The 63,728-nt window shown below is 45.1% G+C and overlaps 2 protein-coding genes across 3 annotated transcripts in view; both read right to left on the bottom strand.

Moving 5' to 3' along the window:
- fech (ferrochelatase) overlaps window positions 1–10,020 on the bottom strand; it is a 16,950-nt gene extending 6,930 nt beyond the window's left edge. Inside the window, exons 1-8 of the mRNA XM_084441588.1 lie at window positions 9,824–10,020; window positions 9,071–9,194; window positions 8,358–8,477; window positions 7,886–8,034; window positions 6,667–6,801; window positions 5,688–5,794; window positions 2,222–2,320; window positions 785–892 (exon numbers count right to left, since the gene is read on the bottom strand). Coding sequence (XP_084297714.1) covers window positions 785–892; window positions 2,222–2,320; window positions 5,688–5,794; window positions 6,667–6,801; window positions 7,886–8,034; window positions 8,358–8,477; window positions 9,071–9,194; window positions 9,824–9,869 — 888 coding nt within the window. The 5' untranslated portion in view covers window positions 9,870–10,020. The remainder of the gene's footprint in view (window positions 1–784; window positions 893–2,221; window positions 2,321–5,687; window positions 5,795–6,666; window positions 6,802–7,885; window positions 8,035–8,357; window positions 8,478–9,070; window positions 9,195–9,823) is intronic.
- Window positions 10,021–45,876: 35,856 nt separating this feature from the next.
- Window positions 45,877–56,279, bottom strand: nars1 (asparaginyl-tRNA synthetase 1). Of its 2 annotated transcripts, none has more exons than XM_084441722.1 (15): window positions 56,160–56,279; window positions 55,563–55,645; window positions 55,313–55,378; window positions 55,130–55,222; window positions 53,086–53,175; window positions 52,907–52,985; window positions 52,756–52,826; window positions 52,548–52,634; window positions 52,198–52,419; window positions 50,645–50,844; window positions 48,869–49,004; window positions 47,634–47,747; window positions 47,161–47,292; window positions 46,439–46,570; window positions 45,877–46,309 (listed from the first exon to the last, which is right to left on the bottom strand). In XM_084441722.1, exons 1-15 carry the CDS (start codon window positions 56,179–56,181, stop codon window positions 46,178–46,180), a joined length of 1,659 nt encoding a protein of 552 aa, XP_084297848.1. In that variant the 5' UTR covers window positions 56,182–56,279; the 3' UTR covers window positions 45,877–46,177. The 2 variants fall into 2 exon arrangements, with proteins under 2 accessions (XP_084297848.1, XP_084297847.1); XM_084441721.1 differs by having other exon boundaries at window positions 56,139–56,267.
- Window positions 56,280–63,728: the final 7,449 nt, after the last annotated feature.

Consider the following 63,728-nt stretch of genomic DNA (forward strand, 5'->3'; position numbering starts at 1 on the left):
AACACTGATGTGTGTCTGTGTGTGTGTGCGTGCCTGGGCCCAGATAGAGGCAGGGGTTGGGGTAGGGTGGGGGTAGGAAAAGGATACGGACCCGGGTTAGGGTGAGGGGGAGGGGATCTGAGCCCAGGACTGGTGTATGTTAGCTGTCCCTATCCAGCCAACCCCACCCCTTTTTACCCTTGTCTCTCTGCTTTCTGTCTCCTCACCTCTGCTTTGCAACATTCTCTATGAGCCTGTTCTGCTAAGTGCTTACTGTGCTTTGTTATATTAAATATCATATTAGAGACTACAGTGATAGCTAACACATAATGGCCGACCATGTAGGCAACATCTCTGTAACTATTTGTGCACTCTCCTGTTAGTCATGTCTCTCTTATGAAGTATTTAGCCCATGTTTACTGCTCTGTATACTGTATGTTCTTAGCCGATAGATAAACATTTTCCAGGAACTTGCTCGATCGTCTCGTTGAGAGAGCTCAGGGAAGAATTTTTACAGCTCACTTTTCTGGCCCCTGGGTGAAACTGTTTCTTTGCTTCCCTCTGGGATATGTAGGGGTGGGAACAATGCACACCCCCCCCCGTCTGCGTGCATGTGTGTGTGTGAGTCTCTGTGTGTATGTGTGTGAGTCTGCGTGTGTGTGCGTGTGTGTGTGTGAGTCTGCGTGTGTGTGTGTGTGAGTCTGTGTGTGTGGGAGTGTGTGTGTGTGAGTCTGCGTGTGTGTATGTATGTGTGTGTGTGTGTGTGTGTGTGTGTGTGTGTGTGTGTGTGTGTGTGTGTGTGTACCCGTGACTGCCAGACCAGGCGGTAGGGGTTGCAGTATCCCAGCCTCTCCATCACCCTCTGGACCGTGGCTCCAACCTCCTGGGGATAGGGGTCTCCACGGTTCACCACCTACACACACACACACGCACACACACACAACAGACAGCATGCACGCACACACGCGCACACACGCAAGCACACACACACACACAACACAGACAGCATGCACGCACACACGCACACACACACACACACCACAGACACACACGCAAGCACACACGCAACATACACACACACACGCAAGCACACACACAACATAGACAGCATGCACGCACGCACACACACACACAACACACACACAAAATACACACATGCACACACACACACACAAAATACACACATTCACACACACACACACACACACACACACACAACACACACGCACGCACACACACACTCAAATTGTAATTGCTTTCATTAACTTTGCATCAACTCTGCACGTTCTGTGTATTGGTAGATAGGTAGGTAGTATGGTACTATATATTATATTTCAATGCACTTTGTATTTCAAACAACTTTATATTCTTTTTATTCTTTTTTTGGTATAATTGTATTGACCCCAGGGATCCCTTATAACAGATCTTTTTCTCGATGTGAATCCCTACTTAAACAAAAATAAACAACAACACAGAAAACACACAACACAAGACGACACACAGGGCTACTAGTACCAGTGGATGTGAACAGACTCCTTCTAGGCACGTTAGATTCACCCTGTCTAGCGCACCAGCCGGGGTTAAGATAAGTGGAAGACTAAGAGAAGAGCATTACCACCACTCAGCTAGCACATCAGGACGAGTAAACCGAGTGCGCCTTAAAGGGGAATGCTCGTTTTTGACAACCTGGACATTATTTACGGCATATTATAAGATGTTTGACTCACCGAGATCACTTTGGTGTAATTCGGAGGCCTGTAGAATACATTTTAAATCCAGCGCGAGCCAGTATATCCATGTAATGGCGGCGGGCGGGGCACTGAGAATGCAGCTTCTAAAAAATCTATTATCTGCCGCGAAACGGTTGTTTTCATCAATCTGTCTTTATGAATCGCTAGTTGTGCTTGCATAGAGCGAGGGCTTGTTGTGGTTTTTCACATGCCTCTAATATGATATTTAGAAACGTCATTAAAAACAAAATAGCTTCCCCACTTGCTCCAGCACGCATGCGCACAGCGCGCAGACTGGCTATTCTCCGTTACGTCTGTAGGCTACACTCGCGGCTCACATTCTCTACTCTACGATTTTAAATTTCTTCTACAGGCCTCCGAATTACACTAAAGTTATCTCGGTGAGTCAAACGTCTTATAATATGCCGTAAATAAGGTCCAGGTTGTCAAAAACGAGCATTCTCCTTTAAAGCCCACAGCTGTGTCTGGGTCAGAGGTCAGCGTGTACTCACGGTCATGGGGAGTGAGTGAGCCGAGAACAGGATCACCACGTCTTCTCTCTTCTCCGGGGGGAACTTCTGCAGCTCATTAAGGACGTGTTCTGCAAAGCACTGCGCAGACAGCAGGGAAAAGAAGGTCACACTGGAGCAGACAGGGGAGAGAAGGTCACACTGGAGCAGACATGGGAAAGAAGGTCACACTGGAGCAGACAGGGGAAAGAAGGTCACACTGGAGCAGACAGGGGAAAGAAGGTCACACTGGAGCAGACAGGGGAAAGAAGGTCACACTGGAGCAGACAGGGGAAAGAAGGTCACACTGGAGCAGACAGCAGGGGAAAGAAGGTCACACTGGAGCAGACAGGGGAAAGAAGGTCACACTGGAGCAGACAGGGGAGAGAAGGTCACACTGGAGCAGACAGGGGAAAGAAGGTCACACTGGAGCAGACAGCAGGGGAAAGAAGGTCACACTGGAGCAGACAGGGGAAAGAAGGTCACACTGGAGCAGACAGGGGAGAGAAGGTCACACTGGAGCAGACAGGGGAAAGAAGGTCACACTGGAGCAGACAGCAGGGGAAAGAAGGTCACACTGGAGCAGACAGGGGAAAGAAGGTCACACTGGAGCAGACAGGGGAGAGAAGGTCACACTGGAGCAGACAGGGGAGAGAAGGTCACACTGGAGCAGACAGGGGAAAGAAGGTCACACTGGAGCAGACAGGGGAAAGAAGGTCACACTGGAGCAGACAGGGGAAAGAAGGTCACACTGGAGCAGACAGCAGGGGAAAGAAGGTCACACTGGAGCAGACAGGGGAAAGAAGGTCACACTGGAGCAGACAGGGGAGAGAAGGTCACACTGGAGCAGACAGGGGAAAGAAGGTCACACTGGAGCAGACAGGGGAAAGAAGGTCACACTGGAGCAGACAGGGGAAAGAAGGTCACACTGGAGCAGACAGCAGGGGAAAGAAGATCACACTAGAGCAGCATTTCTGTAATTTAATTCAAAAAGTGAAACTTTCATATATTATAGATTCATTACACATGTAGTGAAATATTTCAAGGCTGACTGCCTCCATGCCACGCTCCACGTTGATGCAGTAATTTGTGCAAAAGGACCCCCGACCATGTATTGAGTGTATAAATGAACATAATGAACATACTGTACAATCATAAAGATTAAAACAAAAAAGGCTTGAAATATTTCATTTTGTGTAATGGATCTAGAATACATCACAAAATCATTGTTTGAATTAAATTACGGAAAATAATGGACTTTTTCCACAATATTCTTTGTCTTTGTCCTGTCTTGTCTTGCACGTTTATGCACCAACAGTCCAAAGCCAGTTCCTCGTTTGTGAAAACCTACTTAGCAATAAAACCAGTTCTGATTCCGAGGTGGGTGTGGTTTGCATTTTTGGGAACAGCCCATTGGTTGGATTGCGCCAGACAGGAACAATCAAGCACAGATGAGCAATTGGAGCCAGCTCTGCTAATAATCCAGGACAAGATGTCCTGTCCGGCTGTGGCTCAGTTGGTAGAGCGGGTCGTCCAATGATTGTAGGGTCGGCGGTTCGAATCCCGCCTCCTCCTGTCCACATGTCGAAGTGTCCTTGAGCAAGACACTGAACCCCAAATTGCTCCCAATGAGCAGGTTAGCACCTTGCATGGCAGCTACCGCCATTGGTGTGAGAATGTGTGTGTGAATGGGTGAATGAGAGGCCATTGTAAAGCGCTTTGGATAAAAGCGCTATATAAGTGCAGTCCATTTACCATTTACCATTTGAATATGGCAGAGCACCTGCTTATAACTAGGGATGTGCGCAGCGACTATTGTCACTGACGACTAGACGGTGGTTTTGTAACCGATTACACGACTAGTCTAAAAACAGGATTCCCAAGTTTCTACAACAAGTGCTAGTTAGAAAAATTGAGGATGTTTCTCAAACTCTGCAAGCTAAGATGCATGACTATTCTTGATGTTTCCCAACCACTCAGCAGAAGACAATTTGCACGCGTTGCGCAGGGCTGTCACACACTCTCCTTTGTTTGAAAGTGCAAAACAGTAGTTCAGCCTGTCCTTACAGCTTATTACTTAGCAAAGATATCAATGTGATATATTTTGTTTAATTGAAGAAGAGTAGGCTAGCCTATAGCCTGTAATGTTTCAGTAGGCTAAAACTTGATTTCACATAAAGACCGCGGATGTCAGAGAGGGCAATAACCTTCGAAGGCAAACGTTATTATTTAAACATTGGTCCACAAAGAATGATGCAAATAATAAAGTGAAAGAAATAATAGCCTACTGTGCAAATATGTTTTATATGGACCTGCATCTCGCTCCAAGTCTGGTTTGGCTATTTAAAACACAGAGTACTTTCTGACAGTTGCTTTGATGTATACTAGTATGCATAAACCTATGTTTTGCGAATTTAATGGTCTGCCTCCTTCAGAGTTCAACTCTGCAATTAGGCTGTGAAAGCGAGCGCACCTCTTGGAATCTAGTCATAGCCTATTGTTGCACAGATTTCCGTCACGTCTTGACTTTCACAAACCAAATGATTAGGCTACATTAATTAATATGAGCACACTTTAGTGGCAATGTGCCATGCAACCCTGATCATTGAATAGCATAAGTTAAATTACTATAATATTAAAGACCGCGGATGTCAGACGATAGGCTATGTATTAGGCGTATTAGGCGTATAGGCGCCAAATCCGGAGCTCCCATACAAAAGGAACGCAGCATAAACAATAGAGATTGCGCAGATGAATGAATGAGGTGACTAATTATAGGTGACTAGCAAAAGCTGCGCCGTTTAAACGACTAGTCGCGCACATCCCTACTTATAACCTTCCTGAAGACGACAGGTTGTGGGTGAATTTCGGTCATTCAGAACACCACTGTGTTCTGACGCTTTAACTATTACTGAATGTCCTCTGCCTGTCATCATTCATTCATATATACATTTTCAGAAACCATACAGGCTTCAGTACTGTGTCATTTTTTTATTTTTTTTTTATTTTTTAATCTTATGTTATTTTGCATTCTTACTTTTTAACTTGCCCTTTGCACTGTCCTGTCTGGTCCCTGCACCCTATCCAATGTCGTCTCCGTGTTATGCACCACATCCGAAAACAAATTCCTAGTATGTTGAAAAACTACAATGGCAATAAAATGAATTGTGATTCTTCCGATTGGGATTGCTAGACACGGCCTCAGCCTAGTTCTGGACCAGGAAGTACTCATTGCCCAGCGAGGAGTTTGGTTGCCATGGTGATCTGCATAGCGACAACACACTCGGTAGCCAAAACAGCATCTCACTGAATTACAAAAGACACTGAAGTTGACTTGCCTTCAAATCCAAAAACGGATGAGCTCGTTAGGAAACATGTACTGTTTGGGCAAACGTGTTTGAGTAAGAACTGCCTAAAAGTTGAGGACACGTCGACAGCATTTCTGGGTACTGAGAGGCCAGGATCTCACCTCCACAAGCAGAGGGTGTGTGGGCCAGCGGTCGATGACACTCCACCTCATCTTCGGACTGTCTGCTCTGTTGCTATAGTAACGCGAGATGGCGTTCAAACTGCTGCCTATTGGGAAAAACAAAGAGGAATGGTTACGACATACGCTACAGGTCTTTTGCAATGACCTGAAGTGGAACAGAAACATGATCCTTTGTGAACATGGTCAAAGAGAATAAGAGGGGAGGCTAATGTAACAGCTTTTCTCTACTGAAGCATTGTTTAACAACACGGCTTGGCTACAGCGACAGGGTTGAGCTTCAGAGACTGCTAACTCTATATGAGTGAGAGTAGGAGGGAGTGTTCAGTATCTAGAAGAATCCCTCTGTAGTTATCTGGCGCGGGCAGCATTGCCAGGAGGCTGGGTGCGGTGCTTTCACAGTCGCTGTGTTTCAGGAATGTTTTTTGCCAGATAAATGTCGTCTTATGCCGGCCTTTAACCTACTGACTTTCCCCCCAATTTCAAAGTCTCAGACAAAATTCCAAAGTGGTAATAAAATCTTGAGAGTCTTGCTGGAGGTGCTGCGCGTTCCCGTGATCACAGTCGTCGGTGTAAGGTGGTCTTAAAACTCCATTCTGTCTGGTCTTTGTCACGTCTTGGCCTTACGACAATATTAAACATGTTTGATATTCTCACAAGTCTTTAGTCTTGTCTTATGTAAATTGTGTGGTTCAATGACGTGACCATCATCAACAACCAAAAGGTGATTTGCAGAATCCTAGACTGTGACTTAATGTGAGAGGGTGTCAGATGACAGTCTTTTAAAAATATTGTTTAAGTTTTATCAAAGTCTTCTAGTGTATGGACAGCATTATTGTACTGAGGGTACCGGGTGACCAATCAGGTGGTCGAGCAGCTGTACTGAGGGTACTGGGTGACCAATCAGGTTATCTGTGGTCGAGCAGCTGTACTGAGGGTACTGGGTGACCAATCAGGTTACCTGTGGTCGAGCAGCTGTACTGAGGGTACTGGGTGAAGGCCACCGCCCTCTCCACCCCGTCCTTTTCCATCTCCTCGATGGCCTCCTCCGTCAGTGGATGAACGTAGCGGAAGCCGATGTAGAACTTGTGAGGAGCTGTCGACAGAGAAACGGAGAGAATGACACAAAGATGAGGGGACGCCGTTCATGTACTTACGCTACAGTGACATAGGGATATTGCAAGATGAAACAACTGTGGGATTTTATCTCAGCTCTCCATATTAAGACACGATTTTGTCTTAATATGGACAGCGATTCACTCCAAGTATGATACGCCTGCCTACTCCCCGCAGTGGTGGAACGAACTGCCCACTGACGTCAGGACAGCAGAGTCGCTGAACTGCCCACTGACGTCAGGACAGCAGAGTCGCTGAACTGCCCGCTGACGTCAGGACAGCAGAGTCGCTGAACTGCCCGCTGACGTCAGGACAGCAGAGTCTCTGCCCATCTTTCGTCACAGGCTCAAAACTCACCTCTTCAAGAAGCACCACAACGATCCTCCCTCTTAAGCACCTAATTTATTTTAGATTGCTATTCTTGCACTTTGCCTTCAGAACTAGATTATGCTCTTAGTCACTTGTTTTAGAAAGAAGATGCACTTGTTAGTTCTGGCAAGTAGTAGAACATTGGCTTTTCCTACGTTAAATGCTATTATTGTTAGTCGCTTTGGATAAAAGCGTCTGCTAAATAACTGTAATGTAATGTAATGTACTCAATGGCACGCCACCAATACGCCACCCTAGTTGCGCAGTGTGTGCACAGTCTTACACAAGAAACGGCTCTCAGCGACAAAGCTAATCGGCCTCTTATCAGTACGATGCGGTCGGGGTGTGTGGAGAGACACTCCTCGCTATCTCCTCCCCACGCCCAACACCAGCAGTTACTGGGGCCAGACAGGAGGCAACCAGCATGCACTTTAACATGTTATCCCTTGGATTCATGGTATTCTATAACCATAAATAAAAATCTATCAATCAATCAACAAGCCCTTAGAACTAAAACTGGACTGTTTAAAATATCTTCTTTTTTTTTTAACTCAGTGACATCGCAAATGAGCGCTTGGTCACCCTCAATGTATTTTCCTAAATATAGGTAATGAATGAATGAAAGAATGAAAGAATGAAAGAATGAAAGAATGAAAGAATGAAAGAAAGAAACGTCTTCGCTAGCACGGTCTCACCGGTCTCCGGGCTCATCTCGTCCAGGAGCTTGACCATCCCCTCTCCCTGCAGTGTCGTCCAGGCCTTGATGGGCGAGCCGCCCCCGATTTTGCTGTACTGCTCCTGGATCTTGCGAGTGCGTCGCTTGGCTATGAACGGGCCCAGCTTACTGCAAGTGGTAAGGAGTCGGAAAAGCATCGTCACAACTTGGGAGGACGTTCGGGAGGACGGAGACGCGCCAGAGAGAACGTGCGGCTCGTCATGAGTGCTGACACGCCGGAATCTCGTCTGGGGAGTTTAACCTTCTTACCTTCTAGCTGACCACAGAATGAGGATGACAATGACAATAGAATGAGCTTTAACCTACAACCTACTTCCTTATTTGTTTGTCCTTGTGTGTGTGTGTGTGTGTGTGTGTGTGTGTGTGCGTGCGTGCGTGCGTGCGTGCGTGCGTGCGTGCGTGCGTGCGTGCGCGCGTGTGGAATCACTTACTTCTGAACAGGAAGTGTCATCAAATCCCTGTCTTTGAAAAGCCTCAACAGGAAATCGTGAACGTCTGTGAGTTTCTCAGGGCCTCCCATGTTCAGCATGAGAATTCCAGTTTTGGGTTTCCTGTAAAATATGACACGGGAATATAAACATTTTAATTTGTAACAGGAGGAGAGTCAAACTAGGCCACCCGAAACTGAAGTGACACATCTCTCCCTGTCAGTGCATCTTAACTTGATGGCCCTTGGAAAGACCGGCTACAAGGAGAGATCAGCTTTTCACGTTGAAGGAAGCCCTGGACAGATGTCACCATCACTGGTGACTGACTTGCTGTACACATCTTGTACAGTGGGAGACAGGGAGACTGAGATGTCTGGTAATAAAGGCTCTATACTACACCTGTTTGGAGAGATCCGCACACTGATATCTCCCGGTTCACTTTATTAGAAAAAAAGCAACGTTTCGACCCTTAGGTCTTCATCAGGCAACTTCAAAGTTTCAAATGACAGGGGTCTGCCTGCCTGTCATTTGAAACTTTGAAGTTGCCCGATGAACATGTAAGGGTTGAAACGTTGCTTTTTTCCAATAAAGTGAACCGGGAGATATCAGTGTGCGGATCTCTCCTCTCTCCAAACGCATGTACTCTGAGATCCAGCACCTGGCCTACTAAGGTCGGATGTGCGCACAGCTCTTTTTGCCTTTTGTCAATACTACACCTGTTCTGCAGAGCTTCAGGGGAGGGTGAAGACGTCGGCTGGGCACACGCTGCGGCGGCTGCAGTCGACTGCGTTCTGGAAGATGCGCTCAGACAGAGGTTTACGGCACTGCTGCTGCGGGCAACTGAAGAACAACAAAAGTGACCATCTACACGTCAGTACACGACACACTGAGATCCTAAAGCATACCGACAAATATTTGCACCACATTATGTAGGGTAGGCAGTATGCACTAACAACCATGGGACCTACAGCGCTTGCTGAGTGGCGTGTGCACTGCTGTACGCGGCTGTGCATGCTAAGCGGCGCGGGGTTATGCAAGTTCAGAATGCATTGTGTAACGAGCACATTTTTCATCCTTATAGAGCCTAATCCTATGCATCCTACTAACGAGGATGAACCAAACGGGTTACTAGCACTAAAAACACGTGTAAGATTTGTGAGAAAAGCAAGGCTATCTGGTAGAGTAGGAATATAACAGCTTGCTCACGTAACGCTAGCCATGTTACTACAAGACTAGAACATAACGTTTGAAGTGACGTCGGTTTAGCATTGTAATCGCTTAAGACGGCTAACTAGATAAATATACTGGCTGTTGTAATCGGAAATCTGCACAAACATCGCGTTTTTTGTTTAGCATTTTTCATGACAACATAGCACGCATAGTTCTAACGTTTGACTCGTAACTTTCTCATTCACGAATCGACAAGTGAAGGTTATGCTAGCTAAAGCTACCACCGGCTCGAGACTCACTCTGAACTAGCCGACTCGCGCTGCCCCGTAACGTTACAGACATCATGTTATTCAGAGATGGTGGCGCCTATCCTTTCAGCGGCGGTTGTTAGTTCTTGTTGCCGGGAACTTCGATCCAATGTTTCGTTCTTTCGAGGACGGTCTTAAACCTCAAACTCATCAGGGCATCGACTCTGTGGGTACGGGTGTTGTTGACATCATGGTTGACATGCGTGCTTTTTTCTTTTTTTTTGCCCGAGTGAGACTGACGCTGCGTGACGAGCAGCACTGACTCCACCTACAAGCCCCATTCCCTTTGCATTCCAAGCTACTTGTATGGCAAGTGGTCAAAAGGAAAGCCAAGATTTATTTTGTTCAAAATTGAATCTGAATATTATATTAATATGTTGCATATAGGATAAAAAACACCAAAGTAAAGCAAACCCTGAATGTGTGTTTAGATTTACATGTGTAATGTATGTACGTATGTATGTATGTGTAAATAAATGTGTGAAATTAACTCCTGTTAATTCCCAGAAAATTCCCGTTAATTCCCATGGAAGGTTTTCAACTTTGAATATTCCCGGAATTTTGCAACAATAGTTTTGTTACGCTGATTGTCTGAAGGTGTTTGTCTGTCAAGGAAGTAGCCTCGCCCACTCAAATCAATTTGGGCGGCTGAAAGTCCAGACTCAGTGAAAACGTCAACATATTTTCATGAGTCTGGTTTACAGGCTATATTTCCCTGTCCCATCATAAAAAGTTTAATCCTCCTTCTACTTTAGAACACGTTTTGGGGTTCTGAGTCAGATTATGTGCATTTTGTTTTCATAAACAAATGCTGGAATAGAGCCGGAGGCAAAAAAAAAATCAATCTAATTATTCTGTTTTATTTATATTAACTAGCCTACTATTAATTGTTTATAGTGTGACGCAAACGTGTGTGCATGTCAATAGTTAATTTGTTTAAATAGCCTATTATTAGAAAATATTAGATATTTGTATTAGATATAGAAAACTTGTTTTCTTCTTGTTAGTAAAAGAAGGACCAATATCCTCGTAGCTGCTACTGCTTGTCGGACTGCCTGAACGTGAGAGGTGTGGCCAGCCAGGCAGATAACTACCAGAATGTGGAGCTGTCGCTACGTCAAGACTGTGCCAAGCCCAGCAGAGTGCTTACTGTGCTTTGTTATGATTCACTTAGATATCATATTAGAGACTACAGGGATAGCTAACACAATGGCCTACCATGTAGGCAACATCTCTATAACTATTTGTGCACTCTCCCGTTAGTCATGTCTCTCTTATGAAGTATCTAGCCTATGTTTACTGCTCTGTATATGTTCTTAGCCAATAGACAAACATTTTCCAGGAGCTTGCTTGATCGTCTCGTTGAGAGAGCTCACTTTTCTGGCCCCCGGGTGAAACGTTTTCTTTGCTTCCTGGAATATGCAGGGGTAGGACCAGGGCCGGCCCTAGCATTTCAGCAGCTCTAGGCGAGATTATGGAACACCTTCAGTTTCGTTTTGCTGACGGGGGGGGGGGGGGGGGGGGGGGGTGCTGCTGCGCGATTTGTTAACGGGGGAGGCGCCCGGCGCTGGGCGGAGGCGCCGCACCGCATTGCGAAGCGTAATAGAGACAGTAGGGATTACGGAATGAAATTATTTTAATAAAAATAAAAAATAATTTGTTTTGTTTTTTTTTTGGTGCTCCTTGGCCAGGCGCCCCTTGGCCATTTGGCGCCCTAGGCGACCGCCTATTTCGCCTATGCCTCGGGCCGGCCCTGGGTAGGACCTATGCCCACCCCCTCCATTGCTCTCTGTCAAGTGCATTGTGTTGCCTCTGTGTATGAAATGCGCTATACAAATAAAGTTTGATTTGATTTGAGGGCTGCTGGAGGCCAGCCAAAGCAGAGAGGATGAGCTGATCAGCCAGGGAAACTCGGCACAGCTGTTAACAAATCAAGCTCCGCCTTCAGGAGAGAGACGGCCAAGGTCTGCCACACTACAACAGGAAGTAGGGACTTTAAAGGAGTAGTAAAGGGAAAATGCATGTTTAGCCCTGTTTTAAGGTTACTTATGATCATGTACGATGATTCAGATCAAAACGTTGACAAAGCTAGCATTTTCGAGAAAGTTGATAATTGCTCTACCACCGTTTTGGTCATACAATGGATGTGGATGGGCATCTTGAAAAATCATTCAAAAAAATGAAAAGACAAGAAGCTCACCGAGGGTGTAATTGGTGTCCGTTGGTGTTCTGACATAAAATTCGCTGCAAAGTACGAATCCTGTAGGGTTTTATTGATCATTTTATGAAATCCATTGACTTGTATTGAAGCGACTGTAGTAGATGTGTAGATCAATCCGCAGAGGGGATTCAGGAAGCGGAACTACTTACGGTGGCTATTGTTATTGTTTATGTTGCTAGGCTACCTAGTTTGTGGAAGTTTACACACGTATGTGCTGCGACTAAATAGTTCTATGCTAAATATTTAAAAAAGCCTTTCCAGATGAACTAGAATCTTACTTTATGGCGAATTATATGTCAGAACGCCAACTAACACCTAGGTTCCTGGATGATTTTTCAAGATGCCCATCCACATCCATTGTATGACCAAAACGGTGGTAGAGCAATTATCAACTTTCTCGAAAATGCTAGCTTCGTCAACGTTTTGATCTGAACCATTGTATATGATCATTAGTAACCTTAAAACAGAGCTAAACATGCATTTTCCCTTTACTACTCCTTTAAGCAACAACGGTTTTCAGGACTGCTACGGTGGCCGGAAATATATCTACTATGACGCTATCAACGTAGCGGTCAAAATCGTTAAGCAAACAGCCGACCGGTCCCTACGGCAAAGCGTCTCCGAGACGTTGTAGCCACTACGCGAAACAGTGGGTTTTGCCCTCATAGAATCAGCTGCTACGGCAGGCAGGTTTATCTATCGAGCACTGATCCATTTCCGGTCACCGTAGCGGCCCGTCGTAGCGGTCATTGCTTAAAGTCTCTACTGAGTCGGAGGGAGCAGGAGGTAGAAGAGAGTGGAGACGAACACCGGGGTCAGATAAGTAGTCTTCAGGAGAAGATCAGATACTGGAGACTAGTGTTCAGCAGGGCAAAACCTGTGCCAAGAGCTTCTCTGGAGAAGGCCCCCTAGAGGCCTCAGCCAGACATCAAAACTCAGAATCACAATGATTTTATTGCCATATGTACTTGACATACATGGGCTTTTTTTTGCGACACTGTGGAGCCAACAACACAACAATGGGCCAGTGCAAGGACAGGACAGGACAGGACCGTGCAAGATACAAACATAGTGCAAAAACTATCAGTGCATTTGGTCTACAAAAGAGAGTGCAGTAGTCAGTATAGTGCAAAAATTGCAGGGGGCAGGGGGGAGAGTCAGAGGGGAGCCTTGTTGATGAGGCTGATGGCCGAGGGGAAAAAGCTGTTCCTGTGTCGAACAGTTTTATTCTTTGACGACCGCAGCCTCCTGCCAGAGGGGGGCGGTGTGAAGAGGCCGTAGCCCGGGTGAGAGAGGTCAGCCATGATCTTCCTGGCCCGTTTCAGTTCTGCAGGGTCATGTAGGGCTGCGTTCCGAATCGCATACTTCTACTACTTACTACCAGTACCTACTACAGCTGCCCTTAGAAAGTACGTACTTTGCAAGCAGTAGGCATCCAATTGGGACGTACTACCTTGTCATAACATTGCGCCTTGAAATTTGCCCACATCCGTCGCTGTCAATAACGCGACATTCGTGTACAGCTGTCGCGACTCGCACATGTGACGCACGTTTCCGCTGCGCACAGGATTGTGGGTCAGAATAGCCAGAAAAGCCTGCTGGCTTGCATACTGCAAAATACGACCAGATGTAGTAGGACATCCTGGTATTTTTGCCATATTGCATGTGGCATACTATGTATTGGGACATACTACATCCTGTTTTGGCATACTATATAGTAGGGTAGTATCAAGCCCCCAGGAATCGAAATCTAAAGTGAAGGCCTATTGAACCGCGCCATCTTGGCTAGATTTGTAGTCACTTGGCTATTTCCGGTTACTTTTGACTTGCGCAGTTGAGCTTCTCTGGCCGACGCGCGTCCACGAAAAAGTTCACATTTCTCTGAAATGTAGACGCGCGTTCCCGGCTCTCCCCGCTTTGATTTAGCAATGAAAACCGGCTTGCATATTAACCTGTTTTTGTCAAATATATCAATTGGAGAAATTATTTTTTGATCCTGGCATCTTAGTTTTAACAAGTTAAATATAATTGAACATGTTTTGTTTGCTAGTAGATGGTATTCATTCCGTTCGCGATAACGTTATTGCAGCCAGGCTAAATTCCTCCAGGGAGCCAGTGACAGGCGAGTTGAAGAGCTTCACTCCCCGCCAGCAGGAGCTTTGGCCGCGGCTACCGCATCTCGGAAAACCCGCTGAGTTCCTGGCTGCTATTTCACACTCGCCCTTGATCCATCCCAATACCGATCCATGGTAATAATGAATCAATCGTTCAGATCAGATCGGCAGTGCTGCATGCATGTTACAACATCATTGTTAGCTTTATTAACATAACCATAGCCTACATTTATCTCTCTAACGTTAGGCTATCCATCACACCAGTCGGCCATTCGATAGCTGGAAGCGGTCAACGCCAACGTTGACTGAAAACACCCAAACTCAGTGTATCGTTTCATCTTCATGCTACACATCAACTCCTTTACATTGTATGTGAATAAATTCCTGTTATTCTAAAAATATCCCATTTCTGTCCATTCCTGGAAAAGGCTAATAATTGCTGTCAAATGATCACTCCAGTTTATCACCGTATCCCACTACCATTTCAACTATGCACAGGAGGTTGTCTTGTGGTCATTTTCATTAAAAAATGATTAGCCTGATCAGTTTGTTGTATGTATTAAGCCCTTTTTGAGCGGTATGCTTGTATTAATAGCTTATAGCTTGCCATACTCACCAACCTTGGGACCTCAGAAATAGGGAGCATTTCCAAACCAAATTGCGGGGGGGGGGGGGGGGGCATTAAAAGCATTACAAATTAGACATTAAAAGCATTAAAACGAAATGTGAAACATTATATATATATATATATGTGTGTATGGAGCAATTGTTTTTAATGTCCGACTTTTGTCTGTGCTGTTAAGTAAATGTGCATCTGTCCTAATTTATTGTAGCCTATCTACTACACAACCTAGTTCAAATTTATGAATCTCCCGCGGAAGTCAGGAGGGTTGGCAAGTAGGCTATGGTCACTGCTCCCCAGTAAAATTGAATAATTGAGGGGTTACTTACAGTACAAAAAAGTACAGCATTTGTAGAACTCGGATGATACTACATAAATTGCCATGCAAAGCCAGAGACTGTTGCTTGTAGACGACAAGACTGCTGTAACCATTCAAATGTGGAGGCTACACTGCATTGAAGGTGGGTTGGCTTACTTGACACAGAACACAGAAAACGGACACCACAAAAAAGGGCTTAAAGCAGGTCCTAAACAGCAGCAGGTCTGGTTGAGGTGTTAACTGGTCTCCTAAAAATGGCTTGAGCTGTGAGGATAAGAGGAGGCACACTGTTTCTGTTATTACATTTCAATAATAGAATATGACACACAAAACACAAACTACATACATACACACATACACATACAAAGGCCCGTCTTGGTTTAAAGCCCACTCACCAACGTCAAGGTGCAAGCCTATCGAGTGGGAACACGAGACCAATCACGAACAGGACAAACTCAGACGGGACAACACAGCATACAAATAATCGAGGAATATACACAACATCTAAATATAAGACCAAATTTTCTTAAACTATTGGAGACTTGGAAATAACAACTAGGCCTACATTAAGACTTTCACAGTTTCAGACTGCTGTAACCATTAAAGTTTGGAGTAGGCTGCATAAACTTACACTTAACAATGCACACACACAAAACGCTCAAAAAGGGCTTAATACATACAACAAACTGATCAGGCTAATCATTTTTTAATGAAAATGACCACAAGACAACCTCCTGTGCATAGTTGAAATGGTAGTGGGATACGGTGATAAACTGGAGTGATCTTTTGACAGCAATTATTAGCCTTTTCCAAGAATGGACAGAAATGGGATATTTTTAGAATAACAGGAATTTATTCACATACAATGTAAAGGAGTTGATGTGTAGCATGAAGATTAAACGATACACTGAGTTTGGGTGTTTTCAGTCAACGTTGGCGTTCACCGCTTCCAGCTATCGAATGGCCGACTGGTGTGATGGATAGCCTAACGTTAGAGAGATAAATGTAGGCTATGGTTATGTTAATAAAGCTAACAATGATGTTGTAACATGCATGCAGCACTGCCGATCTGATCTGAACGATTGATTCATTATTACCATGGATCGGTATTGGGATTGATCAAGGGCGAATGTGAAATAGCAGCCACGAACTCAGCGGGTTTTCCGAGATGCGGTAGCCGCGGCCAGAGCTCCTGCTGGCGGGGAGTGAAGCTCTTCAACTCGCCGGTCACTGACTCCCTGGAGGAATTTAGCCTGGCTGCAATAACGTTATCGCGAACGGAATGAATACCATCTACTAGCAAACAAAACATGTTCAATTATATTTAACCTGTTAAAACTAAGATGCCAGGATCAAAAAATAATTTCTCCAATTGATATATTTGACAAAAACAGGTTAATATGCAAGCCGGTTTTCATTGCTAAATCAAAGCGGGGAGAGCCGGGAACGCGCGTCTACATTTCAGAGAAATGTGAACTTTTTCGTGGACGCGCGTCGGCCAGAGAAGCTCAACTGCGCAAGTCAAAAGTAACCGGAAGGCCAGAAAAGCACAACTGCGCAAGTCAAAAGTAACCGGAAATAGTCAAATGACTACAAATTTTGCCAAGATGGCGCGGTTCAATAGGGCTTCATTGTTGATAGCGGCCAGTGAATGGAGTGGCTGTATCCAGTTTATATAATACATCCATGGGTAGTATGCGATTCGGAACGCAGAGATGACAGGAAGCATGAGCTGATCACGTCTAGCATTGTTTCCGCTGGTAAGGTTAAAAAATCCTTGCCGTCACACCATACATTTGATACAAAAAATGCAGACGTTGTACTGCTGTTAGACAGCAAATGTGAAAGTAAATGTGAGGATTTGATGTTGTATGATATTGTGTTTGTGTAACCCTAGTGTAACATTCGCCTTGCTCTGGCAAACTATGATTGCGCCGCAAAACTGTTTCAGTATCGTAGCTACACTCTCACGCTCTCAGCTTTCATTGTCAATGGAATGACATCACGGAGTGGGCGTGGAGGAGGGACAGCTCATTTGCATAGGAAAAACCCCCCCCCAATTCTGGTGGTTTGGAGCGCAGCTCAAAATAGGCATATTGGGCTTGGTATAACACTCAATCCGAGTGGTATTTTCTGGTAAAATACTCAAAGATGTATTGGGGACCCCAAAGACTTATGTTAAATTGTTGAAAATGTGCGTTTTATGTGTCCTTTATAGAAAGCACATTTCATGTAAACATGCAGTTTTAGTATACTTTACCATATACGTTTCACCATTTTGTTATTTTCTTTCATTAAAAGTCACCAGAATACAGGAAACTAACTCTCTGAAACTTTTTTTTTCTGGGGGACGACCCCCATACCCCTGGCTTTATTATAGAAATCCTCCCTATTTTGGCAGTCTTGAGCTTGGCACCACCACACCAAGAGATAAATTCCACAGGAAACGCTGACATCTAGGGACAAAATCCGGTAACTGGAGCGACCAGTGTCTGACTACAGCCCTTATTTAAGGAGAACGCCGAGTGTCTTTCCGCTGAGCTGGGCGCCTCCAGGCAGGAGGTTCAACAATTGTCCAAAGACCTGGAGAAGCAGAGGAATAGGTCCTGACCTGGACTGCATGTCCAAAGAAAGTGAAGTCAGGGCTGAGAAAAGAAGTCTTGAGAATCAGCAGTCAGAAGTACAGGACAGGCTATCTACCGAGGCTAGTCATAAGAAGCTGGGGGGTGTCCTGAGTCCAGCTCAGACCAAAGAAATTGAGCTGTGCCGGCGACTGAAAGAGCTAGTGACAAAATGATAGCACAGGTTTCAAGTTCCATTCTAGCAAGTCTTGGATGCTAGCCATGGAGAAGTGACAGGAGAAAGGGGAGGGGCTAACTGGAACTAACTTGACTGACTAGTTGACGGAAGTAATGTCCCACGGAGGGACAAAAGTCACATTGTTCTCCAGGGATACTGCGTGGGGGTCTGCTGAGCTCCAGGAAGCCTGTCATGTAACCTGTTGGACTGCCACACCCAGAGTCTCTTGCCTGGATACACTACTTCAGCTCATTCATTCAATATTCCAGTAAACTTCCTTAATTCAGTTGCTGGTGTGGTCTTTAAACTCGTGAACCTGTTGTTGGTTCCTGGATCAGGATATGTGTTTAAGCTTGCAGTAAAAAAAAAAAAAAAAAAGTTGATCTCTAGTTAATTCAACAAAAAAAAGCTGTTTGTGTGAAAGATATTATATTCCATCAGGAGTACGGAGTGACAAAGATGGAGGGCCCCTTGGTAAGTGAAGTCACAGGTGAAGAAAGACAGCTCAAGTAACGTGTTAAATTGACAGACCCATGAGATGAGGAAATTATGGCTAATGCACAAGTCAACTACTTTATTATGTATGTCAAATAGCAGTGTTGTGAAAGTACAGTACAGAGAAAAAACAGATATGAGCAACCTTAGTTTACTAAGCTGTTAGGCTACTTCTGACGCACGTGTTACTAACTTCTCTAATTTTCTGAACAGCTTCCTGTTTGTTTTTGAATTCGGAGAATAGATGCTCTGATATTTTTATGAACGATTCTTTCATGTATTCTCCGTCTGTGAACGGCTTCTCCCTAGAATAGCTAAGAGCCCTCTTCACCAACCTGAGCTTGTAGATGAGGCCCTCTCACGTGCTGACTCATCTGCTCCAGAAACAGCAACAAGAGATATTGCTTCTTCCACCTCTTCAACGCTTGTCTGCACCTCGTTGCCTTCATGCTTTTTCTTTTTGAAAAGGTGTCTTACATCCATCTTGCTGTGAATTAGCTAGCTAGCTACCACCAACACAAGCCCTGTAACCGGTGCGCGCTTGCTCTCTCTCAGAATCTCGTGCTCACACAAAACGCGCAAGTGCCAAGTGTGAAGGAGATCTGCTTGAATGACGCACAGAGGACCCAAAACGCAGGCTATATGCATTTTTGATCAGCAATATCATATTACCCAGAGTGCACCCACACGTCTTTCAACGCCGCCCTGAGATTGAAAGGTCACATTCTATTCGTCTGACAATTGGCTCACAGGCTAATTATTTTTTCTCACCTCTGACTTTGCTCTGTTTCAAACGGCTCAGGTAGCCTACAATCCTCTCTTGTCCCATTGTACATAACTTTCAACGCCGCCCTGAGATTGAAAGGTCACATTCTATTCGTCTGACAATTGGCTCACAGGCTAATTATTTTTTCTCACCTCTGACTTTGCTCTGTTTCAAACGGCTCAGGTAGCCTACAATCCTCTCTTGTCCCATTGTACATAACAGAATGTTTGGTAAATGGTAAATGGACTGCACTTATATGTAAATGGTAAATGGACTGCACTCATTCACCCATTCACACACACCAATGGCGGCAGAATGTTTCTCCTTTTCCTTTTTGGTGCATAGCCTAATAAATCTGTACAAAACGTGGCAGAACATCCAGGATCAATGAATGCATATGTTTGAATTATTTTGTTGCCTTTGTTTGATTTTGTGCATATGGCCACATGCACTGATTTTGTCCCAATATGACCAAAGGCCCTGAGGGAGACTGGCGCAGTCTTTTTGAGATGCCTCCAGGTTTTCTGCTCATTTGTTCTGTTCAACTTTTCCTTTGTGCACTGTGAAACAGTAGACCCTACGCGCATGACGACGGGTAGACCTACAGATCTTGCTTGTGCGGTCTGCATCGAGACATGCAAACCAAATGCCTCTTTCCTTCAAAAATGAGATTTTATTAGTGACATCTGCTGGGAAAAAACAAACAAACTTGGTTGTTAGGGTTAGGGTTAGATGTTTGACATGTTCTCCTGAGCAAAACAGACAAAATGCTGTCATGGGTCATTTAAGGTGCTGTTCTGCTGTTTGGCAGCTGTAGGCTTGACATCAACTGTAGCTGGTTGTAAAGCTTTTGTTAGTAAATGGTAAAAGGACTGCAATTATATAGCGCTTTTCCACCTTTAGCGGCACTGAAAGCACTTTACAATGGCCTCTCATTCACACACACAATCACACACCAATGGCGGCAGCTGCCATGCAAGGTGCTAGCCTGCTCATTGGGAGCAGTTTGGGGTTAGATGTCTTGCTCAAGGACACTTTGACATGTGGACAGTCGGAGCTGGGATTCAAACCACTGATCTTTCGATCATTGAATGACCCGCTCTACCAACTGAGCTACAGCCGCCCCAGATAGTGATTTCTCATGACCGCAGCATTCGAGAAGGAGAGGCGCTCACTCTTCAAACTGTCACTTTCTCTTCCTATTCCGAAGCAGCTGTCATACCGTTACTGGATTTCAGGTAAGCTGTCACTTGAAGTAAATTGACATAAAAAAAAGCTATTTTGTTAATTCTATTTAACTTTGCCTATGTGCTCGACTGGGACAAAAAATTGGCCCTGGCATTTTTGGCCCAGACAGCCCACCACTATCTGTCAGGCACCACAAATGTTGGGCAAGTTACTTAATAAAAGTAATCAAGTAAAACTACTGATTACTTTCTCTAAATTGTAATTGGACTACTTTACAGTTACTCTCTCCAAAAAGTAATCAGCTTACTAATTACTTTTGTGTAATTTTCTAAAACCAGATCATTCCTTACCCTAATCATAGAAGTGCTGATCTAGGATCAGTTTTGCATCTTGGATCATAAAAGTCACAAGAACATCTGATCCTATACCAGCACTCTTGGCACATCTTGACCCTGATGACCGGTCAGCCCTGACTAGAGAGACGGCATGCACATATCAACCAAATGAAAGGGAGCAGGCACACGCATAAGTAACTCAAAGTACAGTAGTCCCATTTTTATCAGGTCAGTAACTGTAATCTGATCACTGAAAATTCAAATGTAATCCCTTACATTCCAAGTTACTGGGAAAAGTAATCTGATTACAGTAATCTGTTACTTTGTAATCAGTTACTCACAACACTGGGCACCACCCACCAGTACACCATCCTTGCGGTCACGTTAAGTAAGTGTCCCTACTGGTTAGAACGAGGTCTGTCACGTGGGAGACAAGGGTTGAAATCCACCCCTCGCAGTAACAATACACAATGCAGACGAGTTCAAAACGGTCACACCCGTTTTAGATGAGGCACTGCAAAAAACGCTATTAATGATTAGTAAATGGTTTCTATAATGTGTCCCTGAGTAATAGCTCATTTATGAATAGCTAAAAAGTAGATAGTGTCTGCTTAGATCAATTACTGTAAAACACTTAACTATTGATTAATAAATGGTTTCTAAAGACCTGTATTAAGCATCAACTGAGGTATTACTCCTGGTGCTAACATTTATGAATTCACAATGCATTAAGGTTATTCATAATGGCACATAAATGGTGAGCAGACCTGTTACGTATGTGTATGTGTGTGTGTGTATGTGTGTGTCTGTGTGCTCATGCTGTGTTCTCTCCCCAGGTGTTTGTGTGTCCTCTGTCCAAGCTGCTGATCCCTCTGCTAATCTTTCCATCAAGTCTCCATCAAGTCCACCTGTGTTCCAGCCAGGGTTCGAAATTAACCCCCACCAAGCGCCAAATGCGGGTATATTTTTCATTTGGCGTGTATGTTTTGGAAGCCACCCGACACTTTGGCAGGTGACGTTTTTTGCAACAAAATATCAGCATTGATGGTTCAGTGCTTAACAAAAGATCAGCCTTTGTGGATCATAGCACAGACAACATTTTTACAATAAATATCAGCATTGACGCAAGAAGCGCGAGTAAGATCAGCCTGGGTGGCTCATACAGCGCAGTCAGCGCACACGTGAAAGAACGGTGCTTGAAAAGAGCTCTCTCGGTGGATCTGCTTGTTGTTGTGCATCGAACGAAACGAGATGTAAAATTATTTGGGGGCCTATCTCTAGCCTGCAAGGTAAAGCTTCTAGGCTACTAATTGGCTAACATTTCTGTTGTGTTAACAGGTGAACCAACGTACGTAAACTATTCACAGCAAGCAAACTTGTCATCTAAAGCTATACTACGTTAGCTGACTGGGACTGTTTCGTGACTAGCTAACGTTAGCTAACCATATTGTGCGAGACAGCCAAAACAAGTGTCACATATATTTGACATTGCTGGCTAGAATAACCGGTCTTGTGAAATACGTTTTAACAACTGGTCAGTTGATATGTTGCACAGCAATCGAGCAGGACAATATCATTAGGACTATAGGTAGCTAGCAAAGTCAGCTTGCCCAGCTGGTATAGTTATAGGCTCATTCCTATGGAATAGCTTTGTAGTTTGTTATTTAGCAATGGGTTGGTGAAGTGGGCAAAACTTCACCTTCTGCTACAGTAGACAAAATTCACCTTAGCTGACCCTTGCTTAGACGACAGAGTAAATAGCCACACTGAAGTCTGACCTAATTGGGAGGTTTCCTGGCAGCATTTTTACTGACCGTTTCACTAAGCAGTAAACAGTTGACCTTGCACAACGACAGCAGGTGCAAGGATTGGGTAATCCAACCAAGACACGCGATGATTTAGAATATTCCGGTCGTCTAGGCAACGGTTTAATCCTGACCTGGCTTGTGACCAGGTTGCTATTTCAATACATGATTGCAGTCTTTCACATAACTTGAGATGTCACCCCTCCCTCTTATGACGTTGTTAAAGCATATTTAAGAGGAACCATTGAATGTTAAGGAGCGCTTCTTCCGGACTGCGCTCCGTCCAGACTGCTTCCGCTACGACTCTGCCACGCAACAATTGTACTCTTGCCTAGTCTGAAGCTAGGCTATTGCTATTGTAACCTTAGAATGCTTACTGTTTAATAAACACCAGCGTCCATGACGTCTTCTGAAAACATCTGTCTGGTTTCCAAAAACACAGGATAAGGTGTTAATATCCTTTGTGCGAGCACTTGCAAGAGTTCATGAACAGTAAACCTGGCGTAATTTGGGGAGCGCATCGTCAGTAGTGTACCTTTTGGTTCTTAGTGTGTTTCCGCCTTTAACACTATACACCCTCACCAAAGGCGGCCAGAGCACCATGTCAGGTCTCAGGGTGGTGGTTGCGATCTCGGGAGGAAGCAAGTTGCCGGCTAATGTCAACTAGCATTTTCCAGTCGCGGGCTAAGCGCAGCTGGCCTCGCTCCGATGGTGTAGAGCCGCTCTTTGGTGGTTTAGCCCCTTCGTGGACAAAGGTCGTCCATAAGGGGCGTGATGCTGCTGGTGGTGGTAGGGAGTTGGTGGCAGCTCGCTTCTCCTCCAGGGTGGACGCAAGGCTTTTAAGGACTTGGTTGTGACGCCAAGTGTAGCGTCCTTGGGTGAGGCTTGTTTTACACCCTGTGAGAATGTGCCTGAGGTTGGCTGGCATGGAACAGAGGGCACAGTCCGGATCTTCACCATACCATTGGTGAAGATTGACTGGTGTTGGAAGGACGTCATATGTAGCTCTGATGGAAAAGCTCAACCGCCTCACTTCGATGGCCCACAGATCCTTCCAGCTGATCTTCCTCCTCTTCACACTGTCCCATCGTGTCCACTGTCCCTGTTTGCCAAGGGAGACCGCCTTGGCCCACCTTGCAGCCTCCTCCTGATGGCGTACTTCCTCCACTACCATCTTCCGCCACTCTGGTGCAGTGGCCTTGCTCCTAGCAGTGTGGCTAGGTGTTGGCCCAAGGCCTCCCCTTCCTTGCTGGACATGACCCACAATGTCAGCATGTCTGAGGGCTGCTGTTGCCTCCAGGACTGCTTTTCCTGGCCTCCATTTGCGTCCCGTTGCCAAGGTCGGCGCGTTGTTGCTCACCACCGGGTCTCGAGATTAATTCAGTGTCATCTGGAGCCTAGTTTTTGCGCACTTTAATTCCTCTATTAGACTGGTGAGGGGCATCTTGAGGACACCATCTCCATAGACCTATTGCTTTCCAGCCTTGCAGATACTCTCCCTAATTCCCTGCTCAGTACCTTAGTCAGTTCCTCACATGTTGAGGCAGCACTTTAGAGTGTGGAGTCATCAGCGTACATCACTACACTTGCTTCATTTATGGCAGATGGCAAGTCATTGGTGAATATAACATGGACATTTACACAACGATATAACGTCAATAAAATAGACATGTACGTATGTACTGTATAACACTAAGTAGCAGGCCATGACAACAGAGCATGTTCACATCAGTATAAGACTTAACTCTGACGGAGGATGGCAGTGAAACTGGGCAGTAATCAAGGGAGTTCCGTCATATGGTCATCTTCATGAAGTATAATATCAGATGCATTTTAAAGGTATATTTATTTTGTTGTGGTGTTTTGTTGTTGGACTTTTGTGCTATTCACGGTTTGTCCATAACAAACACCATGTTTGAACACAAGGATGCCCACAAGTACACCTGGCATCAGAACACCTTAGGCCGAAGGTTGATGATCGATTTTGTATCATCTGATCTGAGGCCATGTGTTTTGGACACTCGGGTAAAGAGAGGGGCAGAGCTGTCCACTGATCACCATCTGGTGTGAGCTGGTTTCGATGGCGGGGGAAGCCTCTGGAGAGACCTGGAAAACCCAAGCGTGTAGTGAGGGTGAACTGGGAACGTCTGAAGGAAGAGCCTGTCTGGAGAGATTTCAATTGCCACCTCCGGCGGAGCTTCTCAGGCATCCCTGTGGAGGTTGGGGACATTGAGCATGAGTGGAGCAGCGGGAGTTCAGAGAAACCATGGAGAAAGACTTTCGGTCGGCACCAAAGTGTTTCTGGAAGACCATCAGACACCTCAGGAAGGGAAAGCGAGGGACCATCCAAGCTGTATACAGCAAGGAAGGGACACTGCTGACCTCAACTGAGGAGGTTGTTGAGTGTTGGAAGGAGCACTTTGAGGAACTCCTGAACCCGACTAATCAACCCTCCTCGATCGAGGCAGAGCCAGAAGATGATGGGGGGTCATCGTCAATTTCCCTGGAGGAGGTTTACGGAAGGCTTACGACCGGGTCCCTCGAGAGGTCTTGTGGAGGGTTATGAGGGAGTATGGGGTGAGGGGGTCCCTACTTAGGGCCATCCAATCCCTGTACACCCAGAGCGAGAGCTGTGTCTGTGTCCTCGGCAGTTAGTCGTCTTCCTTTCCGGTGGGGGTTGGCCTCCGCCAGGGCTGCGCACCAATCCTATTTGTGATTTTCATGGACAGGATATCGAGGCGTAGCCGTGAGGAGGTGGGTTTGCAGTTCGGTGAGCTGGGGATCACGTCGCTGCTATTTGCAGATGATGTGGTCCTGATGGCATCATCTGCCTGCAACCTCCAGCACTCTCTGGATAGGTTCACGAGTGTGAAGTGGCTGGGATGAGAATTAGCACTTCTAAATCTGAGGCCATGGTTCTCAGCAGGTAACCGGTGGTCTGTCCGCTCTGAGTAGGAAATGAGTCCTTACCCCAAGTGAAGGAGTTCAAGTATCTGGGGGTCTTGTTCACGAGTGAGGGAACCATGGAGAGGGAGTTTGGCTGGAGAATCGGAGCAGCTGGTACCCTAGGAAGGTATTCCAGGCGTGTCCGGCTGGGAGGAGGCCACGGGGTTGACCCAGGACCAGGTTGCGGGACTACATCTCCGCACTGGCCTGGGAGCGGCTAAAGATTCCCCAGGCAGAGCTGGTTGATGCTGCCAGGGAAAGGGATGTCTGCGGCCCTCTGCTGGAACTGCTGCCACCGCGACCCGACCCCGGATAACCGGATGAAGATGGATGGATTTATTTTGTGTGCTTGTGATTAGAGAGGGCAATTTGTTCCAACTTGTAATTGCTCTGTAGATGACAATGGATCCTAGGAAATCTGTTCTGTGTTCTACTATGGAGCCAACTGTTACATTTCACTACGTTGTACATTACATTACATTACATTACAGTCATTTAGCAGACGCTTTTATCCAAAGCGACTAACAATAATTGCATTTAACGTAGGAAGAGCCAATGTACTACTACTTGCCAGAACTCACAAGTGCATCTTCTTTCTAAAACAAACAAGTGACTAAGAGCATAATCTAGTGCTGAAGCAAAGTGCAAGAATCACAATCTAAAGTACAGTGCAATATAATATAATAAGTGCTTAGGTGGGAGGATTGTTGTAGTACTTCTTGAAGAGATGAGTTTTGAGCCTGCGACGAAAGATGGGCAGCGACTCTGCTGTCCTGACATCAGTGGGCAGCTCATTCCACCACTGCGGGGCCAGGACAGAGAAGAGCCGTGACCGTGTCGATCGACCGCAGGAGCCTCGGAGTGACGGGGCAACCAGTCGCCCTGAGGTAGCAGAGCGTAGTGGTCGGGAGGGGATGTAGGGTTTGACCATGGCCTGGAGGTAGGAGGGGGCTGTTCCTTTCATTGCCCTGTAGGTTAGCGCCAGAGTTTTAAACTGGATGCGAGCCGCTACAGGGAGCCAGTGTAGGGAACGGAGAAGGGAAGTTGTGTGGGAGAACTTGGGGTGGTTGAACACCAGGCGAGCAGCAGCTTTCTGGACAAGTTCCAGAGGTTTAATGGCTGACGCCGGTGCCCCCGCGAGGAGGGAGTTGCAGTAGTCCAGGCGGGAGATGACCAGGGCCTGGATGAGTACCTGCGCCGTTTCATTAGTGAGGAAAGGGCGAATCCTCCTGATGTTGTAGAGCATGAATCTGCAGGAACGTGTGACGGATGTGACGTGAGGAAAATGACAGTTGGTCATCCAGGGTCACACCCAGATTCCTCGCAGTCCGAGTCGGGGTCACCACTGTGTCTTCAATGGTGATGGCCAGGTCCCGGTGCGGACAGCCCTTCCCCGGGAGGAACAACAGCTCAGTCTTGTCCAGATTGAGCTTGAGGTGATGTGTCGTCATCCACTCCGAAATGTCAGCCAAGCACCCAGCTATGCGTGTCTCCACTTCTGTATCAGAAGGGGGAAATGACAGAACCAGTTGGGTGTCATCGGCATAGCAGTGATAGGAGAAGCCATGCGAGCGAATGACAGAGCCCAGAGATGTAGTGTAGAGGGAAAACAGGAGAGGACCCAGGACAGACCCTTGTGGAACCCCCGTAGTCAGACTACGCGATTCCGACGTCGACCCTCTCCATGTCACCTGGTAGGAGCGGCCCGTCAGGTAGGATGCAAACAGGGAGTGTGCAGAGCCATCGATGCCTTTCTCCTCGAGGGTGGAGAGGAGGATCTGGTGGTCTACCGTATTAAATGCTGCTGACAGGTCTAGGAGTATCAGGACAGAGGAGAGAGAGTTCGCTCTAGCGGCATGGAGTGACTCTGTTACTGCAAGGAGGGCGGTCTCTGTCGAGTGGCCAGCCTTGAACCCGGATTGGTGGGGATCTAGGAGGTCGTTCTGGTGGAGGTACGAAGACAGTTGGTTAAAGATAGCACGTTCAAGTGTTTTGGATAGAAAGGATAGAAGGGAAACCGGTCTGTAGTTTTTGACATCAGATGGGTCGAGAGATGGTTTCTTTAGGAGGGGGGTGACTCTGGCAGTCTTGAAAGCAGAGGGAAAACATCCTGAAACAAGAGATGCATTGATGAGGTGGGTTAGGAAGGGAAGGAGTTCGGGTGCAACAGACTGAAGGAGAGTCGAGGGAACAGGGTCTAGGGAGCACGTGGTGGGGCGGTTAGATGTTACAAGGTTGAGGGCCTCGTTGGGGGAGAGGGGAGAAAAGTGGGATAAGGTGGGGCGTGGAGAGGAGGGGGGGAGCAGGGAGTGGAGAGAGGGTGGGGATGGGGGGGTGAGTTTCGTGCATGGAGCGTTGACCGGGGGAGGGGGGAAAGAGGATCTGATATCGTTAACTTTCTTGTCAAAGAAGTTGGCGAAATCATCAGGGAGAAGGGAGGAGTTGGGAGTAGGAGGTGGGGGCTGGAGTAGTGAAGAGAAGGTTTCAAAGAGTTTTTTAGGATTGGAAGCAGAGGTTAAGATTTTAGAGCGGAAGAAAGCAGCTTTAGCAGCAGACAGAGAGGAGGAGAATGTGGAAAGAAGAGATTGGAAATTAAGAAGGTCCTCTGGGAGCTTGCCTTTCCTCCATTTGCGCTCAGCTATTCTCAGGCTCCGTCTATCAGTACGCACTGAGTCCGACAGCCATGGGGCAGGTGGAGTTGGGCGTGCAGGCCTGGAGGTGAGGGGACAGAGATTGTCCAGAGAAGAGGAAAGAGTAGAGAGGAGAAGATCAGTGGCAGTATCAGAGGGTAGTAGAGAGAAGGATTCAGGGGCGGGGAGGGCGGAGGTGACAGTAGAGGAAAGGTCAGTAGGGGAGAGCGAGCGGAGATGGCTACGGGCGGTAACCATGTGGGTAGGAGGAGGAGTTACAGGGGAAGAGGGGATGGAGAGGGAGTAGGACATGAAATAGTGGTCAGAGAGATGGAGGGGAGTGACAGAGAGGTTAGGGGTGGAACAGTGTCTAGTGAAGATGAGATCCAGCTGGTTGCCGGCTTTGTGAGTGGGAGGAGAAGAAGAGAGGTGAAGATCGAAGGAGGAGAGGAAGGAGAGGAAAGGTTCCAATTTCTCACTCTGGATGTTGAAGTCCCCGAGAAGGATGAGTGCGGACCCATCATCTGGGAAGTGCGAAACTAGTGTATCGAGCTCCTCTAGGAATTCACCAAGAGGACCTGGTGGGCGATACACAACAGCAATGGTGAGCTTGATTGGATACATGACAGAGACAGCATGGAATTCAAAAGAGGGAGGGGAGAACTGTGGGATGGAGACGAGTGAGTATTTCCATGTTGGGGAAATGAGCAGGCCAGTACCACCACCTCGCCTCGCAGCTCTGGGAGTGTGGGAGAAAGAATACACATCTGACAGGGCTGCGGGTGTGGCAGTGTTCTCTGGTGTGATCCATGTCTCGGTGAGAGCAAGGAAGCTGAGGGAGAGCAAGGATGCATAGCCTGAGATAAACTCAGCTTTGGGCACCGCCGACTGGCAATTCCAAAGTCCCCCTGTCACCACTTGCTCTCTATGAGTTGAGACAGTCGGATAGATGAGGTTAGAGGGGTTACGGAGTCTGGGGGTGACCCAGTGTCTGCGTGACCCCCGGAGAGGGAACACAACAGGAATAGGATGCAAACACATAATGGTAACAAAACAGGTACTGAGGTAAATGTACACGTACTACCTTCCTGACAGTCTTACTTGACAAAGTCGCTCTTGAATAAGTCGCCCGGTGCCTTTGGCCGCCCTAGCCTTCGGTCGCACGCCGGAGGGAGCTGTCGCCGTCTAAGCCGTCAATGCTTAAGGCCTGTCACTGCTGATTGCTAATCGTCTGCCAGGAGAGTAGGCCACTCCCACAGCCCACTCAACAGGGCAATTAGTCTAGCTCAGGCCGAAACTAACTCTCACAATAACCTTGAATAACAAAGCAGTTTCACCACAACACTGATGACTTAGCACTAGCCAGTAGAGAAACCATGTATTATTGTATTATGTATGTGACGAATAAACTCTGAACTGAACTGAACTTGAGAGTAACAGATGACCTAGACTGACACTTCTTGTATGGTGATTGTGTTTGTGGTTTGTGTAGACTATTTGATTGTGTACGTTTTCTGGTTTCTTGAGAAACACTTACACATTTACATGGAGTTTCTGTTCAACTGAGTTGACTTTGCTGGAGTTTATTTCCTTTTTTTTTGCAGATGACCATATGACTGGACAACACTGTATGTGACTCAGGACAAGTGATTGGATGACCTGATTTAGTGTGGATGGTGTTACATAAGCAGAAAGTTTCTGTAGCATTCCATTTTCCTTCCCCAATTTGCTGATTTTTGCAATGTGATCTGACCAAGTCAGTGAGCTGTCTAGTGTTACTCCCAGAAGCTGTTGCAACCTGTTCAACTGGTACTGCTGACATGGTCAGGTTCAGCTGTGGGTCACGGACCAGGGTAGACCTTGAGCCAAGAACAATACATTTTGTTTTGGAGATGTTTAAAAACCAAAACATCACCTAAGCAGCTTTCCTGTGGAACACCACAGTATATGTCAGAAAAATGACCATTGAAAAAAATGTTTTGTGATTTGTTAGACAGATAGCTGTCCATCCAAGTGATTGCGTTTACGTTGAAGCCATAGCACCTGAGTTTGCCTATCAATAGCATATGATCTATAACATCAAAGGCAGCACTAAAGTCCAATAATAATGCTCCTAATATTTCCTTGTTGTCAATGTGTTTTAACCAATTGTCTGTCATTTCAACTAGTGCAGTATTTATGGAGTGACTCTCTCTGTAAGCATGCTGTGAGCCAGTCATTATCCTGTTGCATGAGAAGTAATCCTGGATTTTTGCACAAAAACAAATTTATATGATATATGTCTAGGTTAAAAATACATCTTAGAAAAGTTTTTCCTTTTTAAAGGTGCTCTGTTCGATTTACTGCACTTTTTGTAAAAAAAAATAAAAATAAAAAATCCAATATATGCAATACATAGGTCCAGGGGAGTCATAACTATCTGTACAGAAAATATAGCTATATAGCTAACGTTAGCTGAACATAGCTGAGAGAAGTTATAGTCCGGGAGCAAAGACACCACAGTCTTCAGCTAAAAAAGAGTCAGACAAAAGAAGATCACATACACAAATCAATATTGGGCTGGCTTTTACTATCTGGAGAGAGGTTGGAGCTACTTTGGGCATCAAAAGCGACTCGTATATGGAGTGAAAACGCCCACTTGTTTATATCTGATACACTGCGCCATCTAGTGGCCGAAAAAAGGTCTTTAATTAAAGGTGCTCAGTTCGATTTCTCGTTTCTTTTTTCAAAAAAAGATGTTAAATTAAAGGTGCTCAGTTCGTTTCTTTTTTTCTTTTTTCGGCCACTAGATGGGGCAGTGGTGCAGCATCTCAAACGTCCATCAAGATGACGCTGCCCCTCTCTTATATACAGTGCCGTTCAGGGGGTGGGGCTCAGCGCCGGGCCGGCTTCGCTCATAAAAAGAAATTCTGCATTTGCTCCACAGGCACTACACTGTTGGCTATATTTTCTGTACAGATAGCTATGACTCCCCTAGACCTATTTATTGCATGTATTGGATTTTTTTTTTTTACAAAAAGTGCAGTAAATCAAACAGAGCACCTTTAAAAAGGAAAAACTTTTCTAAGATGTATTTTTAAATACGTGTTAATCTGTGATATGCATTTCAGAAATACATTTCAAGATCCAGAAAAGGATTTTTCAAAATACATTTCAGCTTTTAAAATGTTTGACCTACCTGAAATGCATTTCATAGTCATCCCAGGGTTATCTGTAATTACAGTAACAAAAGGTACACTATGAGACAGACTTAAAAGTTCTATTTGGTAGACTGTAGCTTATTATTGTGTGTTTTGGCATTGCCGCTTACACCGCAATATTAATAATAATAATTAGTAAGGCAATGTACTGAACTTGCTTACCTTCCAAGACTGTCTGCTTCAACTCTCTGCTGGAGTCTGAGTGTATAAAAAAAGTTAAGTGTGTGTATCATGTCTGTGTTTTTTTTTTATGTTTCTGCTGTGTCACCACGCAGGTCAACTTCCATACCAGCACACGTACCTGGATCATGTGTCTAATTTTCATAGGCTGAGGACACGTGTGGGCAGACACACATATCTTCCATTGCTAGTGTCCGTGTTCATAATGTGTGGTTGAGAAAACGTGCACACACACACACACACACACATTACATTACATTACATTACATTACAGTCATTTAGCAGACGCTTTTATCCAAAGCGACTAACAATAATTGCATTTAACGTAGGAAGAGCCAATGTACTACTACTTGCCAGAACTCACAAGTGCATCTTCTTTCTAAAACAAACAAGTGACTAAGAGCATAATCTAGTGCTGAAGGCAAAGTGCAAGAATCACAATCTAAAGTACAGTGCAATATAATATAACAAAATTCTTATATCTTCACTATATATATATATACACACACACACACACAATTCTTATATCCTCACTGCAGGCCAATGCCACTGGACCAATTTTAAACTACATTTGGATTAACATGAACATGATGCTGGTGTGATGTGATGTCTCAAGAATGAGTTAAAAATATGAGTGGTGCATGAAGCACATAATTTAAAGGTATAATATGTAATATGTGGATTCAAATAAACATTTTTTCAAAAATAATACATCCATAGGGCTTTGCGAAGGCTGCAGAGTAAAAGTATTGCTTTTCCATAAAAAATTATATTTTGTCTGAAATTAATACATTATGAAATGTTGACAGCCCGACACTCTGTTGATATCATACCAACCAATAGTATTACAGCGTTGCTACTGCGCGCTGGGTTGCCAGGTACTATTCTTGCTTCACCACTGTGAGATTAGCAGTAGCCAGCTGACGTTATACTTCCATGAATTAGCAGCATTATAGATGTTAGTGTGTGTGTGACTATAAAACGGCAGCTTTTCCGTCCACTTCCGCTCACTCTTTTCAGCTAAACGTTTGGTAAAATGGCCTAGTTTAGTCGTCCTGCTTCTCCGCCTGAGCACCGGCGAACCGTGCAATACGAATCTCAAAAGCTCAGTGACCGAAGAAGGAGCAAAAATCGGATAGATATAGGGCCAGCCTTTGCTCGTTGGAGTTGAGTTTGGATGTGAACCAGGGCTTGTCATTGTTGTAGCTTATCCTAGAGCAGGTTGGAACGCACTGGCTCTCGCAGTAGCTGGCGAATGACGTCACCGTATCTGTGTGGGGATAGAGGCCCAGTCCAGTCATTTTTTGGACTAGGATTACACAAAATGAAAACACATTTAGAACGAAGCCAGCTACCTGTGTGAGGGTGCTAGAGACACAGGGTTTGGATTGGGGTGTGCGGGGGGCGAGCCCGGAGTGCATTGCCCCCCGCTGGTTGTGACCCAAGGGGCATCGGCCCCCGCCGACTGTGACCCACCAGAGCCGGACAAATACAGCCACGCAGGATTATGCAAAAACTACTGAACGCATTTTCATGAAACTTGGTGGAAGGGTGTGGTCCAACCCATTAAATTTTGGAGTGTATCCGAATCACGGGTCAGGTCCACAAGCCACCCAGACATGGCCGGACATTCACCTCCATTCATTTTTTAGACCAGGTTTACACTAAAACTACCACACTGAATTTCATGAAACTCATTGGAGGGGTGAAGCATGGGTCAACTAACAAACCATTGAACTTTGGGGTGAATCCAAATCATGGGGTGGGTCCACGAGCCACCCAAACACAACCCAGACGGCCATTCTGTGCTCTCTGAGAACCATGTCTAGTTTCATGTTTGTATCGATTCAATAAGTGCTATAGGTTCGGAATCCATGAAAATGAACCATGCGTAAACAGGAACAAGAACAAAGGAAGTAGAGGGTTGCAGCGTTCCTCAGGTGAACATCGTAGAAAATGATGAAGGTGCTCTATTGGACTCACTCAGGGAGGTATCCGATGTACTTTATCGGAAAGAAAGAGGTGTCCAAGGACACCTTTTTCTTTCTAATACATGCGTAAACAGGCTTGAACAACTAGCCTGAACCAGGAGCCAACAATGGGTCAATGAGTTTAAGGACTACACCAACAACTGAATGCGTTGAAGGACGTTTACTGGAATGATGAATGGAATGAATGGTTGACAGTGAATGATGAATTGAATGGATGAGTTACTGTATCCAGGTAAGAGACTCTGGGTGTGGCAGATGAGTCCCTCAGGTTATATCCCAGGCTTCCTGGAAATCAGCAGACCCCTGCATGGTACCAGGATAGCAGATAAAACAATGTTACTTTTGTTTCTCCATGGAACTTTACTTCTGTCCCCCCTCTCTCCTGTCACTTCTCCCTGGCTAGCATCCAAGACTTGCTAGCATGGAACTTGAAACCTATGTTCTCATTTAGTCAGATGTGTTAAGAAAATTGCATGTTTGCAAACAAACAACTGACTGTAGCTCCACCAAACATGCTCCGATGGGGCTGACATTTTGTATGAAGCTCATTATAGTCAAGGGACGTAGGGAGATATGAGTCCAATTACACTTAAACTTAATGTGCAAAAGCACCAAATTTGAGATCCTGAGCCTGTAGGAGTTACATCGGAGTTGAGATCCAGTGAACTTCCAGATGTTGCACCACGAACCATCGACACTAGTGATCAGGTACCTGTCGCGGGCTTTAGACTTGTTCCGGTCACCGTACAGGTACACAAGTACGCCAGACTGGATGGAGGGGGGCATGGCCACGCGGCCAGAGGGCACCTTCGACTTCTCGCTGTATGGGTGGTTAGTGATGCGCAGTGTATGTTGTCTCAGAATGAGATCCTGGTCCTCTACAGGCAACTGGTTAAGGGAGAACTGGTCATGCTGAAGCAGCATTTCACGGGCAGACAAGCCATGCGACCTCACATGGCTGTTCAGACGAGCTGTGGCGACAGAGAGCAACAGGGGAGTAACAGCTCTACAGTTCGGCTCAAGACGCAGAATCTCACCCTGAAGCTCCTGAACAGCTCTCTCGGCCAATGGGTTCTTATTGACATTCTTGGCATTCCCCACTTCGATAGACAATCTGTGCCCAGCGAGAGCCTCATCCTCCGCCAATGCAGCAAACCCAGGGGCAGGGGCAGTTCTGATCACAGCAAAAGAGCCGTCAAGGGGGCACAAGCCCAGGAATAGACAGATATAGGCGTCCCAGAGTGTCTCCCGGCGCTCATCCTCAATGAGAGCCGACAGTGTATATGATGTGACTCACTCCCGGACAACCAGAATGAACTGGCGGTCCCGTCTGAACACGTCGGCCGCAAACGTGGACCCGACGACCTCGGGTGGGTCACTCGTAGACTGGTCACACACGAGTGCAGGGGCCTTCCTCAAAGCAGCACACTGATGGCAGCCATCTGAGGTGCGTTGGATAGCGGAGTCCATGTATAATATAATATAATATAATATATAATATAACATTTTACAAGCAGTCTCACTTGTCAGTTGGTCGCTAAACGGCTGTTGAAAGAAAAACACCTGATGCGCGCATGTGAAGAACCCCTGCGCGTGCTCGTAGGGCAACACCACTTAGACAAACATGATACCCGATCCGTTCCGCGATCCGCGAATACTTCGTGGCGAACATTTAGCTATAGCTAAAAAACGAAGAACTATGAAAATAGCATGATTAAGTAGTCTACTTAGCCTAACTGCTGCGTTTATACTGTCTGACATGACAGCTCAAGCCCCTGTACATGACATGTACAACATGGTGTTGCCATATTACAGAGGCATGTGAAAAACCACAACAAGCCCTCGCTCTATGTAAGCACAACTAGCGATTCATAAAGACAGATTGATGAAAACAACCGTTTCGGTTGAAAAATAGATTTTTTAGAAGCTGCATTCTCAGTGCCCCGTCCGCTGCCATTACATGGATATACTTGGCTCGCGCTGGATTTTAAATTTCTTCTACAGGCCTCCGAATTACACCAAAGTTATCTCAGTGAGTCAAACGTCTTATAATATGCCGTAAATAAGGTCCAGGTTGTCAAAAACGAGCATTCTCCTTTAATGGTAGCTAATGTTATCTAGCAGCTAGCTGACCAGAACAGTAGTTGGCTGGTTGCTAGCTCTGTAGCTAACTGTCTGGTTAATGGTAGCTAACGTTATCTAGCAGCTATCTTACCAGAACGGTAGTTGGCTGGTTGCTAGAACTGTAGCTAGCTGTCTAGTTAATGTTAGCTAACGTTAGCTAGCAGCTAGCTAACCAGATCGAGTTGTTACCAGAACGTAAGCTTACTAGCTAATGTTAGCTACCTAGCTTAGCACTTTCTTCACACACTAGGCTAACGGCTCTCGTTGTCATGGTTAATGTGAGACCGCGGGCAACTGACCGACTGTCTTAATATAGCTACTCTCACCTTTCTTGTTCAAAAAAATGCTTATATGCTGGGCTCCCGCTCTGCTGCCTTTTCTCCTGGCCTCTCTCTCCACTCTTTTCTGGTGCCCGGATTTATGTAAGGGCATGATGTTTATGATTTAACGTTAGGCTATTAGTGCTAGTATTTGACAGCCAGCCGGTATAGTGACGTTAATGTCAAAAGAGGTGAGACTTGCCAGCATGAACCATGGCATGGACCAAACCATTTAAGAAGGGGGATATTGCTCAGAAAATTTAAACTTTTCTTCTTCTTCTTCATCTGCTTATCCGGGGTCGGGTCGCAGAGGCAGCAGCTCCAGCAGGGGGCCCCAGACATCCCTTTCCCTAGCAGCATCAGCCAGCTCTCCCTGGGGAATCTTTAGCCGCTCACAGGCCAGTGCGGAGATGAAGTCCCGCCACCTAGTCCTGGGTCTACCCCGCGGCCTCCTCCCAGCCGGACACGCCTGGAACACCTCCCTAGGGAGGCGCCCAGGAGGCATCCTCACTAGATGCCCGAACCACCTCAACGGGCTCCTTTCGACGCAAAGGAGCAGCGGCTCTACTCTGAGTCTCTCCCGGATGACTGAATTTCTCACCCGATCTCTCAGGGAGACCCCAGCCACCCTCCGGAGAAAACTCATTTCGGCCGCTTGTATCCGTGATCTCGTTCTTTCGGTCATGACCCATCCTTCATGACCATAGGTGAGGGTGGGGACGAAGATAGACCGGTAGATTGAGAGCTTTGCCTTTTGGCTCAGCTCTCTTTTCGTCACAACAGTGCGGTAAAGCGACTGCAGAACCGCACCAGCTGCTCCGATTCTCTGGCCAAACTCCCTCTCCATGGTTCCCTCACTCGTGAACAAGACCCCCAGATACTTGAACTCCTTCACTTGGGGTAAGGACTCATTTCCTACTCGGAGCGGACAGGCCACCAGTTTCCTGCTGAGAACCATGGCCTCAGATTTAGAAGTGCTTATTCTCATCCCAGCCGCTTCACACTCAGTTGCGAACCTATCCAGAGAGTGCTGGAGGTCGCAGGCAGATGATGCCATCAGGACCACATCATCTGCAAAAAGCAGCGACGTGATCCCCAGCTCACCGAACGGCAAACCCACCTCCCCACGGCTACGCCTCGATATCCTGTCCATGAAAATCACAAACAGGATTGGTGACAAAGCGCAGCCCTGGCGGAGGCCAACCCCCACCGGAAAGGAAGACGACTTACTGCCGAGGACCCGGACACAGCTCTCGCTCTGGGTGTACAGGGATTGGATGGCCCTAAGTAGGGACCCCCTCACCCCATACTCCCGCATAACCCTCCACAAGACCTCTCGAGGGACCCGGTCGTAAGCCTTCTCCAAGTCCACAAAACACATGTAGACAGGTTGGGCAAACTCCCAAGCCCCCTCCAAGATCCTTGCGAGAGTGAAGAGCTGGTCGGTAGTTCCACGACCAGGACGAAATCCGCCTTGTTCCTCTTCGATCTGAGGTTCGACTATCGGCCGGACCCTCCTTTCCAGCACCTTGGAGTAAACTTTCCCTGGGAGGCTGAGTAATGTGATGCCTCTATAATTCGCACACACCCTCTGGTCCCCTTTTTTGAATATTGGGACCAGCACCCCAGTCTGCCACTCCTTCGGCACTGACCCAGACTTCCACGCAATGTTACAGAGGCGTGTCAACCAAGACAGCCCCTCTACACCCAGCGCCTTCAGCATTTCTGGACGGATCTCATCAGTCCCTGGGGCTCTGCCACTGTGGAGTTGTTTGACTACCTCAGTGACCTCCTCCAAGGAAATTGACGACCCCCCATCATCTTCCGGCTCTGCCTCGATCGTAGTGGGTGGATTAGTCGGGTTCAGGAGTTCCTCAAAGTGCTCCTTCCAATGCTCAACAACCTCCTCAGTTGAGGTCAGCAATGTCCCTTCCTTGCTGTATACAGCTTGGATGGTCCCCCGCTTTCCCTTCCTGAGGTGTCTGATGGTCTTCCAGAAACACTTCGGTGCCGACCGAAAGTCCTTCTCCATGGTTTCTCCGAACTCCTCCCACACCCGCTGCTTTGCCTTGGTCACGGCCGAAGCCTCAGCTCTACGGGCCAGTCGATACCCTGCAACTCCTTCTGGGGCCTCCCGGGCTAACATATCCCGGAAGGCCTCCTTCTTCAGTCGGACGGCTTCCCTGACCACCGCTGTCCACCACGGTGTCTGAGGGTTACTGCCCCTTGAGGTACCTATGGCCCTCAGGCCACAGCTCCCAGCCGCAGCTTCAGCAATGGAGGCTTTGAACACCGACCACTCATGCTCGATGTCCCCAACCTCCACAGGGATGCCTGAGAAGCTCCGCCAGAGGTGGCAATTGAAATCTCTCCGGACAGGCTCTTCCTCCAGACGTTCCCAGTTCACCCTCACTACACGCTTGGGTTTTCCAGGTCTGTCCAGAAGCTTCCCCCGCCATCGAAACCAGCTCACCACCAGATGGTGATCAGTGGACAGCTCTGCCCCTCTCTTTACCCGAGTGTCCAAAACACATGGCCTCAGATCAGATGATACGATAACGAAATCGATCATCGACCTTCGGCCTAAGGTGTTCTGATGCCAGGTGTACTTGTGGGCATCCTTGTGTTCGAACATGGTGTTTGTTATGGACAAACCGTGACTAGCACAGAAGTCCAATAACAAAACACCACTCGGGTTCAGATTGTGGTGGCCATGCCTCCCAATCACGCCCCTCCAAGTTTCTCCATCATTGCCTACGTGTGCATTGAAGTCCCCCAGTAGGACAGTGGAGTCCCCTGCAGGAGCCCCCAATAGGACTCCACTCAGGGTCTGCAGGAAGGCAGAGTACTCTGAACTGTTGTTCGGTGCATAAGCACAAACCACAGTCAGATTCCCCCCCCCCCACAGTCCTAAGGCGCAGGGAGGCGACCCTCTCCTCCACTGGGGTGAACTCCAGCACAGAGGCGCTCAGCTGGGGGCTAGCTAGTATAGCCACACCTGCCTTAAGCCTCATACCGTGAGCAACTCCGGAGAAGAACAGGGTCCAACCCCTATCCAGGAGTTTGGTTCCGGCGCCGGTGCTGTGCGTGGAGGTTAGCCCCACCTGGTGTAATTGGTATCGCTCCACCTCCCTCACAAGCTCCGGCTCCTTCCCCCCCAGCGAGGTCACGTTCCATGTCCCCAGAGCCAGCCTTTGCCGCCCGGGTCCGGTCCATCGGTGCCCCCCGCCTTCACCGCCACCTAGTTGGCAGCGCACCCGACCCCGACAATTCCTCCCGCGGGTGGTGGGTCCACGGGACGATGGAGGAGGAGATGGTGCTTCCACGTTGCTTATTCGGGCTGGGCTCGGCCGGGCTCCGTGGTAAGCCCGGCCACCAGGCGCTCGCAGGCGGGCCCTCCGTCTGGGCCTGGCTCCAGACGAGGGCCCCGGGCTTCCTCCGGGCCGGGTCTCTCTTCCTTTTGGTTGTTTTGTCATCAGGGGATTTTACCTGTAACCCCAGGTAGGGGGGCTAGGGGGTACTACCACTTGCCCAAGGTGGACCCCCAGACTAGTGGAGGGAAGGAGGCGTCTTACTTCTCCATTCTAGTTTTGCAACTAGCCACTGCCCATATTAAAACTTTTTTCATCTGTATTTCATTATTTGTGGATTAATTAGAATTCTGATGCAGCATTAGTGTGACTGATCATGCAGAATAATTTTGTCACAGAAAGAGGGACCTCTTGTTTTTTTTGTGGGCCCTGCTTGCTTGTGGGCCCTTATAATCATCATCACCTTTCACCGCTAAACAACGGCGCTGCTGGCATATATGCCAACCAGAGCATGCAGATTAAATGGGGGTAATGCAGTCTCTGCCCCATTTGGTGTTGGAGTTCGCCAGGGGGTGCTACTCTCACCTGCCCTCTTTAATATGAATATGAATGATCTATCCGACCAGCTAAGAGGCTGTAACAGGATGTATGACTGGTAACATCCTGGTATCCAGGATCTTGAATGCCGACGATCTAACTATTCTTTCTCCTTGCAGTGCTGGGTTTCAATATTGCTGAATATATGTTGTGATTATGGTGTTATATTTGATTTGAAATACAATGCTAAAAAGAGTGTTGTTATGATCTGTAAAGCAAAAGGGGATAAGGATCTAATTTTTCCATCCTTTTATCTGTCAGGGCAAGTGCTATCTGTCAGCTGTAAAACTAAGTATCTGGGACACTTCATTACGGATCAAATGTCTGATGACGATGATGATGATAATGATGATGACAACATGTATAGGCCTAGACAATAGAGATGGGACCGATCCAGTAACGGGATCAGGCTCCGATCCAGACATGGTTCACGGATCGGGTATCGGTCTGACGTCGCCGGTCTGATGACGTGGAAGGGTAGGGTATTTATTAATCAATAATTCACGTTTCCTCTTCTGCTGGCAATGAGAATAAAGAAAGTGCTGGACTCGATTATTGAAGAAACACAGTCAGGGTTCATGACGGGAAGACACAAACAATATCAGACTAGTTATGGACATTTTGGATTACTCAGACTTGATTAATGATAATGGGTTCATCTTACGTCTTACTTCTCCATTCTAGTTTTGCAACTAGCCACTGCCCATATTAAAACTTTTTTCATCTGTATTTCATTATTTGTGGATTAATTAGAATTCTGATGCAGCATTAGTGTGACTGATCATGCAGAATAATTTTGTCACAGAAAGAGGGACCTCTTGTTTTTTTTGTGGGCCCTGCTTGCTTGTGGGCCCTTATAATCATCATCACCTTTCACCGCTAAACAACGGCGCTGCTGGCATATATGCCAACCAGAGCATGCAGATTAAATGGGGGTAATGCAGTCTCTGCCCCATTTGGTGTTGGAGTTCGCCAGGGGGTGCTACTCTCACCTGCCCTCTTTAATATGAATATGAATGATCTATCCGACCAGCTAAGAGGCTGTAACAGGATGTATGACTGGTAACATCCTGGTATCCAGGATCTTGAATGCCGACGATCTAACTATTCTTTCTCCTTGCAGTGCTGGGTTTCAATATTGCTGAATATATGTTGTGATTATGGTGTTATATTTGATTTGAAATACAATGCTAAAAAGAGTGTTGTTATGATCTGTAAAGCAAAAGGGGATAAGGATCTAATTTTTCCATCCTTTTATCTGTCAGGGCAAGTGCTATCTGTCAGCTGTAAAACTAAGTATCTGGGACACTTCATTACGGATCAAATGTCTGATGACGATGATGATGATGATGATGATGATGATGATGACGACATGTATAGGCCTAGACAATAGAGATGGGACCGATCCAGTAACGGGATCAGGCTCCGATCCAGACATGGTTCACGGATCGGGTATCGGTCTGACGTCGCCGGTCTGATGACGTGGAAGGGTAGGGTATTTATTAATCAATAATTCACGTTTCCTCTTCTGCTGGCAATGAGAATAAAGAAAGTGCTGGACTCGATTATTGAAGAAACACAGTCAGGGTTCATGACGGGAAGACACATAAACAATATCAGACTAGTTATGGACATTTTGGATTACTCAGACTTGATTAATGATAATGGGTTCATCTTACGTCTTACTTCTCCATTCTAGTTTTGCAACTAGCCACTGCCCATATTAAAACTTTTTTCATCTGTATTTCATTATTTGTGGATTAATTAGAATTCTGATGCAGCATTAGTGTGACTGATCATGCAGAATAATTTTGTCACAGAAAGAGGGACCTCTTGTTTTTTTTGTGGGCCCTGCTTGCTTGTGGGCCCTTATAATCATCATCACCTTTCACCGCTAAACAACGGCGCTGCTGGCATATATGCCAACCAGAGCATGCAGATTAAATGGGGGTAATGCAGTCTCTGCCCCATTTGGTGTTGGAGTTCGCCAGGGGGTGCTACTCTCACCTGCCCTCTTTAATATGAATATGAATGATCTATCCGACCAGCTAAGAGGCTGTAACAGGATGTATGACTGGTAACATCCTGGTATCCAGGATCTTGAATGCCGACGATCTAACTATTCTTTCTCCTTGCAGTGGTGGGTTTCAATATTGCTGAATATATGTTGTGATTATGGTGTTATATTTGATTTGAAATACAATGCTAAAAAGAGTGTTGTTATGATCTGTAAAGCAAAAGGGGATAAGGATCTAATTTTTCCATCCTTTTATCTGTCAGGGCAAGTGCTATCTGTCAGCTGTAAAACTAAGTATCTGGGACACTTCATTACGGATCAAATGTCTGATGACGATGATGATGATGATGATGATGATGACGACAACATGTATAGGCCTAGACAATAGAGATGGGACCGATCCAGTAACGGGATCAGGCTCCGATCCAGACATGGTTCACGGATCGGGTATCGGTCTGACGTCGCCGGTCTGATGACGTGGAAGGGTAGGGTATTTATTAATCAATAATTCACGTTTCCTCTTCTGCTGGCAATGAGAATAAAGAAAGTGCTGGACTCGATTATTGAAGAAACACAGTCAGGGTTCATGACGGGAAGACACATAAACAATATCAGACTAGTTATGGACATTTTGGATTACTCAGACTTGATTGATGATAATGGGTTCATTCTTTTTTTAGATTTCTACAAGGCTTTTGATACAGTGGAACATCAGTTTATTTTTCAGTGTGTAAAAATATGGCTTTGGTAACTATTTCACTACAGCAATTAAAACTCTTTATAGGGATAGTAATAGTTCTATTAAACTAATGGGTGGTACATCCCCCAGATGTAGTCTGTCTAGAGGAATTAGGCAGGGGTGCCCCATCTCCCCATACCTCTTCCTGATAGTGGCTTAGCTTTTGGCAGATCATATTAAATCTAGTGCTCTGAAAGGTATCTCTGTTATTCGTAGGGAATTGGTCATAACTCAACTGGCAGATGACACCACGCTGTTCTTGCAAAGTGAAAATCAAATTCCTGTGGCGTTTGAAGTGGTCAGAGAATTCTCAAAGGCTTCTGGTCTATATTTGAATATTAATAAGTGTGAGCTTTTGGCGAGTGCTCTAAATCTATCCTTTATAATATTCCAATAAAACATGAGGTACAATATTTAGGAATAGTTATCACTAAGGATCAACATAGGATAATCTCCTTAAATGTTAATAATATCTTACAAAAAACTCTTTTCTAATTTTAAAAAATTAAACCTGTGGCTCTTAAGGGATCTCTCGTTGAGAGGCAGGGTATTAATTATTAAAGCAGAAGGGATTTCCTGACTGACATAGCTTTGGCTCTGCACCTTGATAACAATTTGATAAAAGAGATTGACAATGCTATTCATTTTTTTATGGAAAAATAGGACACATTACCTGAGGAAGACCATTCTCATTAATTCCTATGAGAACAGAGTGAGTGACAGGAGAGCAGAGCAGGGGGTCTCAAATTAGTTATTTTTATTTGATGAAAGTGGGCGCTATCAGCGAAAATGAATATATAGTCGAACAGGATTCAAGGATTCTTTCATTGTTAGGCCTACATCCAATATGCCTATACAAGTAGCTATATGTTGAGTAAAATTGATGAGTGAAATTAGGCTATTGTTTTGGCTCCTCAACAACAAGATATAAGATATCCTAATAATAGAAAGTTCAATGCAGTACAGTAGCAATACAGTAAGAATATGGTGTGTGCAAAGTGTATGTCAATGTCATTTTATGGTAATACTTTACAATTAGTTACACAAAAAACAAGTAGTTATTGAGTAACTGAGGAACCAATGATTAGTTAATGAGTTATTTCTGATTAACTCTGCGATTAGTTGATGAGTAGTTAGCCTACTGATGGGGACTACTATAGTAGTTACTGAGGAACTAGAGAACAGACTGAGGACTATTATAGTAGCTACTGAGGAACCAATGATTAGTTAATGAGTAGTTACTGATTAACTATGAATCCATGACTGTATAGTAGATACTGACGGGTTAGTAGAGAACAGACTGGGAACTAGTTACTGAGGAACCAATGATTAGTTAATGAGTAGTTGATTGATTAACTCTAAATCCTAATGATTAACTAATGATTAAGTAATGATGAGGTAGTGAAGGACGACCTAGTAAGTACTCTGTATGATGTCTGACTTAACAATAGGGTAGGCTACACAAAAGAGTAACTAATGATTAAGTAATGATGAGGTAACAAGTAATCAAGTTTGGGTTCGCTAGAGTGGTGCATGATACCAAGTACTCCTTCATTACCTCATCATTAGTTATTCTTTTGTGTACCTTGTTGTAAAGTCAGACATCATACAGGGTAGTTACCATGTAGTCCTTCACTACATCATCACTACTTAATCATTAGTTACTATTTGGATACTTTGGATAGTTTAATACCATTTCAAGCCCTTGCAGCCTCTCGTACTCAACCACTTTATCAAGTGAAGTCAATAAGTCTGTGAGGGTTCAGGGCTTGAGGGTCTAGGGGGGACATTGGGACTGGGCCAAACACTATCATAGTGGAGTCAACCCGTTCCAAGCTCTGTTGAGAAATCTGATGTACAAATGCTGACTGAATGGTTCTCAATCGCATTATTATGCTTCTGTCAAATCTAGGCTCAGTTGTGTGCGATACCTGTCACCTATGTGGAAACACTGGTATTATTGCCTTTTTACATTTTGTTTGCATGTGTATTTGTAGGTTTAACGGACCATGAGTCTTCAGTCTTCTTGAGTATCCACATATCACCGGATCCAGTTTTGCAGTAGGCTCTAGACAGGATCTGAATCTCATAGTGAATGGAAAATCGATAGGCTTCATCTGAGTGTCTCCCCAGATACTCTGGATTTTTTTCTGCACAACGCACTATTGAGAGCATCAACATCACCACCTGGGCCTGGTATGGGAGTAGCACCCAGCAAGACCACATCTCCACGACATCTTCACAAGGTGGTGCATAACCAGGGCCAGGAATTAATCAATCAAGTTGGATTTATATAGCGGATTTATATAGCGCCCTTCATGATACCCAGAGCGCTTTACAGAGTCCAGTATTCATTCAGACACAGTCATACCGGTGGTGGTAAGCTACATCTGTAGCCACAGCTGCCCTGGGGCAGACTGACTTAAGCGTGGCTGCCAAACAGCTCCTCCGACCACCACCAACATTCATTCACATTCATACGTTGCATGTCTTTATGATGGTGGGGGAAGCCGGAGTACCCGGAGGGAACCCACGCAGGCACAGGGAGAACATGCAAACTCCACACAGAAAGGACCTGGAACGACCGGGATTTGAACCCATAACCTTCTTGGTTAGCACTTGTGAGGCGACAGTGCTAACCACTGAGCCACCATGCTCAGTGAGCCACTCGGACAACTTTTTTCAGGTCAGCGAGAAGGTGCTGAATACTCCAAACCAACTCAGAGAGGCTCAGTAGGAGTTTCTTCCCTCAGTCCATTCAACTGGACGGTCAGTTGAACTGCCTGTTGAACTCTGGATTAAACTCAGTGATATTACTCAGTACAACTGCTCTTTATTCTCTGTATGGTACATGGACTGCACTTACACTTTTATCCAAAGCGCTTTACAATGGCCTCTCATTCACCCACACACCAATGGCGGCAGCTGCTTGCAAGGTGCTAGCCTGCTCATTGGAGCAATTTGGGGTTCAGTGCCTTGCCCAAGGACACTTCGACATGTGGACAAGAGCCGGGATTCGACCCGCTGACCCTACGATCATGGGACAACCCACTCTACCTCCTGAGCCACAGCCGCCCTTAGATAAATATATACGCATACTTGCTTCCTATCTAACCCAAATGCACAACCTCTATGATGTAGCATGTGAAACTTTGAAACCAGGCTTTCCTCTCCCGTGGCGCGAGGTTAAATGAATGAAATGGGCCGTTATACCAGATATTTCTCCATTAGACAACTTGCAAACATTGTTGAATAACCTTTATCCACTAATGACATTGTGACATAAATATGTTTATTTGCTGACATACACTTTCCAGATAGCAAGAATTTGCAAATAGTGGCAAATGTAATGACTTGAGGGAGACTTGCATTTTACATTTTGGAGTGAGACTACATTCCACCCATGCAGTGAACCGTTCACATGATAGAATAAGTGTCAGGTGTAATATCTCAGATGTTGCATGTCATTTAACTCTCAACTTTTCATCTTTTTTTTTTTTAGCAGAGACAGCTGGTTTTCCAGGTTTTATTTATTTATTGAAGTATGTTTATGTATTTCTTCTGGTCTCTGGCGGTGAAGTGCTAGTGGTACAGTATGTTGTGAGGAGAGGCGGCTGGCGGGTGGCTCAGGGTCGGCAGCGCTGGATGAAGCGGGGGTAGAGACACACGTCCCGGATGTGGTATCTGTTCAGCAGCCACGTCAGGAAGCGCTCCAGGCCCAGCCCATAGCCACCGTGAGGACAGGTCCCGTACTTCCTCTGAAACACACACAACCAACCATACTCGTAAGGGACCAATCCCGTGTCCCATGGTAAGAGAGGAAGCCGTACGACTGAAATAAGCGCACTGAGCCTTTTCGGTGCTCACGCCCCATTACCGAGACACACCTGGTCAGTGTACCAGTAGTAGGGGGTCGGGTCAATGCCTTCCCGCTTGTATCCCTCCAACAGCTCCTGAGCGTCCCAGATACGCATTGACCCCCCGACGATCTCTCCAACGTTGGGCATCAGCACATCCACCTGGAAGATGAGCATCAACAAGAGGGGCCCATTTATCTCACAGGCAAAGGAAACTTTGTCAATTACAAAGTTTTTCCCCGCATAGAGGAATTTTTGGCACCCCCTGTAGGGATTTTAACCAGAGCCAAAGGAAAATCACCAGTGCCAAAATGCTAAAAATTTAGAAAAATAGCAATTCAAATCCTCTCCTAATGTGTTTGATAGCTTGTCTCAAGTGCAGCCCATCACTCTTTCTTGCATTGTTGCATTGGTTTGGACCAATAGTAATAAGATCATTAATAGACAGGTTATCAGTATCTTAAACGTTTTGTCTTCATATCCATTTTGTGTCATGTCGGGAGATTTCCCACGATTGTGAAAAGTGAGCTCAGTCATAACTACAGTGAAGAATACAGGCCTGTATATGCTGGTAGGCTACTTGGCATAAAAGAGAGGTTTCCCCCCAAAAAAACCATTCTGAGCCAGGAGAACCCCAGAATTAACAGGCAATTAAACGTTCATCACCATAATGATTCATCAAACAATCGGGCGAGTCTGGGGAAAGCCACGGTGCCAGCTGCGCTGACCGGGCAGTGGCCCGCTGGACGTACCGACTCGGTGAGGCGCTGGTCCTCGGGGCAGCGTTGCATGTAGAAGGACTTGATCTCCGCAGGGAAGCGGCACAGCAGGATGGTCTCGTTGATGCTGTCGGTCATCAGCCTCTCGGGGGCCTCGGGGATGTCCTGAGAGACGCCGGCCACAGGAGGGAGGGTGACATCAAATCACACTTTATTTGTATTGCGCATTTCATACACAGAGGCTAAACATAATGTGCTTTGATATGGACAAGAACACGCCATAATCTCTTCACTCAGCTGAGAAAGAAAAGGAAGCGTGTGGCAACAATAATAATAATAATAATAATAATTGTATAGCACCTTTCAAACACATAAATGCAACTTTACAACAGCAAGAGTTTACACAGATAAACCTCAATTTACATAATTCTGATCCCCTCAGTCTCTAAACTGATACCTAGGTAAAATAAATTACCCAATAATAATTTTTTCATTGTCAAATATACCTCTCCGAACTCATAGTAGGTCCCATCATCCTTCTTGATGTCATGCTCTTTCAGCCAATCGATGGCCTCCGAGTAGTTCATCCTCTTAAAAGGCCTCTTGGGGGGCTTGAAGTTCTACGGTGGAAGAAGACAAGTGAGAATGTTACGGCGGGTGCAGACTAGAGGATTTTCAAATCTTAACCGATTTTATAAACGTGGGAGACCACAGACATAACGATGATCTTAACCGATTTTTTTATATTTTAATCTTAAGAACGCACACTCGATTCAGTCAAGACGCAGGACCGCACACTACACGATTTCAGAGTGCTGATTCATTCCAGGGAAATGCGATCTCATTGGCTATTGTGGGTTTCCACTCAGTATTCCATCGCTGTCCCAAGGATAAATATCAAACATGTTGGATATTTACGATTCAAAATCGGGAGACTCCGATCAGTCGGGAACGTTAAGATTAGGTCGGTAAACACCTTACACTACAGGATTATTTGGGCAGATAATCGGTTCCGACAAGCCTTGATTCGGGAACGCCCCCCCGATTGTCGGGAGGGGTGAATCGGAGCTAAAATCAGGCTTAAAATCTTCTTGTCTGCACCTGGCATTACGTCTCCTCACGTTCATCTTGATCACTGAGAAAAAAACAAGCAACCTTCAATTGAGATAAATGAGTGCAGATTGGACAAGAGAGTGGCGGTAAAATCAACTAGCCAATCAGAGGGCAAATAGGCAAATTATTGATTGCACCTGTGAAATCCCCTCAGATCTCCATATGTGCTGGATGGGACCAAAGACTATTTTGAAAGCCCCTCTACTCGTGTCAGTGATAAAGATGGAGGGCGGAAGCTCCTACGGTAGGTGTGAGGGGTGGAAGCTCCTACGGTAGGTGTGAGGGGTGGAAGCTCCTACGATAGGTGTGAGGTGCGGAAGCTCCTACAGTAGGTGTGAGGTACGGTAGGTGTGAGGGGCGGAAATTTCTACGGTAGGTGTGAGGTGCGGAAGCTCCTACGGTAGGTGTGAGGTACGGTAGGTGTGAGGGGCGGAAGCTCCTACGGTAGGTGTGAGGTACGGTAGGTGTGAGGTGCGGAAGCTCCTACGGTAGGTGTGAGGTACGGTAGGTGTGAGGGGCGGAAGCTCCTACGGTAGGTGTGAAGTGCGGAAGCTCCTACGGTAGGTGTGAGGGGCGGAAGCTCCTACAGTAGGTGTGAGGTGTAAAACGCTGGAGTGGAGAGACGTACAGGGTTGACGTCGTAGAGGAGAGGAGCAGCGGGGGATTTGAGGACTCGGTCCACCACGTCACACACCAGGTCCTCCAGGCGGGTCAGGAGGTCCTCGAAGGTCATGAAGGGACACTCCGCCTCTATGTGAGTGTACCTGCCGGAGGGGAGACACACCCGGTTGTTCTACAGGAAACCATCCCTGACATGTTTTATGTTTTATTAAAGGATCCCCATTATACCCATGAATGAGCCTCTAGTCTTCCTGGGGTCCCACAAAGTTAATACAACACAAAGTAATACAATATAATACAAACATACAATTAAAAGACACATTAAAGTAAAATATAATAATTAAGAAAAGACAAAATAGATTAATAGATTAATTTAAAGATAAATTACTAAACTAAATTACTACTAAATTAACATTAAAATCAGAGTATGAGTACATGCAAGTTAGACAGATGCACAACTAACAAGATGTCTCTTGATTAACCTTTCGAAAGTAGATTTGTTATGAACTAGATAAGATATTTCTGGGCAAATGATTCCAAAGTTCTACTGACCTATATACACAACAGTACATTTGAGAAAATATACAAAATACATTATTCAGCGACAGGTCTCCATATTAACAGAAACCGAATTCACTTTTTTGGGGGGCCTTCATGAACGTCTCAAACGACTCCGTCATGCTGCACGTCTGTGAGTAGCACGCCAACGCGTAGCTAGGGATGCGCATCGAGAACCGGTTCCCAGTGAATCGCTTCCTTGGAATCGTTAGCCAAAATCCTTAACGATTCCGCTATCGATTCCTGTTGTTGCTGCGCATGCGCGATGACGTCGCACGCACGATGCCTTGTTTTGTTTTATTAGACCGCAGTAGAAGAAGCCAGCAACATGTCGTCTAGGCATAAACGTTCGAAAGTGTGGTTACATTTCACGCGACAAGATGACAACACGGCCACTTGCAATGCTTGCAAAAACCGTATATCATCAAAGGGGGGAAATACTACAAATATGCAAAAACATTTGGCCACACAGCATGCGATAACTTTGCAGGAATGTCCCGTTTTTGATACGCTCCGGAGTGACGACAGCAGCGCAGCTAACGTGTAGTCGAAGGTAAACTACTCCAGAGTCCCTGTCTATTGTGTTAGTGCCATTTGTTTAATTGTGTAAACCAGCTTTCACTATATGAATAATCTCAATTTCCATCCATGTAATTTAGATGATGACGTTCAGAGTCAGGCTCGTGGTCGGTCTGGGTCAGAGACTACTTCTTGTAGAAGTAGTAGAATTGTTAATTCTCCATACAGTTGATGGTTGCAGACCTACTCAGTTCCATTTGGACTTCACTTGATTGTATTTGTTGCCAGTTGCCGCTGCTAGTTTTATTTTTATCAGCTCAGCTCATATACCCTTTTTAAATGGAAGGAGCATTGTAATTTCTACTAGTAACATGTTAGACTGTTATTGGATTTAAAATTCAACAGAGTAATTAATGTTTTATTTATCTTTTTCTATAGAATAAATACTGATTTGTTTATGTCAGTTTTATTTTTAGTTCAAGGTGAATACACCTAAAAACACTGCACTGTAATTGGCATGTTCAAAGTATATATAAAAGAAGATGTATGTTAATAAACCTGTTTGTACTCTTCTGCCCAATGAGAATCGATAAGAGAATCGATAAGGAATCGGATCGATAAGCAGAATCAAAAATAGAATCGGAATCGCTAAAATCTTATCAATATCCATCCCTACGCTTAGCCTGTGCCCAGGGGTCGTACTCACTCGGACAGGTGCCTGCGCGTGCGGGACTGCTCGGCCCGGTAGGACTGGGCGATGCAGAAAGTGTCTCCCAGGGCCGGGATGCAGGTCTCCAGGTACAGCTGGGAGGACTGGGTGAGGAACGCCTCCTCACCAAAGTAGTTCAGGTTGAAGAGGGTGGAGCCTCCCTCTACCTGGGTCTGGACCAGAGTGGGAGGGGTGATCTGGGGGGGACATGTACATTGGCTTAATTAAGACAAATAGATAGACGACTTTAATAATACCCAAATTCCCTTGCTGCAGCACATAAAAACATGAGGCACCCAGCACAATAAAAAAACGGCATGTTCAACACTATATGAAAGTACAGTAGAATACAATAAAAGAATCTAAGAATCTAAAAAATCTAAAATGTCAATCTAAAATGTCCATTGCATCCCGCCGGTCATGGAATGCATTAAAAAAGAATATATAAAGTGCTGAGATCTATGTGCAAAAAACTCAAGTACTCTAGGCTCAGAGTGATGTCAACCCAGACAGGCGTCACACATGGGATGAGGAGTTTTCATGCTTTAGGGTGATGAGGTGTTTTCATGCTTTAGGGTGTGTGTCCACCGGGGGAGCTGTATTTTAGACCTGGCGCTGTTTTCTTGTTGTTTATAATGGGTAATGGGTAGGGTGCTCTAGAGACGAGAGCTGTGTTCCAAGCACTTTCTTTTTTATCACTATAGCGCATATAGGCTCTTTTTTCTTTCAGTTGAAAAAAGTTGAGAGTTGAAAGTTTTGGGCTAGAGCGCAGGCTGTAAAAGGCTGTTCTGACGATGACAACAGTTGGGTGTTGGCAAAACTGCAGAGACAGCGAACATTAGCACTAGCTAACATTCGCCAGCTATCTTAACTTGGCTAGTTAATCTGCAGTCTGCAAAAACACGACACTCGTTGCCAGCGTAGGTGTAAAACATTGGTAGCCTAGCCAGCTCTAAACTCCAGCTCTAGTGCGTTCAAAGAAGCTGTAAGCTTGACGCTGTTCGGCTACATACAGCTCGCCGGTGGACACAGCCTTAAAGAGCTCCAATGTGGGACAGCTTGTTCCCTAGTCTCTCTCCAGACTCGAATATTATGTTGAATCGCTGCGCTCCAAATACTACATAATAGAGTCTGTGCCACTTCGCCACCCAAGCTGGTGTTCTGAGGGCGTATTGACAGTTCAAAATTGAGAGAGCGACAGGTTGTACCAGCAAATGAGACGCTATCCCAGGTTAGATGGGCGGGGCATATCTATGGGTGGGATCACGAAAGTCGTTACTGATTGGTGTCACAGGGATTCCTGCGAAACCAATGAATTGCCACGATTTGAGCACCAGATTTTTGCATGAATAATGCTTATTTAGGGTTAGGTTACTAATGTTAATTAATACCTTAGTTAAGGTTAGGGTTAGGTGAGTTAACCTTAGTTAACATAAATAACATTAGTAAATGTTTCCTAAGTAACAGTTAACTGTTACTTAATGCTTAATAATGCATTAACTAATGCTTATTAATGTACCCTTAGGCGTTGAGACCACTTGTTCCCTCACCTCACAGTATCCCCGGCTGAAGAAGTGATCCCGGAAGCACTGCGTGACCGTGGAGCGAACCCGGAGGATTTTGGACACGTTCTCCCCGCGGATCAGCATGTGCCTGTTGTTGAGCTGGACGTCCACGTCGGACTCCTCGTTCAGCAGGTTGTCGGCCCCTCCGGCCGGCGCCAGCCCCACCAGCTCCCAGAAGTCGCAGTGCAACTCGTGACCACCGGGGGCCTATACAGGAAGTGGAGGAGGACGCGAGAGAGACAACATGCTGTGATTATAGCATCGTGTCAAAGTCAATAAAACTAAATGGAAGGACGGACACAACAATAAAGCCACATTTCAGAGGGCGTGTTTACCTGTTTTCCCTCCGGCACTGGCTTCACAGTCCCATACAGAGCTACAGTGCTCTCTGTAGACAGCACCACGGCATTGTAGCACTGACACTATGGAGATGATGAGCACAGAAGGGTTGGTACGGATGAATGGGAATGAGATAAGGACCAATGTAGTCGCATTGTAAATAGAGGCACAGAAGGGTTAGAGTAGAAAACTACAAGTCCCTACCAATTTGTCCGTTAGAACACACTGCAGGAACCCAGTTCCGTCTCTCAGGACAATGAAAAGGAGGTTCTTTCCTAATGAAAGAAAACACACAATAAGCCATGCAGCCTATCTGGATGCACAAGGACGTGGTATAAACATGTACAGTTCCCACCTTGCCTTCTCAGTCTGTGTACCCAGCCAAATACTTTCACCCTCTGCTCCCTCAGTGACTCAAGGTGATGGATCTTAGCCTGGAGGGCAAAAAGAGAAACAGTATTATGATTAACAAAAGCAAACTAACAATGAAAAGAACAGATCACCATGAACAAAAAAACCTAAGCAGAAGCTCACCGTTTGGGGCTCTGGGAGGCTGGGGTCGTTCTCGATGGTCACCTTCTTTGCGTCCTCCAGGTTCTTCTCTCTCCTCTCACCGTCTTCTGCCTGCAATTTACAAGGGACATAATTAAGCACTCTGACGTCAGTCTCAAGTTTCTAATACATGTCCTCTTTTCGTCAGCGGTGTTTTGAGGTTGAGAGCATTGGTCATCATCAAAAACTTTTTTTTTTACTCATTAATTACAAACTTTAGTTTATAAGGCAGCGTTACTGTTAAAATGCACAATAAACATAATACACTAGTCTGATTCCTGATGACGAACGGTGAGTTATAACGCAAATATATGGCATAACAAAAAATAATGCATAACAAATCAGATTGTGGTTGCATATGCAATTTTCCACTTGGAGGACGTGAGTGTAGGTGACCTGCCCTGTTCTGCTAGGCTTTTTTGTTGCAGTGAAGCTGATGTGAGTCTCCCAGGGATAAGGATGTATACATGGGCACAGGCAGCCATTGGTTGAGGGGTAGCCATTCCCTGTGTAGGCAGTCAAATTAACGACACTGATTGGTCTAGATCATGGGTTCCCAAACTCCATCAATGTCAGACTCCCCTCTGAAAACAGTGACACACCCGAGCCCCCCCAACTCCCCAAATCTGTCCATTTTGCCAGGCAGCGTTAGCTAGCCCATAACATTACACAGCTAAGTTAGCTCGGTGGCAGCTGTTGCTAGTTAACGTTATGACGTTTTCGCACAATACATTCATGCCTGTGGGGGGGAGGCTCTCTCTGCACTATCCACAAATTTTGGATACATCTCTCCCATTATTTATTTCGATTTTCTGACCTTTAAAATCACGTTTCATTCATAAAAACCATAGAAAATTCTAAAATAAAAAATGTTTTCCTTTTTTTTCCTTTTGTAACCATCCCTCCACGCCTCTCCTAATTTTCTTTGGGGCCCTCCAGTTTGGGAATGCCTGGTCTAGATGACGCCATGCATTGAAATCAAATCTGAATCAGCTCCCCACATTCTCATTGGTGGCGTGTCGTTAGTCCCTCAGTGAAAGGGAACATCTATATGTGTCTGAACATCAAATCAGTCTTTTTGTGCTGTGAAGTCAAGTCTCAAGTTATCAGATTTATGAATCGACTCCAATCCCCCTGCAGACCTCCACTCACTGACTGAGATCTTGAACTGTGCTACTATAGTGGCCATTTAGTGCTTGGTTGTGTGTGTGTGGGTGGGGGGTGCTGGGGAATGGTTGGTTGTGTGGGCATGTCTATCACTGTGCTTTGCGGTTTGTCACTGGTTGTAAAAGATCTGACACATCATTGAACTTTGTATAAAAAAGCAGAATGCTCATCTTTGATTGATGGGAGATACACTCATTGGTTAACTTTTATTTATAAAGCTCTCCTTGGTGTTGTCCCGTCCTATCTAGGAAACTACCTAATTAGGAATCAAGGACATAACATCTTACGATCATCTGACTTCTTTACACTGACTGTCCCTCGAGTGTTCACAGAACTGGGGAAAAAGGCATTTCGCTATGCTGCTCCCTCTGCATGGAATTCCTTGCAAGCTGACTTAAAATTGCCTGAACTGATCCTGTTTGACAGCTTTGTTGACATTCTCAAGGATAAGGAACTTGAAGGCATTGGGGTTTGTTACTGCTTTTAAATCAGTTGTTATACTTCTAACTTCAGCTTATTTTATTTATTGTATGTATGCTATTTGTATTGTAACCTTTTGTATTATAATTTGCTGCCTCTTGGCCAGGTCGCTTTTGAAAAAGAGATTCTTTATCTCAATAAGCTTACCTGGTTAAATAAAGGTCTAATAATAAATAAAAAAAAAATGTAGTTTTGTACATCTGATTGTAATCTGTGGTTATCTGTCTGTTTTTGTAGTTGTTGTAACCTGTTGTAATGTGTTTAACTATGATTGTTTTGTATTGATATATTTGGACCCCAGGAATACTAGTCTGTCGTCTTGTGCGTCGACTAATGGGGATCCATAATAAACAATAAACAACAATAAACTTCCACATACCTCCTTTTTGTCCTTTGCATCATTCTTCATTTGCTCCCTGTTCCATAACTTCTTTACATTTTTCATCTGAGTCTTTGAGATCACCGCCCAGCGCTAGAAATAAGAAAACGCAACAGCAAATAAGAGATTGTTTTGATAGAATTGGGCAGATTTCTGTAACAGAGGTTCATGCTCGTATCCTACCTCTCCCTCCTTCTGAGAGTCAACATATATGGTTGGGAACGGCTCCTTTCCAGCAAATGACAACGCCTGCGATATGAGTCGGAGATAATTCAATTTCAATCAAGCACCAAAACAGCAATTAGATTTTTAGCATTCTTGGTGAATACCAGCGTTTGAGAAATTTGGACTATAAGAGCATAAAATGCATCATGACTACAATGTATTTCATCAGCCCAAGTTCAGGTCAGATAAGATGATCCATTAGTCTTACCTTCAAAGGAGTTTTAAAAGGCTTTTGTTCCGATCCATCACCATCCTGATCACTTCCTTGTTTGTCAGACACATACAGCTCAGCTGAAAATAAGGTTTGAATCTTTTCAGGTTTGTTAAAAACTACCAAGCTACTGAATACAAGGCTATTCCTAGGGCTGTAACAGCGGGCCATGTGAACTGTGGGGGCAGTGTGGTGTGTCTGGTCAGTGCTAGTTAGCTAGCTTGCAGCAATTATGCTATTGCTATCTAGCTAGCCAGCTGAATGACATATCTGGGAGATGTGCACTTTCTAGACACGGTCAAAAAACAAAACATGCCCACATTGGCAATGATATTTCATCTTGCTATCCATTTCCTTGACATAACGCACACCTTGCTGCCAGGCTACTAACTTAGTATTTTGGTTCGCTAGCATGCTCCTTATTCTGTATCTAGGTCTCAGTCATCTGATGCAACACAGCGCACATGATTTCAACATTTAGCTAGCACTAGTGCTAGTGTAGCTTGCTAGCTAACGTTGGGTTCTTGATTTTGACGCTAGTTAACGTTACCCTAGCATACATTATCGACTTACATACGGTGAGTTGATCCGCACCTTTCGTAACTTCCTCCGCCATGGCCGCTAAAAGAATAGCAACTTGGTAAAAATGTATACCGACTACCAACTGTGGTATATTGCTGGGTATTTTCAGCCGGTTTCCTTGCTCTGGCTCTGGCTCGGCTAGGTTGTGGACATGCGACTAAGCGACTTCCGGCTCGTCAGCTCTCATCATACAGCCAAGAGTACAGCTACGTCCTGTGTAGGAGGCTAGTTCCCATATATTCACAGACAGGCCAAACCCTAACCCCAACCCTAAACCTACCCCTAACCTTAACCCAACCCTACAACTAAACCTACCCTTAACCATAAACCTAACCTGAACCCTAACCTTAATTTAACCCTAAATGGCCTCTGCGCTTATGGGAACTAGCCTTTGCCGTCCTTCTACACCGGCCGTAGCTGTACCCCTTCTAGCTTCAAATTATGCATCTCGGTGATTCTTTGGGGTAGAAACAAGCTGTAAAAAGTATAAACAAACACCGGAACAGTATGTAGCCTACAACATGAACTAACCAAAGGGATGAAAGTAATGATACATGCAATTAGCTGAGCTAAAAGCAAATTAAACCAATGTGATGTAAAGATAAGCTTGTAGTGCCGTGAGACCATGGATGTATTAGCGTGAGACCAAGGAGGAAGAGAGGATAAGTGCACAATTTGGCTGATTCTCCCCGTTAGGCATTTAATAAACTGGCAACACACAGGAAAGACGGGAAGGGCGAAGCCAAACCCTTTGGCCCAACTAGAAAATCGGCAACTGCCTCCAACCATTTCCCCATCCAACGATTCCGGGGTGAATAGAGCCCCCTTAGCGCTAAGTAGGCGCCACCCCCCCTCCATTCATATTGGGTTTTAAAAAAACAACAACTTATGTTTCTGGGCTTCAATTAAATAAATTCGCATTATAGCCTAGGTGCAGTAAAAATGTTTCAGTGTGTCATGTCATGGTAACACTTTCTATGAAGGTCATGTTTATAATCCATCATAGTACATTCATAACCCATTATAATGCACGTATAGCCTAAGGTTTTACAAAACTCTTTATAAATGCGTATTGTCATGCATGGTTATAAGTTGTAGATATAATGTAGGCCTATACATCCATGCTACACAGCACATTATAACTACCAAACTTTTGCCAGTTCTAAAGACACATAGAGAACTGCTCTAACATAGGCCTATCATAACAGATTCTAAGTTTCTGAAATGGAATAATGTCTTATAAACAATAACATCAATAATACACTACAGCATGACTTTGTGAGTTGTAAGTAAAGTGACAGCACTGTATAAGGTTATTAGCAATCATACTGTAACACAATTATGAATGTTTTTGTCTTACACTTTACTTACAGCCAACAAATACTGCTCATAAGACATCATAATTGTATTAGCATTGTAGTGATCCTGACCACCAGTCAGGAACGAGGTGGACAACTAGCGATTCATAAAGACAGATTGATGAAAACAACCGTTTCGCGGCAGAAAATAGATTTTTAGAAACTGCATTCTAAGTGCCCCGACCACCGCCATTACATAGATATACTGTGGCTCACGCTGGATTTTAAATTTCTTCTACATGCCTCCGAACTACACCAAAGTTATCTCGGTGAGTCAAACGTCTTATAATATGTCGTAAATAAGGTCCAGGTTGTCAAAAACGAGCATTGTCCTTTAAACCGTATTATAATATGTCATGCATGACTACAGTATAAACATGTATAAGGAGTTTTATAAAGCCTTAAGTGCATTCTAATGTGTTATGAATGTGCTTATGATGCTTTATAAACATAACCTTCATAGAAAGTGTCATGTTTGCACCCTGGGCATATGCAGGGTTTCTTCTGGAACCTTCTTTGGGTTCAGAGATGAAACTCTGGCCTGGGGGCATCTCTCTGAGGGACAGAGTTGTGATGTTCTTGGATATAACCCAGAGCCACGAGCGAGTAGTGATGTCAGGGAGTCGTAAGAGCTTCTCAGAGACTATCGGAGCTGGGCCCTGTAGGCTAACTTACTATGAAGCAGAATTAGACTACATGGTTGGCGCAATAACTTCAGGTTTAAGCCTGGCTTGTCCGTTCACATTGCTGATGTTGATCTACAGTATGCAAATATGCTTTCTCCTTAAACTAGATAATAAAAAACAACCTGAGTATTCCCAAATGGGTCAAACATGAAGAGTTTAAGACCATTCACATTCTGTATTATTTCTCTGTGAAAAGGCCTACAGCCTGTGTGGGGGGCTTTCTGTTACCCTAAAGAAACCAGATTGAAATGTATAATCTAATTCTTAAATGTTGTGTTTAATCCATTAATTAATTAGTAAAACCATGTCAATCATTTAAAAAGTTATATACCATTGCAAACATCTGTTCTGTGATAAGATACAGTTTCAAACTGCTTAGATCAGAATTCCTCTGGACGAATACACGTCAAGGGTCACTGCGAGGTAAACTCATCCGTGGCGCTGGGGTCGATCATCTCAAGGTCCTCATTCATTTTTGGTCCTGTAGTCTGGGTCTGTTTTTCAGCCGCACCTGTCAGTTTCTCATATAACTGTAACAATATTCAAGGGTATGGAAATAAATCAGTATTATTTGGGAAAAAATAAGACCACCTGAAGGAGTGAAGTTCAAAGCAAATTGAACACATTACCTGTATCAAAGTGCATTAGAGATTAAATATATAAATATCTTAAACTACTTACAGTAACCCAGATAGGCAGGTGAAGAATTCCGTACAGCACCACAATACAGAACAGGGCGGTCTCGATATAGTTCTTTCAAAAAGCATGGAATATCTCAGAGGCATCTGATCATAATACTGAAAAGATCGGGAAAATTTTCAAAAGAAACACTATCAGTGGTATACTTTTGTATATTTGTATTCTTTTGTATTTTGTATCTGTGAATGTGTACTAAAATGTGTACCTCGTCTTGATTGCACTTCTTATATACTATATATATATATATATGGTGCTGTAACACTATAATTTCCCATCTGGGATCAATAAAGTAGCCTACTCCCTACCAACCTAATGAACTTAATGTTAGAGTTTGGTGATCAAATGCATCATTTTAAAACAGTTTCCCCATCTTAACCTCTGCTAATGCTTTCTGGTGTTGTTCACAAATAAACAGAATCTGGTGGACAATTCTACTTTTAAGTAACAGATCATTTGGTCTAAAATGGAGATGTACATTAAAATAATGAAACAGATAAGCAAATATGTTCCTCAATCAGTCCATTCATATTGAAAGTATTTCCCATACAGTGGTCTCGACATCAATGCAACTCCCTTTAGAGGATAATGTAGCTATCTACTGTATAGCCAACACACCTTGTAAGATCTGACAAGACAACTTGAACTTACATTGCCAGTTGCTTTCTCTTTAGGATTGGGTTTCAGGAAAGCAGGAAATTTTAACATCTCTGGGTTTCGAACCCCGTTCTTGACTTCTTCCACCTTTGGTTCTGCTGAAAAGGTAAGGCAAGGCAATTACTTCAGTTTTGTTTTTGTTTAGTTCTGACACATCCAATCGTTCACTTCTCAGTGCTTGTATGAGATTAGTCGCCTGGTGATATATTTGTGTCATCTTAACACATTTTGTTAGTAAATAAATTTAGCATTTGGCAAGTTACTAATGTTAATGTTCAGTTATCAGCTAACGTTAGCTAGATAGATAGCTAATGCTTTGTCAGGGTCTTTTGCGGATCTGCTGAAATTAACTTGTTGGCTAGAATGATAGGCTAGCTAACAGAAACCCGTTTTTCCTCGACCTTACCAGTCTTTGCTGCACTCAAGTTCACCAACAGATTTGTCAGAAGTACCAAAACTGTTAGTATTTTGGATATCTTCATGCCTACAGGGAACAGTATATTTTCATCTATCTATACTTTAATTGGGGAAATCTAGCACAGGTCTAGATAGCCGGCTAATTCAACTGCCAACGGTTGGCGTTCTTCGAGAAGCTAATTAGGTGGGCTAGCTTGCAGAAGCTAGCCCAACTTGTGATATTCCCACTATTTCTTTCTTTCTTTATTAGGTGGGCTAGCTTGCAGAAGCTAGCCCAACTTGTGATATTCCCACTATTTCTTTCTTTCTTTCTTTCTTTATTATTATTCTCCCCGCTTTTTTGAACCTTAACTAGTTCTTCATACTTTGTGCTAGAAACTTCATTCAAACTTTAAAATGTTCATGACGTTCAGCTCTTGAACGGATCCATTCAGATTTTTGATATTTTTTATAGTTTTTAAGAAATTTAACTTTTAAAACATTTTTTTGTCCTATTGAAACTGCTTGAAATGCTTTTGGAATGTTCAGAAATGTTATGTTTTTAGAGTGGTGGCAGCAGTTGCTTTGAAAATATTCACACATTTTGTAAACTGCTGGCACTCCTACAGTTTTGAAAGCTCACACACATATTATACATCAAAATGTTCACAGAACTGTGCTGATTCGTACAATGTAAGTATCTAAGCCGTATGACTTATAGTTTTCGCTGTATGACGATTTGTTCGGCAACTGCGCTCCTCATTGAAACGTATGGCAACACACTCTAGCTTTTGAGCTGCTAATTTTGCATTTTTACTCTTTTTCTAACTTGTCGCAATGCCTACAGTTTTTAAGCTACACGGACATATAATAGCCTAAAATGTTCAGCATTTTCTCAGGATTCATACGGTGTCAAAATCTAGGCTGTGACCTTTATACTTTTTGAGAGAGAGCTGTCTGAAGCCAACATGCCTTTCCATTGAAGTGAATGAGAGGATGCTCAGTGTCAGTTGGGATTTGAATTTGGGTACACGTGCATGCTCTCTGTACAGGCACCCTTTATTGACTACTGTGGTAGCATTCATATTCATTCCTTCCTTCCTTCCTTCTTTCCTTCCTTCCATCCTTCCTTCCTTCCATCCTTCCATCCTTCCATTCCTTCCTTCCTTCTTGCTTTCTTTCCTTCCTTCCTTCCATCCTTCCTTCCTTCCTTCCTTCCCTTCCTTCTTTCTTTCCTTCTTTCCTTCTTTCCTTCTTTCCTTCCATCCTTCCTTCCTTCCTTCCATCCTTCCCTTCCTTCCATCCTTCCTTCTTTCCTTCCTTCCTTCCTTCCATCATTCCTTCCTTCTTTCTTTCTTTCCTTCCTTCCTTCCATCCTTCCTCCTTTCTTTCCTTCCTTCCTCCTTTCTTTCCTTCCTTCCATCCATCCATCCTTCCATCCATCCTTCCTTCCTTCCCTTCCTTCTTTCTTCCTTTCCTTCGATCCTTCATTCCTTCATTCCTTTCCTTTCCTTCCTTCCATCCTTCCTTCCATCCTTCCTTCCTTCCCTTACTTCTATCCTTCCTTCTTTCTTTCTTTCTTTCTTTCTTTCTTTCTTTCTTTCTTTCTTTCTTTCTTTCTTTCCTTCCTTCCTTCCTTCCTTCCTTCCTTCCTTCCTTCCTTCCTTCCTTCCTTTCCTTCCTTCCTTTCCTTTCCTTCCTTCCTTCCATCCTTCCTTCCATCCTTCCTTCCCTTCCTTCTTTCTTTCCTTCCTTCCATCCTTCCTTCCCTATCTTCTTTCTTTCCTTCCTTCCTTCCATCCTTCCTTCCTTCCTTCCTTCCTTCCTTCCTTCCTTCCATCCTTCCCTTCCTTCCATCCTTCCTTCTTTCCTTCCTTCCCTCCATCCTTTCTTCCATCCTTCCTTCCATCCTTCCCTTCCTTCCATCCTTCCTTCCATCCTTCCATCCATCCTTCCTTCCCTTCCTTCCATCCTTCTTTCCTTCCTTCCTTCCTTCCATCCTTCCTTCCTCCTTTCTTTCCTTCCTTCCTCCTTTCTTTCCTTCCTTCCATCCATCCTTCCTTCCTTCCCTTCCTTCTTTCTTCCTTTCCTTCGATCCTTCATTCCTTTCCTTTCCTTCCTTCCTTCCATCCTTCCTTCCCTTACTTCCATCCTTCCTTCTTTCTTTCTTTCCTTCCTTCCTTCCTTCCTTCCTTCCTTCCTTCCTTCCTTCCTTCCATCCTTCCTTCCTTCCTTCCTTTCCTTTCCTTTCCTTTCCTTTCCTTTCCTTTCCTTTCCTTTCCTTCCTTCCATCCTTCCATCCTTCCTTCCTTCCATCCTTCCCTTCCTTCTTTCTTTCCTTCCTTCCTTCCTTCCTTCCTTCCCTTCCTTCCTTCCATCGTTCCTTCCTTCCATCCCTTCCTTCCATCCTTCTTTCCTTCCATCCTTCCTTCCATCCTTCCTTCCTTCTTTCTTTCCTTCCTTCCTTCCATCCTTCCTTCCTTCCTTCCATCCATCCATCCATCCTTCCCTTCCTTCCATCCTTCTTTCTTTCTTTCCTTCCTTCCTTCCATCCTTCCTTCCTCCTTTCTTTCCTTCCTTCGATCCTTCCTTCCTCCTTTCTTTCCTTCCTTCCATCCTTCCTTCCTTCCATCCTTCCTTCCCTTCCTTCTTTCTTTCCTTCGATCCTTCATTCATTTCCTTTTCTTCCTTCCTTCCTTCCCTTCCTTCCATCCTTCCTTCCTTCTTTCTTTCCTTCCTTTCATCCTTCCTTTCCTTCCTTTCCTTCCTTTCCTTCCTTTCCTTCCTTCCATCCTTCCTTCCTTTCCTTTCTTCCTTCCATCCTTCCTTTACTTTCTTCCTTCCATCCTTCCTTCCTTCCTTCCATCCTCCCTTCCATCCTTCCTTCCCTCCCGTCCTTCCATCCTTCCTTCTTTCTTTCCTTCCTTCCATCCTTCCTTCCTCCTTTCTTTCCTTCCTTCCATCCATCCTTCCTTCCTTCCCTTCCTTCTTCCTTTCCTTCGATCCTTCATTCCTTTCCTTTCCTTCCTTCCATCCTTCCTTCCCTTACTTCTAGCCTTCCTTCTTTCTTTCTTTCCTTCCTTCCTTCCTTCCATCCTTCCTTCCTTCCTTTCCTTCCTTTCCTTCCTTTCCTTTCCTTTCCTTTCCTTTCCTTCCTTCCATCCTTCCTTCCATCCTTCCTTCCTTCCCTTCCTTCCTTCCTTCTTTCTTTCTTTCCTTCCTTCCATCCTTCCTTCCCTATCTTCTTTCTTTCCTTCCTTCCTTCCATCCTTCCTTCCATCCTTCCTTCCTTCCTTCCTTCCTTCCTTCCTTCCTTCCTTCCTTCCCTTCCTTCCATCCTTCCTTCTTTCCTTCCTTCCATCCTTCCTTCCATCCTTCCTTCCATCCTTCCCTTCCTTCCATCCTTCCCTTCCTTCCATCCTTCCTTCCTTCCTTCCATCCTACCTTCCTTCCATCCATCATCCTTCCTTCCTTCCTTCCCTTCCTTCCATCCTTCTTTCCTTCCTTCCTTCCTTCCATCCTTCCTTCCTCCTTTCTTTCCTTCCTTCCTCCTTCTTTCCTTCTTCCTTCCCTTCCATCCATCCTTCCTTCCTTTCTTCCTTTCCTTCGATCCTTCATTCCTTTCCTTTCCTTCCTTCCTTCCATCCTTCCTTCCCTTACTTCCATCCTTCCTTCTTTCTTTCTTTCTTTCCTTCCTTCCTTCCTTCCTTCCTTCCTTCCATCCTTCCTTCCTTCCTCTCTTTCCTTTCCTTTCCTTTCCTTCCTTCCTTCCATCCTCCTTCTCTTCC

This window comes from Borostomias antarcticus (genome assembly GCF_949987555.1).
Source record: "Borostomias antarcticus genome assembly, chromosome: 8".
Classification (NCBI taxonomy): domain Eukaryota; kingdom Metazoa; phylum Chordata; class Actinopteri; order Stomiiformes; family Stomiidae; genus Borostomias; species Borostomias antarcticus.

What these genes read in the sequence shown, in the direction of transcription:
- nars1 (XM_084441721.1), bottom strand. Translation starts at nt 56,181, where the DNA reads ATGGCGGAGGAAGTTACGAAAGGTGCGGATCAACTCACCGTAT. An exon ending in GTGTTCTAACGGACAAATTG is followed by an intron (nt 52,635 to 52,755) that starts GTAGGGACTTGT and finishes TCATCTCCATAG; the next exon opens with TGTCAGTGCTACAATGCCGT. An exon ending in CCTACTATGAGTTCGGAGAG is followed by an intron (nt 47,293 to 47,633) that starts GTATATTTGACA and finishes GGCGTCTCTCAG; the next exon opens with GACATCCCCGAGGCCCCCGA.